This window comes from Oryctolagus cuniculus, chromosome X (assembly GCF_964237555.1).
Source record: "Oryctolagus cuniculus chromosome X, mOryCun1.1, whole genome shotgun sequence".
NCBI classification, from domain to species: Eukaryota; Metazoa; Chordata; class Mammalia; order Lagomorpha; family Leporidae; genus Oryctolagus; species Oryctolagus cuniculus.
This window is the reverse complement of record NC_091453.1, coordinates 29,869,453-29,941,541: the sequence shown is the minus strand read 5'-3', so window position 1 is coordinate 29,941,541 and position 72,089 is coordinate 29,869,453. Positions and strand designations below refer to the sequence as shown.

The 72,089-nt window shown below is 43.5% G+C and overlaps 1 long non-coding RNA gene across 1 annotated transcript; it reads left to right on the top strand.

Annotated features, from left to right (window-relative positions):
• Positions 1-17,683: 17,683 nt before the first annotated feature.
• On the top strand, positions 17,684-41,438 carry LOC127484789 (uncharacterized). The gene is made up of 3 exons (XR_007911992.2): positions 17,684-17,812; positions 39,648-39,789; positions 41,149-41,438. It is a non-coding gene; the product is annotated as an uncharacterized lncRNA (long non-coding RNA).
• Positions 41,439-72,089: the final 30,651 nt, after the last annotated feature.

Here is a 72,089-nt window from a genome sequence, read left to right as displayed (position 1 = left end):
TTCCACCGCTTTCTCAAGCACACTAGCCCAGCTGCTGGGTTTTGATATGGCTGAATATTCTCTAGTGAGAAGTAGCTTTTGGTAGATGGTAGATGTTTATCTCTGTCTTTAATTTTTCCTGGTGGCACGAGGCTTTTTATTCTCCCCTCTTTCTCCTCCTCCTCCTCCTCTTCTTCCTCCTTTTCCTCCTCCTTTTTCTTCTTTATCCAAATCCTATTCTCTTTCCTTTCATAAGCAAGCAAGCATGAGACATAGACAGCCTCATTTATTTTAACTATAAAGGAAGAGCCCTGGGAAGTTAATCAGACTGCCAGGAATGTGGAATTTGCTGATGAATGGACATTTGGCTGAGCATAGTAAATTCTCAGCTAATTGAAAGCAGATAACAAGAGTAATGCATCTACCTTGAAAAACATCACACTCCTAATAAATAATTGGAAATGGCAATTTTTTGACATATGAACTGAGGGGGAAAAGTCTTAAATAAATTCTGGACTAATTCCTGTCACATATATTATACTGTATTTAGCAGTTGTGCTATATGAGAAGATTAAAAGCTATAAATCTCTTCACAATACCATCTACAGCAGTGTTTTAAATCCAAAATAAATAGGAATAGGGTTCTTAGAATGCTTCACTGAATATTGACTTCCATGGTTTTAATGTTGTGTGGGGGGGGTAGTGGTGGTGGGTGGGTGTTATTTCCCTTTCTCCACCTGAGCTGAAAATCAAAAGAAATAGATATTTGAAGTAATCCCATGGATTATCCTGGTTACCTGACTGCTGTCACAAAGTGCATCTTCTAGGAAGTTCTTTCTAGCCCCAGTGTGATGTATGCATCAAAAAAGCATGTGTGTCACCTGGAAGCTTAGAAATGCAGCATTTTAGGTTTCACCTCGGACCTAACAAGTATTTGCATTTTAATAGGATCCCCAAGGGATTCATGTGTACATTAGTCTTGAAGAAGTGTTGCTCTAGTGTTCAATCCAGAACAAGTCTAGGTAACTTGAGTGACTGCAAGCCCAACCGTATTCATCCAGAGTTGATTTCATTCCAGGCCATGGGAGAAGTCTAATGCTCAGGCTACCTACTCCGAAAGACCTTTGGTCTCCTCCGGCCTCATATTAGGTGCTGGCCTCTACCTCCTGCCCAGACTCTGCCTTGACACTCAGTTCCAGAAACCAAGTATCTGTCTTGCCCCTTCACTCCTACTCCCCATTTCAGTTTCTCTCTGGGTCCCCAAAGAATTGGACAGGGAATTCCTAGCCAGTCATCTCCCCACCCCCTTAGCCTTTTGGGAGCTGCAGCCTTGCTTGAAGCTATCTCAAGTCTGTGCAACTACGGATCCTTGCCAGCCACCAGTTTCCCTGGACAGTATCTGCCTGCTTGCCTGGTGAGGCCTGATGGCTGCAGTGGTGGGAAGCCTACAAGCAGGCTACCGGAGGAGGGTGCTGATGATCTCTACGGGTTTCTTCCTGCTCTGGACTCTTCTTGGATTTCTGGATGATGTAGATGTATTAAGATAATTGAAGTCAGTCACTTTTTTTAAAAAAAATTATTTCTTTTATTTGAAAGGCAGAGAGAGAGAGAGAGAGAGAGAGAGAGAGAGAGAGACTCCCAACCTGACTGAATCTTCTTGGTTCACTCCCCCAAATACCTGAAATAGTTAAAGGGCTGGGACCAAAACCAAGATTGCAGTTCAGGGGCTGGCTTTGTGGAACAATGGGTTAAGCTACCGCCTATGATGTCAGCATCCCACCTGAGCACCAGTTCAAGTCCTGGCTGCTCCACTTCCACCACTTCCAATCCAGCTCCCTGCTGATGTGCTGTGAAAGCAACAGAAGATGGTCCAAGTGCTTGGTCCTCTGCTACCCATGAGGGAGACTGGATGGAATTCCTAGCTCCTGGCTTCTGGTTTCAGCCTGACCCAACCCCAGTTGTTGTGGCCATTTGGGGAGTGAACTAGTCTCAGTCTCTCTCTCTCTCTCTCTCTCTCTCTCTCTCTGTAACTTTGCCTTTCAAAAAAGAAAAACCACAGTCCAGGTCTCCCACATGGGTAGTAAGGACCCAACCACTGGAACATCATCACTGCCTTCTAAGGTCTACATTAGCAGGAAGTTGGAGTTAAGAGACAGAGATGGGTGTCCAACCCAGGTACCCCATGTGGGATGTGAGCATCTTAACCAGTGTCAGTCACTTTTAAGAAAGGTGCTTTAGCCATCATTTCTTGAATAGCTACAGTGTGTTTGGATCCTCCACTAGAACTTTACTTATATTATCTCATTCATTCCCCACAATGAGATATGTGTTATTGAAATTGTAATTGAGATATATATTGTCCAGCAAAATGCACAGATCTTAAGTGTAGAGTTAGATGAATTTTCATGCAAGTATACACTTGTGTAACCCACACTGCAGTCAAGACACAGGTCATTTTCACCACCACAGAGAGTTCCCTGGTCCCCCTTTCACTCAATCCTCCCACTTTAGTAGCTACCACTCTTCTGACTTCTGTCCTGGTGGATTGTTTTTGGCTGTTCTAGAAGTACAAATAGATGCAGTCAAATGATATGATACTCTTTTGCATCTGGCTTCTTTCAATCAATCGGCATGTGGTCTGTGAGGGGCATCTGTGTTATTGTATGTATCCATAGTTCCTAGTGAGACACATTTATTAAAGATTTATCTATGTATTTGAAAGGTAGAGTTACCACAGGAGAGGGAGGGGGAGCGGGGAGCAGGGAGCGGGGAGAGGGGAGAGGGGAGAGGGGAGAGAGAGATCTTCCATTCACTGGTTCACTCCCCAAATGACTGCAATGGTTGGGGCTGGGCCAGGTCAAAGTCAAGAACCTGGAATTCTATTCAGGTCTCCCACGTGGGTGCAGGGGCCGAAGAACTTGGGCCTCTTCTGTTGCTTTCCCAGGCATATCAGCAGGAAGCTGTATTGAAAGTGGAGCAGCCAGGAGTGGAAACTAGTGCTGACGTAGGATGCTGGCGCAGGCGGCAACTTAACCCTCTCTGCTACAACGCCAGCCCATGTTAGCAAGATATCCTAATCTTTGTGTTACCTGAGAGGGAATGGAGGACTGGAGAGATTGGAGAGACCAGCTGACTTGCCCTGGTCATGTGAAAAGGGCTGCACCTGGTGTTAGAATCCAGATTAAACTCTCCTTCAGGTTGCTCACACCAAGTATGTTCGATTGTCATTTTCTGAATGATCTCACTGTGTTGTGTCTGCATTTGGAGATTCTCTTTCCTTCTCAATGCTGCCTGCCCTGCCCCAGCTTGGGGTAAGGAGTATCTGTTTTTATCTGGATGGGTTTGTGGCGTCCAAAGTTAAATGGGACCCCCTCAGGTGCTGGGCCTCCTTGGGTGGAAGTGTTCTCATGTGGCAACCGCCTGAGTACGGTCTAGGACAGGGTAAAGGTGGAGCTCCCCTTCTTGGGTTCCCTCAGAAGTGGAAATATTCCCCCTTCAGGTGAGATGAGGGAGGGTGATGATTAGCTTTAGATGTCAATGTGACTGGGTATCACAGGTGCTCAAATGATTGGTTACACACCATTTCTGTGAGCATGTTTCGACATGCAATTAGCATGTGAATTGATAGACTGGGTGAAACAGACTGCCCTCTCCATTGTGTGTGGACATCTGCTGATCTGTTGAGCACCTGAATAGAACAAACTGGTGAAGCAGGAAAGAATTGGCTCTATCTGCCCGATTGCTTGAGCTAGGCCCTGATCCTCCTCTTTCCCCCAGGCTGTCACTTATACAGTCAGCACACCTGGTTCTCGGGCCTTGGACTCAGACTGGAATCTACATCACCAGCTTTCTTGGTCTCCAATTTATACACAGCAGATCATGGAACTTCTCAGCCTCCATAATTACATGAGCCAACTCATTATAATGAATCTCTCTCTCTCTCTCTCTCTCTCTCTCTCTCTCTCTTCTGTTTTCCTGGAGAACCATGACCATATGTCCCCAGGGAACACATGAATGTCCTATTATTTTTGCCCCAACCATTTCACCAATATTTCCTGAGAAAAGAGGGCCTTTATTTGCCAGAAAAGAACCAAAATTCCCACAGTGTGTCCCTTACAGAATTCGCAGAATGATCTAATGGGAAAAGAATTTGTAAACTGTAAAGTGCTCTATAAAATTAAGCTGTTGTTGCAGTTCCTCACTCTTGGGTTCTGGGTTACTTCAAAGTGAAACTTCAGCCAAAAGGATAAATTTCCAATCCTGCATCTGGAAAGAACAATTTGACTACAATGCTGGTGCTGTGTGATTTTTTTTTCTTTTTTTACTCTTGAGGCTTCCTTTCATGAATATAAACGCATTTTATTTTATTACTTTTAACTCCTACAAGACTTTTTCTGCAAGATATCCTAGCCAATCAGTTTGTTTCAGTTTTCCTTTGAACATTTAAATTGAAGAAAATAGACATATAGAACAATTAAAATAATTATTAAAGAATTACTTGTACAAAACAGTTCTTTCTCATATCATTCCAGGGAGAGAAAAGAATAAGAAAAATGTGGAATTTGGGTTGAGTAGTAGAAAATTTTTCCTGACAGAGTTAATTATTTCATTAGAATGGATTAATATTAGGAGCATGCTTGGTAATTTTTAAAAATTCACAATAGCTGATCATCTCCAATAAGATTCAACCTATAATTAGAAACCATTATTATATTCTTCCTACTTTTCTTTTTGCCAATTGTAAAATTCCTAGTTTGTTTCATTTCATAGCTATTTATAGTTACATTGTTCAGTCATCCCTGTGAGTTTTTTTGCAGCCTTTCTGAATTTTGAACTGGTATAATTCAGAAGGGAATACTCCATAGTGAAAGAATTCTTTTAGATGCCATGTGCATTATTCTTGCTTATATGGTTTCACTTGGACCTTGATTAAATGACACAATTATTTAGCTAACATGTTTAGAAGTTAAGTCTGCAGGTGTTTTGGTCATATAAGGGCACGGCTGTCTTGAGTTTTATTGTTTGGAATTTATTTTGTTGTACTGAATCCGAGCAATTATCGTGGCTAATCTCCTTCCCCTAGGTTTCTGTTTCCTCGGTTTTATTAGAGGATTTTGATAGCATAGTTCCAAGCTTCCAAGGTAGCTTCTTCCCTGACTTTCTCAATACCCAGAATGCCATTGTGTGTAAACATGTCAAGCAGACTTAGTGTTCCGTCCCCCAGATCACTGATGGGAAAGACCAAAATCATGAATTCAAAACTGATCTGCAAGGACATCATTCAAATATGAGGCTCATACTAAACCTTGCCAGTGTTGGTAGAGTATAGCTCTTTAGGGCATTGGTTGAGGTTTGGGAAGCTGGAGCTGGGTGATGAATAATTTAGACAAAAATGCTCTATAAATGGCATGCCCTTGTGCTGTTTCCAAAATGTCAAGAGCAGAATAATGTCACTTGGAAGACCCTTGGGCAAGTCACTCAGCTTCTTTGAGGCCTCAGTTTTCTCATCAATAAAATGGAGATAATAATGGCAACTTTACACAGTTGTCAGGATTAGTGGAGCTTGCCAAGTACTTGGCATGTCTGAAGAGACCACTATTCGGTGGCCGCTACATTTGGAATGAATCTCTGGATATGAGTTTTAAGCTTGTGCCCTTCCCAAAAATTGTGTGGTTTGGAGCACATGGATTTTTCCAGTGTACTAATGAATGTGTTCTTCCAAACAAAATTAAAGGCTCTTTAAAGTCAAGAGGATTACTCACACATTGTCGATACAATGATTTAAGTGAGTTAAGATGGGCGATTCCATTAATTCCTTACAAAGCTATGAAGGTTGTTTTTCTGTATCCAATTTCTTCTTAGAACTTAACAGTTTGTCTTGCTCCAATTTTATTTCCATATTTTCAATAAAACAGAAATGACATGTATAGTTCTGTAATTTCTGGGGCCATCTCCTTTCAGTTTGTGTTAAGTAATACTTACATAAGCACTTTTATTTATTGTTCCCACACACAGCTTTTTCACTTCAGACCTCCTTCCAAGTGGTGGACCAGTCACTTTCCTATATTTCCTGGAGTGAGGCAACAGATCCGCACCATTTCCAGACCAAGCTACAATGAGCTTGCCTACAATACCACAACATGTTTCTGTGATCCTCTCCATTTCAGGCACGGCCTATCCTTGCTTCCAGTTCAGGGATCACTCATTCATGAGTAGGTTAATCTACTTTATGTCATTAATAAAGATGTCAAATAAGGACTTAACTGACAGTAAAACCCCCACTCCCCACAGGTGGTTCTGGTAGGAAGCCCTGGAATGAGAAAAAGGCCACTGTGTGTCATCATGAAAAACTTTTGGTGAATTGCAGAAATGATGGGCCCAGTGAATATGGAGCACATCACATGTTTAGTCTTTAATGATCAACTTACAACAAAGCCTAAGGGAATGTTTATATGCAGCAGGCTCAATTTGGCTTGGATTTGGACTTGGGGATTGTTCCAATGGATTCAAGCAAACTGAAAAGCCATGAAAAAAGGAATGGGAAAGTGGAAAGTATTCTGCTTAACCTCACCCGTTTGGGGCTTTCCAATTTGTGAAAGAGACATCCGATAGAGCCCCTGGCAGCGGCGGGGCATGGGGTGGGATGGGAGGGAACATCTTTAGATGAGCCCTTACTTGCCACTTTTGTTAATCCTAGAATATCAGTTTGCAACAGGAAACTAATGGATCTAAGCATTGAGCATCGATGACTGGCAGCACGACAAAAGGCAACCAGATATCATAAACTTCCAGATGGAAGACCACACCTTCATTTATGAAGGCATCCTTCCAAAAAGATCAAACCCAAATCTGATCAAACGTCTAGATTCTGTTACCAACGCACAGGAAATAATAAGACAAAGAACATGTCAAACAACACCATAGAGGTGCACTTAATAAAATTCGGATTGTACGGAATAAACGGGACAAACAATCCTGAATCTTCACAAATTGAAAGCAAAACAAAAGATATAGATGAGGCACCTATAAAACTAGAGATATTTAAGAGGCTAATTATTGAATCACAATAAATTGACTTCATCTCAATACTAACTCAAACAAATGAATGGTTAGAAAACGATCCATGAGATAAATGCAAATTTGAAAAAAATGGAAATTTGAGTTGTAACTGGTTATTTGATGATCATAAGGAATTATGAAATTGTTATGGTATGATAAGAATCATATCTTGTGTTTATGCTCTTGTAAAGAAGCCTTCTCGCTTGGAGATGCCTACTGAAATATTTACAGGTAAGACAATCTGATGTAGGTGATTTACTGCAAAATAATATGGGAGAGGGAGAAGTGAGTAAGAGTAGAGATGAATGATGAAAGATGACAGGTAATTGCGTTTTTTATAGAGCTGAAATTCATTTTTATTTATTTTAAAAGTGGGGTGGGGGCCAGGCTGAAAACAGGAGCCAGGAACTGCATCTGGGTCTCCCACGTGGGTAGTAGGGACAGGAGTACTTCAGACATCACCTGCTGCCTCCTAGGCTGCACATTAGCAGGAAATAGGAGTTGAGAGCAGAGCTAGGACTGGAACTCCCAGCACTTTGATATGGATTTGCAGGTGTACAAAGTGGTGTATTCAGCACTGCACCAAATGCCTGCACCGGTAACAGTTAAAGGGAGGTAACAGGGGCTCGCTGTACTATTTCTTTACTTTTGTATCTATTTAAAAATTTCCATAATACAAAATGTAAGCACTGTGAGAACCTAAATCTCAAGAGAGAAAGCAAGATCGAGAAACAGACACCATTAAGGATAAAGTGTAAGTACTGCGACAGGCACTGTATCTAAATTATGCTCTCTATTCTATATATGCCTAGACAAAGAGGTGGATTCACTTGCTATAAGAAGAGTTTCAACAAGTCTTGAGAGATCTTGCTCAAGTTCTGAAATTCATAATTGGCAGAATTTGGTTCAGAATCCAAGTCTGCCTTGAGATTTGTACTTTGAACCCCACACTACACATCTACTGTGTCCAAATATTGGAGAGACAGAGATGAAAAACAACAACAACAACAACAAAAAGCCCTGTTATTTATTACTTGGTGTCTTTCTGCCAGGCATTTTCCACACATATTATCTCCTTTTAATCCTAATGTTAAACTTGGAGGTAAGTGTTAGTATCCTTAGTGTACAGATGGTGAAACTAAGGATGAGAAAAAGGAAACACTTGCCTGGCGTTGCATAGCCGGCAAGTAAAGCATCAGGGATATTCGCCTAGTTCAGTTCAATGTCAAAACATTCAGGACGGTGGAAAGACAAATATACACAAACAGCAAATAATGATTAGTGTGCCAATATCATAATTGGCATTTGTGTGGTTGTACTGTCTTTAAACTGTAAGAGAGGCTTATATCTAAGGATCTTCAAGCCTTTTGTTAAATTTTACTTATTTGGGGGCTGGCGCTGTGGTGCAGCAGGTTAAAGCCCTGGGCTGAAGTGCCAGCATCCCATATAGGTGCCGGTTCAAGTCCCAGATGCTCCTCTTCCAATCCAGCTCTCTGTTATGGCCTGGGAAAGCAGTGGAAGATAGCCCAAGTCCTTAGGCCCCTGTACCTGCATGGGAGACCCGGAGGAAGCTCCTGGCTCCTGGCTTCAGATTGGCACAGCTCTGGCCGTTGCAGCCTTCTGGGGAGTGAGCCAGCAGATGGAAGACCTCTCTCTCTGTCTCTACCTCTCTGTGTAACTCTGTCTTTCAAATAAATAAAATAAATCTTTAATTTTTTTTTTACTTATTTGAAAGGCAGAGTGACAATGAGAGGGAGGGAAAGACAGACCAGAAGAGAAAAGGGTGGAAGGGGGGTGGAATCTTCCATCCATTGGTTCACTGCCCAAGTGCCCATAATAGCCAGAGTTGGGCCAGGCTGAAACCAGGAGCTGGGAACTCCATCTGGGTCTCCCTATGGGTGGCAGGACCTCAAGCACTTGGGCCATCGCCTGCTATTTTCCCAAGTTTATTTGCAGAGAGCTGGATTAGAAGTGGAGCAGCAGAGACTTGAACTGGTGCTCCAATATGCAATGCTAGGATTGGAGGAAATGGTTGAATCCACTGTGTCACAATGCTGGCCCCTCCAACCCAAATGCTTTTGGTGTTTCACACCACATCCCTTGTGGAAGTTTCTTTCTTTTTTTTTTTTTTTAAGATGTTTATTTATTTACTTGAGAGGTAGAGTTACAGAGAGAAGGAGAGAGAGGTCTTCCATCTGTTGGTTCACTCCCCAGAAGGCTGCAATGGCCAGAGCTGCGCCAATCTGAAGCCAGAAGTCAGGAGCTTCTTCTGGGTCTCCCATGGGGTACAGGGGCCCAAGCACTTGGGCCATCTTCCACTGCTTTCCCAGGCCATAGCAGAGAGCTAGATCGGAAGTGGAGCAGCCAGGATTTGAACTGGCGCCCATATGGGATGCCAGCACCGCAGGCGGAGGCTGAGCCCACTATGCCACAGCACCAGTCCCTCTTGTGGCAGTTTCTGTAACAGTGTGTACTGGGGTTTAGGCAACTAAACATGGTATAATAGGGTGTGGGTGACTAGGGGTACAATAAACCTTCCTAATTACAGACTTCAGGGGCAGTGGGCCTCATTCTGGTTAATGAAACACTAGGTTCTCCTAATACAATGCTTTCCCTCTTTCAGGTGCTAACCAAATACTGTTTTGCAGTGCTCACCCATGTAGAACGTGCTATTATACTTCACCTATGTTAAGATCAAGCCATCCATTCTGCTTCAGCATGTTTCTTAAGAAACTGCACTGACAGCTGAGATTCATTAAAAAAAAAAAAAAACATTCTATTATTGGACTCACGATCAATTTTGGTGTTTGGCTGTTTACTCCTAAGCCCCACCCCTAATTCCCAATGTGTTATTACGCATGTTCTCCCCAACACAGCCTCCCCTTTGAAACCCTTAAAAACCCTGAATCCAGCCGGCGCCGCGGCTCACTAGGCTAATCCTCCGCCTAGCGGCGCCAGCACACCGGGTTCTAGTCCGGGTTGGGGCACCGGATTCTGTCCCGGTTGCCCCTCTTCCAGGCCAGCTCTCTGCTGTGGCCAGGGAGTGCAGTGGAGGATGGCCCAGGTGCTTGGGCCCTGCACCCCATGGGAGACCAGGAGAAGCACCTGGCTCCTGGCTCCTGCCATCGGATCAGCACGGTGCGCCAGCCGCAACGCGCCGGCCGCAGCGGCCATTGGAGGGTGAACCAATGGCAAAAGGAAGACCTTTCTCTCTGTCTCTTTCTCTCACTGTCCACTCTGCCTGTCAAAAAAAAAAAAAAAAAAAAAAAAAACCCTGAACCCTCTTTGCGCAGGAGGATGGTAGCTCTTTAGATGTTTGTCTGCTACCTCCTCATTCTACCGATAGAATCAACTGTCCTTTTTCCTTAAACCTTGTCTTCAGTATTCGGATTCGGCCCTGTTGACAGGGACTGGACTGTCGGTAACATTTCCACATACATTGACAGTCTCTCTCCAACTCTTCAGCCAATTCTGTCTGCTTTTGGGAACTTGTCCCACACAGGGCAGGCTGGAGTGGAGATAACACTCCCGGGGGCAATCTTCCACCAGTGGGGAGTGGGAGTCAACAGATAAATGCTCCTGCTGCCCATCTTTTGAGAAAATAACCCAGGGGTCCAACTGGTGGTTCTTCAGAGGGTCCCTAGAGGCACTTCACCTCAGTTGCTCACAGAGGTAACATAGTCAACAGCATATTGGCTCTTCCTTCTTCCCTGCCTCCTGCCTCCTGTTCCTTCACTGTTGCACCTAGCTTCACCTGCCAGATTAAATCCCTGCACCCAGGTTTTTGCCTCAGCTCTGTTCTGGTAGAATTTGAACCTCTCTCGATAAAAAAAGAAATCCTGATATGTTTATTTATAAATTATAATATTTGTAAATCATATTTATGATTACTTCATTATATATACTATAAAATATACATTACAAAATTCTGAAAGGGTGAAATGGACATGAAATAAACAATAATTGTTTTTAAATTTCTATGTTCCATTGTTTTGCTTTAGTGTATGTAATGGTGTTGTATGATCCTACTTAATAATTACAAAACTTATAAAGGTAACTTTATCAAGGATACTTATTCTAAGTGTTTTACTGATAGGCCACACATTAAAAAGTTGAGAATTTACTTCCTTAGAACATCATGGCTATATTGCTCTTAAAAAACAGACTTGATCTTTTAGAGTAGTTTTAGGTTTACAGCAAAAACTCTGTGGGAAGTACAGAGAGTTCCCACATTGCCACCTGCTCCCACACACAGATAGCCTCCCCATTATCGATATCCTGCATAAAAGTGTTAATTTCTTAATAATCAATGAACCCACATTGCCACACCTTTATCATCTAAAGTCCATACTTCACATTGGGGTTCCCTTTTGATGCTGTACATTCTATGGATTTTTTTTTTCACAAAAGATTTATTTGTTTATTTGGAAGACAGAGTTAGAGAGAGAGAGCTCTTCCATCCACTGTTTCACTACCCAAATGACCACAATGGCTAGGGCTGGGCCAGGAACCAGGAGCCTGGAACTCCACCCTGGTCTCCCACATGGGTACAGGGGCCCAGGTACTCAGGCCACCTTCCACTGTGTTCCTGAGTGCATTAACAGGGAGCTGATCAGAAACGGAGCAGCTGGGTTTCAAATCAGTGCTGGCATTTCTGGTATTGGATTAACCTGCTGTGCCACATCACTTGTCCCCATTCTGAGGACCTTGACAAATGTATAGCGACCTATAGTCACAGTTACTGTATCCTACAGAGTAGATTCATAGCTCTGAAAAATCGTCTGTGTTCCAGCCATTTATGCCTCTTTTCATCCTAACCCCTGGCAACCACAGGTCATTTTACTGGCTCTATAGTTCTGCCTTTTCCAAAAAGTCATATAGTTGAAATCATACAGCATATAGCCAATCAGGTTGGCTTTTTTTCACTCAATAATATACACTTAAGGGCTTTTCATTTTTTTTATGGCTTCATTGCTCTTTTCTTTTTAGTGCTAGCTAATATTCCATTGTCTGGATGTACCACAACTGATTATCCATTCACCTACTAAAGGACATCTTGGTTGCTTCCAAGTTTTGACAATGATGAGTAAAGCTGCTATAAACATCTGTCTGCAAGTTTTGGTGTGGACCCAAGTTTCCAATTCATTTGTATAAGCCACCGGATTATGTGATAAGAGTCTCTTCAGTTTTATAAGAAAGTGCCAGACTATCTTCCAAAGCAGCTGTACCATCTTACATTCCCACCAGCAATGAATAAGTTCCTATTGCTCCATAGCTTCTCCAGCATTTGGTGTTGTGGTCAGTATTTTGTATTTTATATTTGCCATTCTTATAGGTAGACTATGGTATCTCATTACTGTCGCTCCCCGTCTTCGTGGAGGAACGACACAGGACCCTGCGCTGTTCTTTCGTCTGCTCGGCCCTCCCCGGGTTTGCTGCTGGTTCTTCCCGGGTTGGCTGCCATCCCTTCCACCTCCGTGGAAGGGCGGTTCCCCCTGCCACATTCCCCACTTCCGCGGGGGAGCGGCACACCGCCGGACTGCTCTCTCGGGGGCTGCACAGGTGTTCCCCTTAGATGTTCCTGGTGCATGTTGTCTCTCTCCTCCTTTATAGTCCTCTTCCACCAATCCCAACTCTGCTACCCACACGCCGAGTACGCTGCTCTCCTCCAATCAGGAGTAGGTCCTACAGTTTATTGGTTGAACTGGAGGCAGCTGTGTAGAAGCTGCTTCTCCCTTCTCAGCGCCATATTGTGGGAGAGCAGATGCATAGAATAAGTCTTAATTCCAGTAACTTAGTCTAGTCCGAGTTGCTCCCCACACATTACTGTTTCAACTTGCACTTCCCTAATGATGTATGATGTTGCCCATCCTTCGTGATGCTCATTTGCTGTCTGTATGTCTTCTTTGGTGAGATGTCTTTGTCTCCTTTCTAATCAGGTGGTTCATTTTCTTGTTGTTGAGTTCTAAGAGTTCTGTGCATGTTTTAGATGACAGTCTTTATCAAATATGTCATTTGAAAATGTTTCCCAATCTGTGGTTTGTCTTCTCATTTCCTTGACAAATGTCTTTTGCAAGCAGTTTTTAATTTTAATGAAAACTAAAATTATAAATTATTTCTTCATGGGCCATGCTTTTGGTGTAGTATATAAAAAGTTATCACTGAGGGGGTGGTGCTGCGGCGCAGTGGGTTAAAGCCCCAGCCTGCAGCACCACCATCCCACATGGGCACCAGTTCTAGTCCAGGCTGCTCCACTTCTGATCCAGCTCTCTGCTATGGCCTGGGAAAGCAGTAGAAGATGATGGCCCAAGTCCTTGGGCCCCTGCACCCACATGGAAGACCTGGAAGAAGCTCCTGGCTCCTGGCTTCAGATCAGCTCAACTCTGGCCATTGTGGTCATCTTGGGAGTGAATCAGCAGATGGAAGACCTCTCTCTCTGGTTCTGTCTTTGTAACTCCGTCTTTCAAATAAATGAAATAAATCTTTAAAAAAAAAAAGTTATCACTGAATTCAAGGTCTTTTAGCTCTTCTCCTATTTTAACTTCTGGGAGATTAATAATTTTACATTTAGATATATGACCCATTTTGAGTTAGTTTTTGTGAAAGGTATAAGGTCTGTGTCTACATTTTTTTTTTCTGGTGGATGACCAGTTATTACAGCATTGTTTACCAAGAAGACTATCTTTTTTCCATTGTATTGCTTTTATTCCTTTGTCCAAGACATAATGATTATATTTGGGTGGATATGTCTTCTGGGCTACTTCATTCCATTGATCCATTTAGCTATTCTTTCACCAATACTACACTGTCTTGATTACTATAGCTTTACACCACATCTTACAGTCTGGTGGTATCAGTCCCCCAGTGTTGTTCTTTTTTGTATTGTGTTGGCTATTCTGAGTCTTTTGCTTCTCCAAATAAACTTGAGGATCATTTTGACAATTGATATAATTGAATCTTCCTATCCATGAACATGGAATCTCCATTTAGTTAACTCTTCTTTGATTTCTTTTATCAGAGTTTTACAGTTTTCCTCACATAGATCTTGAACATATTTTGTTAGATTGTATCCAAGAATTTCACTTCTTGAAATGCTAATATAAATGATCTTGTACCTTTAATTTTAATTTCTTTTTGTTAGCAAAATATATTTTATATATTGACCTTTTATTCTGAAACCTTGCTACAGTAACTTCTTGGTTCCAGAAGGTTTTTGCCAATTCTTTTGAATTTCCTACATAGACAGACATGGCATCTGTGAACAAAGACAGTTTTATTTCTTCCTTCCAAGTCTGTATATCTTTTACTTCCTTTTTTTTGGCTTGTGCATTAGTTACAACTTCCAGTAATGTGTTAAAAAACAGTAATGGAGGGGACATTCTTGACTTATTCCTGATTTTAGTGACAAAGTTTCCACTTTCTCACTGTTAAGAAAATGTAATGTCTTAGTTGTTGGCTCTTTGTAGATCCTTCTGATGAAGTGGGGGAAGTTGTCCTCTATTCTTAGTTTGCTGAGACTTTTAAAATCATGAATGGATGTTGGATTTTTTTCAGATACTTTTTCATGATACTTGACATAATCATGTGGTTTTTCTTCCTTAGCTTGCTGATATGATGAATTATATTAATTGATTTTTTGAATGTTGCAAGCCTGGAATAAATCCCATTTGCTAAAAATAATTTTTCATTATTGACTAAAGGAACAAAATATCTTTTTAATCTTACTTTTTTATGTTTTAAATGAGAGAAATAAGATGGAATGTACTTTGTATTTTTGACAAATCACAGTTTAGCACTTTGTAAAATTGTATTTTGAAAGTCTGGTTCCAGTTCCAGCTTATTTTGATAAAACTTGGCTTGAGATGTCTGGCAAAGACACTGATAAAAATGTATGGACTCAAAAAGGAAGAAGAAGGTTATTGTCTGCACTGAGTAATCATAATAATATTTTTTTAAAAGCCACATATTAGTTGTATCAGGACTCTCCAGAAAGACAGAAGCAATAAGAGATATATCTCCTATTGTCTCTAAATAACAAGCTAGCTAAATAAATAAATTATGAAGGCCAAAAATTTACATGGTCTGCTGTCTGCAAGCTGGGGACCCAGGACTGTTGGTGGTATAATTCCTGTCCAAGTCTAAAGACCCAAGAACCAGAGGAGCTGATGGTCTAAGTCCCAGTCCAAGAGCAGGGGAAGAAGGTTAATGTCCCAGCTCAACCAGGCAATCAGAAAGGGGCCAAATTCTCCTTTCATTTTTTTGTTCTGTTTAGGCTCTCAACAGATTAGATGATGAGCACCCACATAGAGGAAGGCAATCTATGGGGTCCACTAATTCAAATGCTAATGTGAGGGGTCAGACAGGTTAATTGGCAGTTAGGTTGGTTATGTTGCAAAATGAGGAAACCAGAGTCCCTCTATAAGAGGGTGCAAAATGCTTTGCTTCCCCCAGAAGCTATCTTTAGCCAAATCAAAGTCCTGAATCCCACTTCCTTTAGCAAGACAAAAGTGCCTATCTCACTCTTCCTAGTTTCTAGTTTTATCGAGAGAATAGAAAGGTTACCTATCCCACCCTTCCAATGGCTCTTTGATTTTGATCATGAGCAAGCTAAACAGGGCAAACAAGATTACAAATCAGGTTTCCTAACTGATTGTTAGCTGATTGTCAGTTTTCTCCCAAAATTGTGCTTAAAAACTCCAGCACCAACAGCCTCTCAGGGCTGCCTCCTTTGGAGCTCCCCTCCAGGCCACTGCGGAAAAGAGGTTTCTGACATAAATAAATCTTGCTTTTCTCTCTGCCTTGTCTGCATGAAAATGCTTCTTTCGGGCCAGTGCCTTGGCGCAGTGGTTTAATCCTCCGCCTGTGGTGCCGGTTCTAGTCCCGGCTGCTCCTCCTCCGATCCAGCTCTCTGCTGTGGCCTGGGAAAGCAGTAGAAGATGGCCCAAGTGCTTGGGCCCCTGCACCTGTGTGGGAGACTCAAAGGAAGCTCCTGGCTACTGGCTTTGGATCAGCCCAGCTCTGGCTATTGTGACCATTTGGGGAGTGAACCAGCAGATGGAAGATCTTTCTCTGTCTCTCCCTCTCACTGTCTGTAACTCTACCTCTCAAATAAATAAATAAAATCTTAAAAAAAAATGAAAATGCTTCTTTCATGTGAGACAAAGAACCGAGGTAATCTGCCAATGTTTCACCCATAACACTAAAGTCATTCAGAAATAACCTCACATTCAGAAATAATTGTAATTCAGGCACCTTGTAGCCTAGTCAAGCTGAATACAATTCACCATCACATCAATTATACAAATATTTTGGGGAATAGGCTTTTAGGGTGGCAGTTAAGATCAGTGCCCCACATCAGGGTGCCTGGGTTTGATTCCTGGCTCCTGCTCCCCACTCCAGGTTCCTGCTAATGCAGACCCTGGGAGGTGGTAATGATGGTTCAAGCAATTGAGTCCCTGACACTCACATGGTAAACCTAGATTGTGTTCCTGGCTCCCAGCCCTAGACCATCCCTAGCCCAGTCCCAGCTGCTGTGAGCATTTGGGTAACAAACTAGCAAATAGTTCTCTCTTTCTCTCCCTCCCTCTTCCTTCCCTCATATAAATAAAGGATTTTAGTTTTAAAATGCAAAGATTTTTGTTGAAATCTGGCTAGTAGATTTCTGTCTTTTAATTTATCATTTGAAAGGCAGAGTGACAGAGACAGAGAGCTTTTATTTGCTGGTTCACTTCCTAAATTCCAGTAATGGCCCCATGCTAGGACTGCAACTAGCAGCCAGTAATCCAATTCAGCTGTGTGGCAGGGCCCCAACGACTTGAACTATCATCTGCTGCCTCCTAGGGTATGCATTGGCAGAAAGCTGGAATCAAGAGTGGAGCCGGCACTTGAAAACCCAGGCACTCCAACATGGGATACAGGGGTGCCAACCACTAGGCCAAACGCCCGTCCCAAATTTCTTTTAATACCAGGCTATTCTAGTAAAATAAGTAGAAGATGCAACATTTTGAAAATATCTTCATTTGGAGGATACTTGAACAGGATTGAAAATTTCATGTCTATGGTTTTTTATGTGTATAGATATGAAAGTTTTTATAATTGTCACCTATACACATCCTTTTTTTAACTAAAAATAACACAAGGAAGGAAATTTGCAAACATCTTTGTTCTCTGTATAAAATGTTTCTTTCAGAAACTAGTTACTTTCTCACTTGTTTAAAAAAATGACCTTCAACCTCAAAGGTAGAGATTATGTGCTTTTACAACAAGTTTCTACTAAATAACAATGGATTGAAATAGAACAATCCTCAGAACTGATTGGAGACATCACTATATAAACCCGCAAACTGTGTCCACTCACCTGTTGTGCAGAAAGCCAATCACAGACCCTGGTTTGGTGGAAGAAAGGAGGTGGTGATTGCAAACTACAGAGCCAGCAGCTCCCTCTTTATTCCCAGGCTCCTCAAGGTGATACTGGATTCATCAAGAAGATAGAATTAGGCTCATGGACTGGAGGCCACACCCCCCTGCCCCAAGCGTGATCTCACCTGTATCCACTCACCTGTCAATCAGACTACATAACCAGTAACCACGCCCCTTTTGGAAGTGGATAAGAGGCTAGAGTGCGCTGGGCCTGCCCCTGCTTTCCTGGGCACCTCTTGCACTGGGCCGTTTCCCAGCTTCTCGTGCCTGCTCTCCTGCACCTCTGCCAGCTACCGCACTCCCGCCCATGCGCACTCTCGCTTGCAGTCTCTGGGCTTCTCCCTGGAAAAGGCAGGTATGGAACTTCCCGTTTGCCCTTCCTGGGCCCGTCTCCCTTAATAAAGTCCTCACGTTCCTGTCTATTTCTCACACTTTCCAAACAAATCCTGAACCTTACCATGTTGCATGTCTTGTTTGAGCCAGTGCTTAGAATTCTTATCTAAGTAAACAGCAAGAACTCGAAATATTAAATTTTGGTTTATGTTCCCCAATACAAAAGAATTAAGGATTAAGGTTCTTAAGGATCTAAGTTGGAGTTGAGAGACGTGTATTCAGTTCATGTCCAAGTTCCTGGTTAGTCTGCAGTGCCTGCGGCCTTCCTTGGTTGATCCTCAATTCCGTGCTTTTTTTTGACAGGCAGAGTGGACAGTGAGAGAGAAACAGAGAGAAAGGGCTTCCTTTGCCGTTGGTTCATCCTCCAATGGCCACCGCGGCAGGCGCACTGCGGCCGGCGCACCGCGCTGATCCGATGGCAGGAGCCAGGTGCTTCTCCTGGTCTCCCATGGGGTGCAGGACCCAAGCACTTGGGCCATCCTCCACTGCACTCCCTGGCCACAGCAGAGAGCTGGCCTGGAAGAGGGGCAACCGGGACAGAATCCGGCGCCCCGACTGGGACTAGAACCCGGTGTGCCGGCGCCGCAAGGTGGAGGATTAGCCTAGTGAGCCGTGGTGCTGGCCATCTGTGCTCTTTATGATGGAAAAGTAAGCTTCAGTTCGTCTGGGTGCTACATACAGGTGGTGGTAGCTGCACCACTCCCTCAATTCAGTGAGTTAATTTTAATAACAGGTTGATGTGCAACAATTAAAACAGGGCAAAGACAAGCTTGGGAAGGAAGACTGGAAGGCTGGGACCTGGACTATCCAGCATCTGCAGTCAAGGGGCTGCATAGAGGCTTGGTTTCAGATCACTTGTCATGCCAGGAAAAGTCAGCAGATTTGGAATTCTTATTTAACGTAAAAAAAAGATTAAGTTCCATTACTTTAAAAGTGCTTTCCCACAAGATCTCAGTATGGTACAAGCAATTTTCATGATTATTGCCCATCCCATCAAGAAGGTTAAAGACTCTGCTTTTTAAAATAATATAATCAGGGCCAGCGCTGTGGTATAGCGAGTGAAGCCACGACTTGCAGTGCTGGCAATCCCATGTGGGTGCCAGCTCAAGTCCCAGCTACTCCACTTCTGATCCAGCTCCCTACTCATGCACCTGGGAAAGCAGCAGAGAATGGCCTGAGTTCTTGGGCCCTTGCTGCCCACATGGAAGACCCAGAAGAGGCTCCTGGCTTCAGATCAGCCCACTTCTAGCCATTGTGGCCATTTAGGGAGTGAGCCAGCTGATGGAAGATCTCTCTACAAATAAATAAAATAACTCTTTTAAAAAATAAAATAATCTAGAGGTCGGCATTTGGCACAGTGGTTAAGATGCAGTGTCTAAGGCCCACATGCCGTATCAGCATGTCTGGGGTTGAGTCAAGCTCAGCTTCTGATCCTAGCGTCCTGCTTCCTGCTGGTGTGCATGCTGGGAGTCAGTGGTGATGGCTCCAGTAACTGGATTCCTGCCAGCCATGTGGAAGACCTGGAGTGAGTGCCCAGCTCCCAGGTTTATCCCCAGTCCAGCCTCAGACATGATGGGCATTTGGGGAATGAAAAATGGCTGAAGCTGGGCTAGGATGAAGCCAGGAACCAAGAACCTCCTCCGGGTCTCCCATGTGGGTGCAGGGGCCCAAGCACTTGGGCCGTCTTCTACTGCTTTCCCAGGCCACAGCAGGGAACTGGATCGGAAGTAGAGCACCAGGGACTCGAACTTGAGTACACATGGGATGCTGGCACTACAGGTGGCTGCTTTACGCACTACATCACAGTTCTAGCCTGTGAGACCCTGTATGTTGTTAACCAGTCACTCTCAGAGTAACCTTTCCCCATCCCCTGAAAACCACCAATCTTATTCTTGTCCCCATTGTATCTTTTTTAAAAGATTTTTATTTATTTACTTATTTATTGAAAGGTAGAATTACAGAGAGAGGGAGAGACAGAGAGAAAGGTCTCCCATCCGCTGGTTCACTCCCCAAGTGGTCACAATAGCCAGAGCTGCACTGATCCGAAGCCAGGAGCCAAGAGTTTCTTCCGGGTCTCCCATGCAGGTATAGGTGCCCAAGCACTTGGGCCATCTTCTGCTGTCGCAGGCCATAACAGAGAGCTGGATTGGAAGAGGAACAGCCAGGACTAGAACCGGTGCCCATATGGGATGCCGACACCGAAGGTGGAAACTCCACCCACTAATCCACAGCCCCCCATTATATCTTGAAGCACCCTCTTTTCTCTCAGAATACAGTGCCCACTGTGAGTCACTAGTGACTTCTGGAAGTATGTCAATTTGACCAGCACAGTGAATATCATCAAAGCCTATTTAATTTCTTACTTTTTAAAAATTAGAAATAACATAGCAGTGATAATCATTTCTTTCTGAAGTCTGCAACCATTTGTCAGAGATGAAAGTTCCTAGCATGCTATAGATGTTACAGTACCATAATTAGGCCCACATTTCTCAACACTAACCTCAATAGAGAAACAAGAGTTGATGCAGGGAGACAGTAGTAGGAGTGACCACCTGGAGCAAGGGGGACTCCATGGCCCAAATATGCCCTTTCCCCATTTATAAGCTAGCAGGACGGATTTTAAAAGAGAAAGGGTTAAGGGGCAGTGCTGTGGCGTGGTAGGTAAAGCAGCCACCTGCAGTGCCAGCATCCCATATGGATGCCGGTTCAAGTCCCAGCTGCTCCACTTCTGATCCAGCTCTCTGCTATGGCCTGGGAAAGCAGTAGAAGATGGCCCAAGTCCTTGGGGCCCTGCACCCACATGGGGGCCCTGGAAGAAGCTCCTGGCTTCGGATCGGCCCAGTTCCTGCCATTGAGGCCAATTTGGGAGTAAACAAGTGAGTAGAAGACCCCCGCCCCCCAGCTCTGCCTTTCAGATAAATAAAAGTCAAGCCCCTGAGGCAGTTTCAGGGAGCACACCGTTATCTTAGGCCCTCAGGGATTAACAAATCACAACTGCAAGGTAGAATAGTTTTATATACAGAAATGAGTAAATCATAGCTTAAAGACAATTGCAGGAGCACACAACCATCTTTTCAAGTATGTGATTAGGCCTCTATGGCAGGTGGGGAACTGAATTGGTTTTTAAGTTAGTACTTGTTTGCTTAGACCCAGCTGGCACTTTGCTAACATGCAGGAGGGAGTCTGTAGCAGTCCCTTGCATTGGCTCCTTAATGGCAGTGGGAGGGGGTCTGTAACACAGTGAGTATATTCTTTTTGTTTCAGGAATGAAAATCAGTCCACCACTCTTAGATCCTTCTGATGGTCACCATCAAGCTCTCGAGGTATCCGCTACAAAGGATGCAGTGTTAGGCTGAGGGTAGCTCTGAGTAGGAGCAGGGCCTGGGGTTGGGAAGGTAGTGCTTGGTCAGAATATGCACAGAAGCTGCATCTATGATGGCACTTCAGAAGGCTTATGGAAAATGGAATAAAAATGTTTATTTTGGAGCCAATTTTTAAAAATCCATGCATATGGGGAGCTTCAGAAAGCTCACGAAAAATGTGTATTAGGAAAAAACTATGCTTGGGTTTCAGAATTGTTTCACATTCAAAAACACTTATCTTTTAAATCTATTTTCCATAGACTTTCTGAAGTCACCACAAACATTGGTGACACAGGTTTGAATCTGAGAATTCGTGTTGAATAGCATACATCTGTCACTTCTACAGTAGACAGGAAGAAGAAAGCTCTAGACTGGTTTCCACCAAGTATCCTCCTCTCCTATACCACCAGGCAGTCAGAGACCTCACTTGTAGTCCTATCAACAAGAGATTTGTTTTTTCCTGGAGGATTTACACCTCCCTGTGGCTTGGAGAAGGTTCTTGCATGGGCAATTCTGGAATAATCTAGAACCCAACACTTTCAGACTGTCCCTGAGCTGTCGTAACTGAAAGCCCACTGAGGGCATGCTTGGGTTTTGACCATTGTTTTCCCCCATGCCTTGTATAGTTCTTGGCATAGAGATTGTATATAAATATTGAATGAATGAATAAAGAAAACAATGAGCAGCAAAAATGTGTTGACAAATGCAACCATCCAAAATCATTGCCACGCCCCTGGGACGCTGTTCGTCACCAATAATCCTCTTGCAGCAGGAACAGAGGATGCTGTGGTCCAGGGCTGGGCGACACCGCGGTCACGCGAGCACAGGAATTGGGACCCAGCATCTTCAGAGCAAGCAGCAGAGCAGTGCCGGGCTCAGTGGAGTCTCAGTTCAAAATCTCTGCCTCTTCCACATCCTGACAATCCTGGCTGATTTATTCCCCTTTGCTTTTATGATGTGAGGCTTCTCACATTGCTAATACATTACTCATGTTAGCTATATGGACAGCAGGGTCAAACAAGCGACCTATTGGCGCTCAGAAGTGACTGATGGTCACATAGACCTGGCTTCACTCAGAGGGGTCATCTTGCTGTCTTGAGTAAATTTATAACTTTGAAAATTCTAATTTCTACCTTACTACCCACCCCGCCCAACTACCACCTCCCCTGTCCCCACCCTGGGGGCTGGGTAAATTGTGTTGCCTACTAATTGTGCACGCTGCTCGTACAGCTCAGTAATGAGTCAGAGGGATTTGGCTGTGTCTGCTCCTTCAGCTTACCCCTCTCATAAACATTCAGTGTGACAAACTTTTTCTTTGGCTTGGGGTCATAAAAAGGAAAAAAAAAACCTCATTTTTTTCCAACTTAAGGCTTCATTGAAATATTTTCCACCATCCTCAGCAAGACATAATACTTCGTGTCATGAATAAGTTAATGAGAAAAATACGGATGCCCTCAGTCTCTCGGGGACCTGCAAGGCCTTTTGCCCCCCCTGAGGACAAGTCACTGTCTAAGTCTTTTGAGCTCTCTGAGAAGCTTCTGGTTTGGGTCTGATCCCAAGGTGCTGAGGATTAGCTCTCTCGTCCGCAATCCGCTGTTGCATTTACCTTGAACTTGGACACTCCTCCCCAACCATCCTAAGAACCATCTGAGGAGCTGTCAAGTGGGTGAATGGCTCACAGCAAGCTTTGCCAAGTGCCCACTACCAATTACTTCAATGTGGTCCTTTTCATTTTTTTTTTCATCTCTGGGTCAAAAATGTGCTTTTCCTAATGAAGAGCATCCAGACCCTTAGCTAGGCATTTAGCTGGTTCTCCACCATCTGGCCACAACCTGCCTTGGCAACCTTATTTTCCACAACCCTTTTCTAGCTCTAAGCAAACATTTCTACTGCTGTTGCCTGAATTCTCTTCCTCACTACAGTGTTCTAAACCCCTTCCCTTATGGTGAGGTGGTGGGGACACCAGACTAATAGCTTAGTACTTTTCCCCACTGATCTTCTTTAAACATTTACTCAATGTTAGTTGATGTATGTGATGGATGCCAAGTTAGTTTTTTTTTTTTTTTCAATTAATAACAATAATATAAACTACTCACTTTTTTAAAAATTTATTTGAAAGTCAGAGTTACACAGAGAGGAGAGGCAGAGACAGAGACAGAGATCTTCCATCCGATGGCTCACTCCCTAACTGGCCACAATGGCCTGAGCTGCGCCAATCTGAAACCAGGAGCCAGGAGCTGCTTCTGGGTCTCCCACATGGTGCAGGGGCCCAAGGACTTGGGTCATCCTCCACTGTTTTCCCAGGCCATAGCAGAGAGCTGGATTGGAGGAGGAGGAGCAGCTGGGACTAGAACCAGTGACCATATGGGATGCCAGCACTTCAGGCCAGGGCGTTAACCCACTGCGCCACAGCGCTGGTCCTAACCATTTACTTTCTAATTCCGTTCCAAGGACTGAACAAAATCAATGTTCCAAAGAAAGGCAACAAAACTACTGTGTTAAAGTAGTTTCTCTTCTTTAAGATTTATCTATTTGAAAGTATTACAGAGAAGGAGACAGAGAGAGAGCTTTCCTGTCTGCTGGTTCACTCTCCAGATGAGCACAACAGCCAGGGCTGGGCCACATCAAAGCCAGGAGCCAGGAACTGCTGCAGGTCTCCCACATGGGTGACAAGGGCCCAAGCACTTGGACCATCCTCTTCTGCCTTACCCAGGCCATTAGCAGGGAGCTGGATTGGAAGTGGAGCAGCCAGGACTCAAACCAGCACCCACATGGGATGTCAGCATCACAAGCAGAGGCTTTACTTGCTACACCAGCCCAGTTTGTTTTTAATATTACATAGATATATAAATTTCAATATAAATATTAAAATAATAATTGTATTTATTTTACTTAATATAAATATTATATATAATTTTTATTATTAGAGAATGAGCTCCTATCTGCTGGTTCACTCCCCAAATGCCCAGAATGGCAAGGGTCAGGTGAGGCCAGAGCCAGGAGCTGGGAGTTCAATCCAAGTCTCCCACTTTGGGGCACAGGAACCCAACTACTTGAGCCATCATTGACTTTCAGGGTCTGCATCAGCAAGAAGCTGGCGTCAGGAGCCAGAGTCCAGAATCAAACTCAAGCATTCCAGTACGCAACAAAGGCATTTTAACTCTTGCCCTAACCACTAGGCCAAACAGTCACCTCTGGTTTTCTTTTATAATTTCTCAAGTCATATAACTTCTTGGGAAGCATATCATGAAGCTTTAAATAGAGCTTATTGCAGCTATCACTCTGTCCTGGTAGACAATCCCGGTCAAATATTATTTTGGTTTGGAAGTTCAATTGATCATAACTAGTCTTACATGAATAGTAAGGCTTACAGTGTTGTACTTCTATGTTTGTGTCATCAGACATTTAATGGAAATAAACCAGCAGCACACACATAACTAGCCCTCTATCCCTAGATTCCACCAACCATAGAGTCAAAATATCCAGAAAAAAAAGTTATGCTGCTGCTAGCCTGTACTATGTAGTTAGGCCTACAATGATGGTGTCTGTACTGAACATGTACAGACTGTTTTTCTGTGTCATTATTATTTAAATCATACAGTATAATAACTATATAGCAATTATACTGCATTAGGTATTATAAGTAGTCTTGAGGAAATTTAAAGTATACAGGAGGATGTGTGTAGGTTCTATGCAAAATGCCATTTTCTATAAAGAACGTGAGCATCCCCAGATATGGGTGTCCATGGGAGAGTCCTTGAACCAGTCCCCCATGGATACTAAGGGACGATTGTGTGCATATGTGTGTATAAATTTTATATATATATATATCTGATATCATGCCTACTATGATATAAATATAAGGTCACTTCAAAAAATTCATGTAAAATGGAATTAAAAGATTTTTTGATGTAAATTTTTGAAATCCATAAACTTTTTGAAGACCTTTTGTATACACTAGGAGTCTGTCTGCTTAGGTGGGGGCAGAATCAATTTACATTTCATCAATTTGTAAGAATGTGTGCGGGCAAAACTGAGTTAAGGGGCAACATGTTTGTCATTCACTCCTGGGGACCCCCCACCATGGGTCCTTGGTCAGTGAGAATCCTTTGTGAGACTTTGGCGTGGCTGGATGCTTATTATCCCAGATCTGCATACTCCTTAACACTCTCACCTTTATTAACTCCCTCACTTTTACATTGCTACTCTGTTCCACAACTGGAACTTTGCTACCATAAGTGGGGACCACAGATTAATGGCAATAGTTTCATCTAGAAGCTTATTAGATATGTAGACTCTTGAGCCCCATCTCAGAACTCCTAAATCAGAGACTATTTGAAAATACATTAAAGTTTAAAAAGCTCTGGAGTAGAACACACTATATAGTCCGAGTGTTCTTTTTGGTTGATTCCCATATTCGACTTGTAGATTCCCGAGAGCAGTCACCGTAGTTTTTAATCCTTTTGTCTCTCCTGTGGTACTTAACTGGGCACAAAAAGGCCCTTAGGGCACTTTTGTTGCAAAATTAGTCTACTTTTTAGTTGAATTTGGTCCTGGAATAAAAGAAAAGAGGAAATGTTTCTTTCATAGCTCTCACTGTGGCTCAACCTTTACAAGTTCAAATTTGACTTTTTTTTTTTTCCAGGAAGTAAAAGAGCTATTTTTCCTTCAAGGCCTATGATTTCTATAATTCTGTAATTGAGCTCCAAAGACTGTTTTTAATTTGACCTCAAGTGCAATTCATGAAGACAACTTTGACAATACCAGTTCCCCTTTGGGCAAAAATACTCCCATTGGAAATCCAAAAAGTATCCTATTGAGTAAAATACTTCTTAATTTACTGTAAAAAGTGTATTTAGAAAAGCAAATAATCTATGACAGAACAGAGAACTGTCCACTATTATGAAATCCAGTGAAGAAGAAAGGTAAGCTGAGCCCTTCAAATGTTTTTTTTTTTTTAATAATAAATCCAACAGCTCTCAATTTCTTTGGATCTGTTTGTAGCGTGTATCAAACATGATTAGGCAAGGAGCCTCAACTACTACCTACCTTCAGATATCTAGGCTTTTAGGACAAGACTTCAGTTCTAGTTACATGAAGGCCTCATGGCTTCCTGGGATTCTGGGATTAAGGATCAAAACAAAGAGGAAATAAAGCTACATAAATCCCTCTTTGGGGTATATGTGGGGAGGCAGGAGTAATTAGGAGCTCAATCTGGTGTGGGATGGAGCTGACAGGTGTGTGACTTTCAAAAAGTTGCTGATCATCACAGACATGAAATGCTCTCTGGATCTGCCTCCAAGAGCTTGCTTCAAGCATCTTGATGGATGAAAATTTGATAGTGGAGAAAAAAGGATGACTTCTGAAGACTTAAAAAAAAAAAGAGGTGTAGTTATGCCACCACATTGGCTGAAAGCTATCATTATTTGAAAGGAAAATACTTCCCTTCTTTGGGAGTAAAACAAAACAGACTTGCCCCTCAGAGTGGATGGGAAGGTGAGCTTTGGAGTAAGGACAGGGGCAGTCAATGAGGAGGTCTATGAGCTAATTATGGGAGGGTATGCTGCCTGGGCCAGGGGTCCCTGATGATACTTAGTGGGCTTATCATGAACTTTCAAGGCCTCAGTCACCCCAAATTCAGACTTCCCAGAAACTGATGAGGAATGATGATCTGAGAGTAATGAACATACATTCATTCATGAGAACATTCATTCATTCATGGGAACAAACATTCATTCATGAGATACCCACTGTGTGCCAGACATTGTGTTAGGTGCTAGGGATTAGAAAAGAAATAAGACTCCATCTTTGCCTTTGAAAAACACCCAGTTCAAAGTGGAGCCCAGAAAAATGACATCCAGAAATTAGTGTGACAGGTGCTAGAGGCATATCGAAGGGACTAAGGCACTCTAAGAGATTTAGTATCTTCGGGTATCATCATGGAATGCTTTCTGGTTGTCAGTCCTTGCTCTTCACTCCTTTCCTATAGCTACACCTTTTGCTCTATGACATTGATGTTTCTCCCACAGAGCATAATTTCCACTACTTTGACTCTCAACTTGATCACATGAGATATTTTAACAATGGGATGTCAACACACAGAACTCTAGTAGGGTCTTGAAATGTGACTGCCTGGTTGAACTTGTACTCTTGTACATCAGACAAGACCATGACAAGAATGTGCCTCAACTAGCCATTGGTCCTAGGAAGAAGATGAGACACATTTGAAGCTATCTTGGACCAGTTAGATATTTTAAAAAGATTTATTTGAAAGGCAGAGTTAGAAGTCTTCCATCCACTGGTTCACTCCCACACAGGTGCAGGGGCCCAAGGACTAGGACCACCTTCTACTGCTTTCCCAGGCCATAGCAGAGAGCAGGATGGGAAGTAGACCAGCTGGGACTCGAACCAATGCCCTCCATCTAATATTTTTGAGAGACAGTTGACTTCTGGCTACTGAAACCATGGAAAGCAACACTGTGGCTAGAGACCTCTGTACATGCATGAACTAATATCATTGTCACTGGTAACCATAGACTGTTGCTATGTGCATTTGTGCTCTCACTTTGCCAGCTAGGGAGCCTCAATCATCTTACTGATCCCATCAGATGGTAATTGAGACCCTAATGTTTGGTGACCCTGCCTCCAGCAGAGGGAAGAGCACCGATCAGACAGACAGGGGCTCTGCTCTCACGGAGCAGTCTAGAGCAGTTTCGGCCAGCCCCCTTCCCTAAGCCTGACACCCATCTTTCTGGCTTGTCCATGTCTGCTCAGATATCATCACCACCCGTGCCTTGAGGACTCACCATCTTCCTGCTGCCCAGTTGGACACACCTACAGTTGCTACACCCTTTTAGACTTAGAGATTTGCTTTGATGTACCCTCAGGAGAGAGGCACCTTTGTTCACCCCAGAGGGTTTTGTCCACAGTTCCCATTTTAGCCCTTCTTGGCTTGCTCTTTCCTTATGACCAGGAGTTTCTGACATGCCCTGGGTTTGGGCCCTCTGTGGAGATGGTAGAAGCCTAGATCACTTTGAAAGCAGTATTGCTGGGTGGGCCATTCGGGATCACTTAGCACCTATGTGGGAAGAGATGTTTTCCCTTCATTGGGCCAACCCACACCCTAGCCACCAAGCCCACAGCAAAGGAAGCCAGTAGCCTCCACCACAATGCCATTTGGAGCACAAGACGTGGGGACATGGACGGTATTCTCAGAGGACTTGTCATTTATGTGATGTGCACTCTAGACCAAATTCCCTTCATGCAACTGGACTGCGAGGCATTTCTAATGGTGTCCCCTTTGAAAAGTGGCAGCCTGCCTCTGGTTCACAAGACTTTCCAGATTATTTACATGAGCGTGGGTTTTCTCAGAGTTCCTCCAAGGCAGGGCTCCTGGTCACATTAACAGAAAAATGTGGCCTGCACCACAGACTGCTGAATCTAGTTGTTTTCATGAAGAATAATTTAATATTAAAAGAAGCAGTCATTAAAGAGCAACTCTTCCTCCTGCTTTTTACCCCTTCCTTCCTGACCCATTCTCGCTGCAAGAGGCAAGCCGTGAATCCTGCGATTGTGAGACTGAAGGGCCAACTCCATGGCCAGCACAGTGAAGCCAGGCAGCAGAGAAGAAAGTACACTACGGCTCCCTGGGTCATCGTACCTCATAAATCACATGGACTTTTCCCATGGTCAAGTAGTCGTGCCATGCTCTGGTTTCCAGTTAGATTTACGAGTGTGTTCTCCACATGAGATGCTGACCACAATGGACTAATTGGCACAGAACATAAAGAGACACAGAGCACTTAGGAACCAAAATATCAGGATTCTGTTGACCCCCGTCAGACTGTCTTCCCTGGCAAGTTATTTGGATTCCCATTTGGGGACAGCACAGGTCACTAATAGCTTTGCAGTGTCTTGATGAAATCAAAGGAGGGAGAGGGCAACCCAATTTGTTGGAGCCATCTTCCATCTTTCTTGGAAAAGGATTTTGGCTGCCTCAGTAACACTTGCCCTGGCCTTCATTGAATGGCCTGGGCCAAAAAGAACAGAGGGGGTGAGACGAGAAAATAAGAAAAGGGTGAGGCATGGCCTTTAAACATGAGCTGAGAACCACTGCTGTGGAGACCCTGTAGGCTAGGCCATGTCTTCCCCACCTCCAGGAGAGTCCCATTTTTGCTTTTTGCAAGTGCTGTAGGGAGCACCGAGGACAGCACCCCAGCTCTTCTGCCAGGCCAAATCAGTCCTAATCCTCATCCTATTAGAGTTCCAGGGAGTTTGTGAAGCCCAAGAATGCAGGGGGAGAGTAGAAAAGTACAGGCATATAAAGCAAGTCACATGAATTTTTTGCATTGCTGGTATACATTATAAGGGCCTTCAAGTAATTCATAGAAAATGCATATTATGAAGAAATTATTCATAGATTTCAAAATTCTTTTGTACCAAATAAACATTTTTATTCCATTTTCCATGAACATTTTGAAGCACCCTCATAAAAATTATGTATATACCATGCTGTAGTCTATTTTTTCAAAGATTTATTGATTTATTTGAATGACATACAGAGAGAGAGATCTGATCTCCTATCTATTGATTCACTCCCCAGATGGCTGCAATGTCCAGGGCTGAATCAGGTTGAAGCCAAGAGCCTGCACTCCATCCTGGTCTCCACTGCTTTCCCAGGTGCATTAGCAGGGAGCTGGATTGGAAGCAGAGAAGCTGGGCCTTGAACCAACACTCTAATGTGGGATACAGGTGACATAGGTGGTGTCTTAACCCAATGCAGTGCACCAGAATTATGTCTAAAAATGCAACCTATATACCTTAGTTAAATATTTAATTGAGGTGGGTGTTTGCAGTAAAGTCAGAAATTAGGATACCTATGTCCTGTATCAACCACTCTGCTCCTGATTTCAACTTTCTAATGCAGACCCTGGGAGGCAGCTATGATGGCTCAAGTGGTTGGATTCCTGTCTCCTGTGTGGGAAACTTGGGTTGAGATCCTGGTTCCTGGCTTCAGCATGGCCCAACCCAAGATGCTGTAGACATTTGGTGAATGAACCAGCAAATGACAGCTTTCTCTGTATCTTTCTCTCACTCTCACAGTTTGTCTCTGTTTCTCAAATAAATTAAGTAAATATTTTTAAATAAAAAAACACTTTATTCCTTTTTTTTTTTTTTTTGACAGGCAGAGTGGACAGTGAGAGAGAGACAGAGAGAAAGGTCTTCCTTTTGCCGTTGGTTCACCCTCCAATGGCCGCCACGGCTGGTGCGCTGCGGCCGGCGCTGATCCGAAGGCAGGAGCCAGGTTCTCCTGGTCTCCCATGGGGTGCAGGGCCCAAGCACTTGAGCCATCCTCCACTGCCTTCCCGGGCTACAGCAGAGAGCTGGCCTGGAAGAGGGGCAACCGGGAAAGAATCCGGTGCCCCGACCGGGACTAGAACCCGGTGTGCCGGCGCCGCAAGGTGGAGGATTAGCCTATTGAGCCACGGTGCCGGCCAAAACCACTTTATTTCTAAACAACAACAACAACAAAAAAACCCACAATCACTAGAACTGTCAGAAATGGTGCCAATGGACTTGATGTTTCCCAAGGTTGCCCCAAATTTCAATTTTTAAAAACCACTGTGTCCATGAGTACAACAAGGTGAGGTGTGCCTGTAATTAGAACAGCTGCTTTTCTCTTGGAGTTTCATGAGCATACATCCAATGCAATCACACAAAATTTGGGACCTTTAAAACAAGAAGCAAAAGGAGGCTTAGACACATTGAGAGACATAGGAGCATTTACCCAGACTTTTATAGCCCTCTATGTCTCATCCTGGATGAGTAGGTTTCACTGAGCAACTTTTGCTTTGATATTTTGGCTTTGATAAAAAATAAAAAATAGAATGCCTGGTTTACCCCCCACTGGAAAGCAATTAATAATGCATCGTAGAATTATGACAAACTCTGGACTTGTGACAAGGCTGCCATCATTCCTATGGCTGTACATTCTGCAGAAGGCTTTTGTAGAGTGAGGCATTCTCATTTAACCAATTTATTGCTCCAAATTTACTACATTTTGGTCAGTCACGTAACTGCCCATGCAACATTTGCACAGGGCGTGAGAGCTGAAGCCCTGCTGATGATGTGATTTGCAATCCGTGATAGAATGTGACCTTAAAATATAAAGACGAGTCAGGGTGTTTTTAAAGCCTGGACAAAGCATGCAGTTCTTCCCTCCTTTCTCTCCCTACCTCCTGACCACAGCACTTTATTAACTTAAAATGAGGTTAAAATAAGCCTCAGACAGCCTTGAAGTAGATTAAAACCACACAAGGCCTGTAACTTAGAGGGATGTGCCTGGGGGGAAGGGACAGTACCACCAACCTGGCCTTGGAGATGAGTCATGAGGAGATGGTACAATTCCCTATGTCTCCAGATATTTTTAGCCCCAGCTGATAGAGCCACCTCCTTCTGCTCCCCTCTCATGCTCCCTGACTCACTCCAGCGTGAGGGCCCACAGGCTGTTGTCCTCAACGCTGTGTCCGGGCTTCTGTCAAGATCAGAGAAAGTTTCCTTAACATCTCTTTCAAAATAAGATGTTCTGCTAGTGGACTCTATCTTTCAAGAGTGATTTATGCACCAGGAACAGACTCGTGTGGCCCCAGTGCCTTTATAGAGATTAATCACTTGACACACACTCTTGCTGTTTGCATGTGTAGGGAATATACAACAGGAACAATCTGGAAGAGCCCAACTGTTTTCCTCCATTTCTGATTTCTGCACGGCCACTCGAACGACAAGATCTATCTGGATTGTAACTTTTACGGAGCCCACATGACCCCAACTGGGTTGAACATTTTCCAGAGACATACAATAGAAAGAACGATATGTTCACCGAGAAGATTAACAGCTCTGTTTATGCAGTGTTTCTGTGAGAAGGGAGCATGTTTGCTCCGCTGCATCACTGTAAATTACCGTCACGTCACAGAAAATAAGCAAATGTTCATGGAGTTGGGCACAGACTTTTTTCCTTGTTGTTACATAATCTAGAAAATGCAGAACACTGCAATACAGGGATGCTGTAGACAGTGTAGACAAGTGAAAGGAATTTGACAGAATCCTTTAGGGGCTTGTGTATACCCCCCTCAAACAACAGGATGAAGAGTTGTATTTTTTTTTCCATTAGAACCAGGGTCTGTGCTCATTGGCCCCCGGAGATGTTTGGCTGCCTGGCTGATCCATATCTCCAATGTTTACTTCTTCTAAACTGGAATGCTTCTATAAGCCAAGATGCGCCCACAACTTTTCATTGGTGGGTGGGATTCTCGGAACCCTCACACATGCATTTTAACTGAGAAAGGAGGATTTAAGGAACATCCTTTTGCCGAACTAAAATTGGCTTGCTTTCGGACTTGTTTATAAGAGCCTCCAGAAAGTCACTTCTCTCTCACTCCTACCACTAGAAAAGAACCTCCCTGAAGCTTTTTTCCATCATGCAAGGTCAGACTATCCTGTCCTTGGTAAGGGAAGTCCAGGGTCAAATGCTGCTAGTTCTCAACAGCTGGATCTGGCTACCCTGTCAGTCCCTCAAAGGGCAGTTTCTGGAACCCAGGGCCCTCTCTGAATTAGCTGTGCTCCCTAGGTCAAGTGCAGGTTGTGGATTTAGGCAGGGGGCTACACAGACTCTTGATTTTCCCTCTTGGCTCAGCCACCACATCCTGGCTCTGCCAGGGCAAGTCATTCAAATGTTCTGCTCCCCTGGCCCTCCATGATCATAAAATGATAACCATCATAGGGATGAGTACATAGGCAGATAAGTCTTTCTTGATCCTAACATGAAGCCAACCATCGTGAGTACAAAGCCATATAAAGTCACCGAGACTTTTTTTTTTAAGATTTATTTTATTTATTTGAAACACAGAGTTACAGAGAGAGGTAGAGACAGAGAGAGAGGTCTTCCATCCACTGGTTCACTCCCCAGATGGCCACAACGGCCAGAGCTGTGCTGGTCTGAAGCCAGGAGCCAGGAGCTTCTTCTGGGTCTCCCACATGGATTCAGGGGCCCAAGAATTTAGGCCATCTTCCACTGCTTTCCCAGGCCACAGCAGAGATCTGGATCAGAAGAGGAGCAGCCAGGACTAGAACCGGCACCCATATGGGATGCTGGCATTTCAGGCCAGGGCTTTAACCCACTGCACCACAGCGCCGGCCCCTCTACACCATTCTTGCAACTTCATCATTTTCCCATTTCAAGAAACAAGACTGTCACTGAGGTTACCTAGAATAGTCTTTTCTGCCAGAGTAGCCTGCTTTGGATGGAGGACATTTGGGCAGGAGAAGGCTACTGCAATAGCCAACGTGGTCAGTCCTATCTTCATGAGTGAGAACTCCCAAAAGGTGCCAAAAGGAGGCGCAGGTCTAAATGGAAAGTGGTATTGTTCAGCCGCAATGGAAACAGTATGGAGGCTCCGCAAAAAGTTCAAAATAGAATTACCTAAGAGCCAGCAACTCTACTTCCAGATATATAACCAAAAGAACTGAGTGCAGAGTCCCATAGGCATGTTTGCAGCATTATTCATAATGGCCAAGATGCAACCCAAGTGTCCATCAGTGGATGATTGGGTAAACAAAATTTGATATACACATGCAATGGAATATCATTCTGCCTTAAAGTGGAAGGCGATTCTGACAGTGTACAACGTGGTTGAACCTTGAGGACATCATGCTTAGTGTATTGTTACCACACACAAAAGGATAGACACTGCATGATTGTGCCTGAATGAGATATCTAGAGTAGTCACACTTGTAGGGACAAAAAATAGAGCAGTGATTGTCAGGAGCTGGCAGAGGAGGAGATGAGGAGCTGTTGTTGAATGGATACAGAGCTTTGGTTTTGCAAGATGAAAAGCGTCCTGGAGACTGGCTGCACAACAGTATGAATGTACTTCATTTCATTGAACAGTGTACTTACAATGGTTCAGATGGCACGTTTTATCTTGTGTGGATTTCACCACAATGAAATAGTTTTTAAATTTTAAAAATGGAAAAAAATTATAAAATAGGGATGAGTGTTTGGCCTAGCAATTACAACACAGGGTGGGATGCATGCATCCCTTTTGGAGTGCTTAGTCCTAGCTCCACTCTTGATTTCAGCTTTCTGCTAATGCAAACCCTGGGATGCAGTAGGTGATAGTTCCAGGCTACCCACCTGGGAGACTTGGATTGAGTTTCCAGCTCCTGGCTTTGGTCCCTCCTGGCTTCTGGTCACTTGGGAAAGGAACTAGCAGGTGGGAGTTCTCTGTATCTTTCTACCTCTCAAATAAATAAATAAAAATGATAAATAAAAATAAGCAGAAAGTATTGGTATACTGGGGGAGCTTTCTTTGGGAGTTCTCCAGACCATGGAGTGCCATAAGCATGCGTTCAGGACAGCCTAAGCCATTGTGCTTTCTCTGGGGTCAGAGCAACATGCTAACCATTAAAGGCAGCTCTTACTGACATCAGGGGACCACAGAAGGTGTTTTTAGAGAGACAACCAATCCAACTTCATCTCTGAAATCCCTGAACATTCTTCAGTGCCATTGCACATGACAGCCCAGAACTATCTTCTTCTGGTGGAGAGGAGACTTAGGCAAGTCCTCCCTCCAAGGACTAAAGGTTCAGCAGCGGGCTCTGCTCACTTGCTTGCCAACTGCATGATGATTTCAGGCCCTGCTGGAAGCATCCACAGTGACAGAAGGGCAGTTTTTTTTTTTTCACAAATTTGTGAAGAGAAAGCACCCCAACAGATGGCTCCCAGGTTGATTGCTAGAGTGAGCTCCTGATTTTCCTTTTGAGAGGCTGAGATGAAAGTTGCCTTATTATGGAATTCTTGGAAACTCCTGGAACATAGCAGAAAATAATATTTTATCACTTTCTTTTCTGGATCATTTCCCTTGTTCCCCCACAATGAGAATCAACTATGGGGTTGGTTGGACGGTCCTCAGCGTCTCTCCCACAAAATTACAAAAAGAAATTCTGTTAACTTCTAACTAAAAGGAAAATTGAAACAGAAGATACCCAAATAAGCTGAACTCTTTAAGGCCCTCTGGGAGACAGGGGTGAAGCTGGGCAATTCTAATTTCTTCCATTACCACCATTCTGGACCCTGGAGGTAGATGACTCTGTAATGGTATGACCCACACATCACACTAAACCTTTCCCATGGTTCCTCTAAACAGTCAAGACAGACCAGAGCTTTTGGAAAAACTTTATACAGTTCTAAGGAAAAACAAAGAGATACAAACACAGATAGTGGTACAAGGTTTACAAAACAGGCTTTTGAACCCAGTTTGAATAGAGTGTTTTCAAGGCTTTTAGGGCCATCTTCTACTTCATGTGCTGTGTTGAGATTTGCTCAAATTGTCAAGCTCTCACCTGACTTTTTCATTTCCTTTCTTCATGAAGCTTGCCTTAGAGGGCTTTGGCTAACCTGTAAGACATCTCCATGTGAACTTGACAAAAGTGCCCTCTCTGGGAAGATGCAGGGTCTTGTCTTAGGAAGCAGAAGACATCCTAGATTTCAGTTTCTACTTAATCCCCACCCCCACCCACCCTGGCAGGCACTACTGTACACAAAGCAACCTGCCCAACTATATTTTAGTGGCCCTGCCCATCACTCAAGGAGTTTCAAGCTAAATTGAGATTTGTATATTCAGGAACACACACACACACACACACTGAGTTTCTTCTACCTGTCTAGGACCTTAGCTTTCAGGTCTGACTTCTGGTCTAAAGAAATGCCTCTCCAAATAACTGCCATGGAGAATGACGTCCCAGGATTTCATGCCTTATAAAGCCTTTCTTGGAATGGCATTTGGCCTAGCAATAAAGACACTGGTTAAGATGCCCACATCCTTTATTGGCACAGAGTAACCTTGGTTTGAGTTCTGGTTCCTGATCCTATCTTCCTGCTAATGCAGACCCTGGGATACAGTAGGTGATGGCTCAAGAGGTTGCATCCCTACAACCCATGTGGGAGACCTCAACTGAGTTCTTGGCTCCCAGTTTTAGTCTGGCCATTGTGTGCATTTAGGGAGTGAACCAGCAGATGGAAGCTCTCTGCTTCCTTCTCTCTGCCTTTCTGCCTCTCAAATAATAAGGAGGAAGGAAGGAAGGAAGGAAGGAAGGAAGGAAGGAAGGAAGGAAGGAAGGAAGGGAAGGGAAGGGAAGGGAAGGGAGGGAAGGGAGGGAAGGAAGGGAAGGAAGGGAAGGAAGGGAAGGAAAGGAGGAGGGAGGGAGGGAGGGAGGAAGGAAGGAAGGAAGAGAGGGAGACAGGGATGGAGGGAGGGAAGGAGGAAGGGAGGGAGGGAGGGAAGGAGGGAAGGAGGGAGGGAAAGACTTTTCTTGCCAACCTACCAGGATTTCTTAATGTGCTTTATTGACTATATCATTTTACAATCACAATATATTTGGAGTCAAAAGAAGGTGAATCTGCACTAAGAGGAGTTTTTTTTGTTTGTTTTTGGTTTTTTTTTTTTTTTAAGTTTAAAGGCCACTGGATAAGAAATAGTTGAACTCAGCTGGGACTTCTAAAGGGCAGGTCCCCTTCCAAGGACCTGGCTCTTCAACTAAACAGCATCACGGTGAGCCTACATGCAGTCCTCATGTTGATTGTCATCCAATTCTACAAAGCCCAGAAATATGTTATTCTTGAGCAAAGCAGATAAGCTCTGTGTCTAGGATCAACATGCTGATTTTCAGCAAAACACACATCCTGCTGGGTTCTGCTGTACATAGTCTGCACACAACTTCAAGTAGGCTACATTATGTAAGCAAAGGGTGGTTTCCTTGCACAACAACACGTGCCCCTTGAAGGGGCTGGGCTTTAAGTGTGTATTTATTTATGTGTATGTGGTGTTGGGGTTAATCTCTCCTTGCCCAAGCTCCCCTACAGCTAAAAAGAGCATTGAGGGACAAAATTTAACTACTTGATCAACAACACGGATGATGAGTTCTAAACTTGCAAACGGGCTGGGCTGGAAAATATTCTCAATATGATCGGGTTACTCGGGTTTCCAGGCTAGTCTGCATCTCCCATGCCAAAAATGACATCCATAATATACATTTTAGTTGGAATTATGTTGGAATGTTTTTAGCGGAAACTTTTAGTGGGGATATTATTAGCAGAAATCACATACCTTTAGTTGGAAACAAAGCTTTTGCAAAGTGAGTTGCTAAGGAAAACAATTTTAAATACATGCTTTGTTTTTAATGATGCTGAATGCTAGGGTTTGGGGTAAAAACATGCTTAGAAACATTTGAAAAGGTCAAGGGTGATTAAGGGGTCTTCCAGGCTTATTTAAAGGGGCCTAGAGGTTAATTATAATGATTTTCTGTTTCACTTTATTTCCCTTTCTGTCTCCTCTGGTGAAGACATGATTGGTGTGAAGGCAGTATTTGAGGCTCACAAATGAGAGAGAGAAAAAAGCAGGAGCGGAGTGGGTGAATGGACAGAGATTGTGTGGAGTACCAGAAGGAGGCACAACAAAGAGGAACAAAGAGGCTGAGCAGGATGGCCCCATGTGGAATTAACTGAAATATACATAATCTCAAAGGCAAGAAAGGAGGTGGGGGGGCCTGGGTTGTGGCAAAGCAGATAAAGCCACTGCCTGTGACTCTAGCATCCCGTATGGGTGTTGGTTCAAGCCCTGGCTGCTCCACTTCCGATCCAGCTCCCTGCAAATGCACTAGGGAACGCAGCAGAAAGATGTCCCAAGTGCTTGGGCCGCTGCACCCACGTTGGGAGACCTGGAAGAAGCTCCTGGCTCCTGGCTTTGGATCGGCGCAGCTCTGGCCATTGCAACCATCTGGGGAGTGAACCAGTGGATGGAAGCTCGCTCGCGCTCTCTCTCTCTCTCTCTCTCTAACTCTGTCTTTAAAATAAATAAAATCTTTTTAAAAATGTATTTATTTAGCTAAGAGGCAGAGAGAGAGAGAGAGAGCGAGTGAGCTCCCATCTGCTGATTCACTCCCGAAATGCCTGCAACAGGTAATACTGGTCTGTGGGCAGGTGCCAGAGCTGGAAACTGGCAATTCAATCCAGCACTCCACATGGGCCACAAGAACCCACTTAATTGAGCCATCACCACTGGATTCCAGGGCCTGCCTGAGCAGGAAGCTGAAGTCAGGAGCCAGAGCCAGGTATTGAACCCAGGTACTCGTATGTGGGATATGGGCATCTTAACCAGAGTCTCCAAAACTAGTCCCAACACGCACTCCAGCTTATCTCTGAACTTCAGTTTTCCACCGCCTTTTTGAAGTGTCCTCTTATGGTCTTCCTGGAAATGCTAGATAGCTAATAAATGATTTGCAATTAAAGTGATAAAATGAATGGGTACGTTTCAAACAGCCACAGTGTCTGGGGGATGATATTTAAGGCGCAGCCTTCACTGTTTCTCTCCTTTCTGCCTTGCTTCAACCAATATGTAAGCATTTACTGACCCTTATTGTGCTAAACAACAGGGATATAATGGTGATGGAGATCTGGCCCCGCCCTCCAGGACAAAGCAATAGGCAGATTCTTCGAATGTTTCTTTTAGGCAGGAACCCCAGAGTTATAGGAAGGAAATCTCCCCTGGCTTTGGGGTTAGGGACTGACCTGATGGATGAGTGGGGCTTAGCATCATGAAGATGAATGGGGCAAGTGTATGAGCTAGAGGAGCCGGTGTGCACAAAGCCCTAGAGGACCCATGTGTTCTTTCGCTTTGGAAACAGAAGCCAGTCAGTTTCCTAACTCTCAGTAGCACGCCCCATTCAAGTGGAGCCCTTGGGGCTGGAGGAGGGAACCGTCACGCTCAATGGCGCGCTGGAGTCGTCTTGATGCTCAATGAGGTCAGCTTAGGAGCTTGAAACAGACTAAGGAGGGAGCATTTCTACCACGGAAATTGGCAGCTGCAACCCGTCAGGGTTTTTGCATTTCCTGGAAAGCTGGTTGCTTAACATTTACCAACACACTGCTGGCCCCTGGTTCCAGAGACTCTCCTAACGCACGCACTCGTCTTGTGATGTGGCTTTAATTCTGCTTCTCACCTGGAGCTGAACACACTGTGCCTGCCTGGTCGTCTACATCCCCCACTAGCAGCTGCTCCTGAGCAGGAAGTAGGCTGGAGATGGGAGATGAGCAAGGGACTGCCGCTGCCATTGTTTCCTCGCCCTAGTCTCCTTTGACTGCGAATCTTACCACGTTCACACGTGCTAGCATCCTGTGAGTTTTCCCACTTTTGCAGCTTTTAAAGTCAAACATATGTTGAAAAATCCACCGACTGTTTTCCTCAGGCATTACTGCTCATTAACATGCACCTAGCCTCCCATAGCTCCATTTTCACACCTGAAATTTGATTTACATGAATAAATCTTTGCATATTCCTACTTAAAGCCGTCCGGAAGAAACCAATATTTCTCTTTCCAAAGCGGATTCCTGCTACACAGCAACCTGCTTGAAATCGCATCAGAGATGAACACCACATTCAACATCCGCCTTGCCACAATGACCCAGTTTCCATGGCAGAGGTGATGGGCTATGAGCTTATAAGAAATAAGGCCTGGACCAGGGGTAAGCTGGCTTTAGCATGTGGCACTTTGTCATTTTCAATCATTGGCCTCCCTTTCCCCCCTCCTTTCTCCTTATTGATCTGGCACAGATTTATACACCCAGTGCACACTGGGCAATTTCCCTGGTGCCCCGTGAACGCTATCTCCCTTTGTCACTGGAGGGGAAGAAGGGAAGGCAGCAAAGAGAAATGAAGTCCTATCCTCATGGTGAATGGGGCAGATTTGGACAGGACTGGCTCCATCTGCGTGGTAGAGGAGAAAATTCTTCACAGCTCACAGCATGCTGGGAGTTTATTTGTTTTTGACATTCACTGCAAATTAGTATCTTCAAATTTTGTCCATATGTTTTTACAGCAAGAATAATTCTTGGTCTAGAATTCATGCAGAATTCATACCAAATGTTTTGGAAATTGCATGAATATCTAAACCTTTTTTTTCCTATATATTTAGATGCGGATGCCTTAATGCACAAGCACTAAAACCACTTCTCAGAATGAATTGAAATGAAGCAAAGCTGTGCCCTTCTAAGATCCTATCAAGGAAATAAAAGATGCAACAGAGAAAAGTGTTGGATTACTCAACTAATCTGATGGGACAAGACTCCCTCCCCTGAATCGGCTGTTTTTATTCCTAATTAAATTTTTTGTCTGTGGTCAACAAGCCAATATTAAAACTAATACAGATTCGGTGTCTATATCAGTACATAAAATAGTAGGATTTCTTTTGAAAGAGGAAATGTTTTAAAGTCTATATAAATCAACTTTCTAAAAATGCTAATTACTTGACTCTCCCCATCATTCCCCACACTTTGTTTCCCCATATTTCCAATTTCAAAGTCAATGCAAAGTCGAAAAAGCATGCACTTGGGCTGAAACCCCAGCCTTGCTGCTTTCTGATCATGTGACAGCGTTTCACTGAGTCCCTCTAAGGCCTTAGTTTCCCTATTTGTAGAATTTGGAATAATAGTATCTATCACTTAGTATTGTTGCAAGAATTCAGAAAGATAATGTATGTACAGTATCTGCTCTGAGCAATAAAGATTTGAAGTTTTGTTGCCTATGTTTAGGTAAGAAGTTCTAATTCATAATATAGAAATATTTTTAAAAATCACAATTCAAGGGGCCAGTGTTGTAGCACATAGCATTAAGTTGTCACTTGTAATGCCAGTATCCCGTATTGGAGGTCTGGTTCAAGTTCCTTCTGCTCCACTTCTGATCCAGCTCCCTAAGGCCTGGAAAAGCAGCAGAAATGGCCCAAATGATTGAGCCCCTGCTATCCACATGGGAGACCTAGATGGATTCCTGTCTCTGTCACTCTGCCTTTCAAATAAGTAAATAAATCTTTAACAATATATTTTCAGGGGCCAGCGCTGTGGCGCAGTAGGTTAATGCCCTGGGCTGAAGCACCAGCATCCCATATGGGCGCCGGTTTGAGACCAGCTGCTCCACTTCTGATCCCGCTCTCTGCTGTGGCCTGGGAAAGCAGTAGAAGATGGCCCAAGTCCCTGGGCCCCTGTGCCCACGTGGGAGACCCCGAAGAAGCTCCTGGCTCCTGGCTTTGGATTGGCACAGCTCCAGCCATTGTGGCCATCTGGGAAGTGAACCAGCAGATGGGAGACCTCTCTCTCTGCCTCTCCTCTCTCTATGTAACTCTGACTTTCAAATAAATAAATAAATCTTAAAAAATATATATTTTTAAATAAATCACTTTATAGAAGGGGTTGTGGGATGACAGAGGTAGTGGAAGTGCAGTCCTCATACCAGATATTCAAGTCCATGTTTTTTTGCTATAAAGCACACAAGGAGAGTGAGGCCATGATTCTAGAAGCATGTTTTTGGAGACCTTTCTATTCAAATAAGTATTCTGTGTTTTTCTAGCAGCTTCTCCCTTCCTTTTTTTACTCTTTCTTAATTCCTTCTCTCCCCTCCCCTCCCCTCCCCTCCATTTCCTTCCCTTCCCTTTCCTTCTTCCTTCCTTCCACTCTTCCTACCTTGAGAGTGAGAAATATATCAGAAGTATTACTCTGAGTAATCCCAATTTTAACCATTTCAAATTGTCTATCCTGTGATTCCATGTATTAAACATGAAAGTCATAGCAAAAAACAACCTCCAGAAATTGAACTTCCCTTTCTCCCATTGACCACCCATGGCTAGACATGACTCTATCTTTGATCACAACTGAGTTTTATCATTTCTACTTTCCATTCTAGATTGGCTTGTGGCTTGCAGAAGATATTGTAGGTGATTCACACTATGTATTTGTAGAATCTTGTTTTATGTATAGACATTTTTACATAAAATCATGAACATTTCCATAGCTGGAAACATGGCCAGTATAAAGCAGTTCTCCAAAATCCACCCCGAAGCTCTCAAGAATTCAGTCCCAGCACATCTTTCTCAAAATCAAATCTAAAGTGACTTAAGAGCCAGATGGGCAGGGGGCCCAGCATGTTCTATTCATGTCAATTGTCCCCCACACCCCATCAGTTGCTCACAGTCTGCCCTCTTGGACACCTGAAGGCTATTAATTGGCTGCCATCCCTCCTAACAAACCCGGCAGGCTCTGGCCCTCCCGTCTGCCTTCTGTGGCCCCCCAGCCAGATGGGATCAGACATCCACCCAAACAGAAATGCAAACACCACTCTGCTTCCCGTCCTGGAAGTTTCATCTCAGGGACAGAGGCATGTCCTTTTAATCCCTAAAAGTGCAAATAAGTAGTTATTTTGCCCCTTCTAATTTATGACGCTCCTTTGTTTCGGACTAGAATGATGCCAACTCAGCAAGGGAGCTCTTTGCTTTATGTAGGAAAGAGAATTTTATTAATAGTCATGCATGTCTCTAATGAGTAAAAATATTAAATTATTTTTTAAAAAGTGCAATTTGTTTGTTACATAACATCTTTATCAGTCAGGGTCCTTCAGGAAACAAAGAGTATACTCAAAGGGTGACTGAAGAAAAAACACCCATTATAGAGTTGTGCATGGTGGGGCCAGCGCTGTGGCGCAGCTGGTTAAAGCCCTGGCCTGCAGTGCCGTCATCCCATATGGGCGCTGATTCTAGTCCCAGCTGCTCCACTTCTGATCCAGCTCTCTGCTATGGCCTGGGAAAGCAGTGGAAGATGGCACAAGTCTTTGGGCCCCTGCACCCGTGTAGGAGACCCGAAAGAAGCTCCTGGCTCCTGGCTTCGGATCAGCGCAGCTTCCGCCATTGCAGCCATCTGGGGAGTGAACCAGTGGATGGAAGACCTCTCTCTCTGTCTGTAACTCTTTCAAATAAATCTTAAAAAAAAAAAAAAAAAAGAATTGTGCATGGGGCTAAGGGAACCTGCAAAGTTGCTAATGCACCTCAGGGAATAACAAAAGTAGGGCACCATTACCAGACAAGGTTTAAAGGGCAGGAGAGGGGCGCTGTTGCCAGAACCCAGAGAGCTACAGCTGTGGGAGAGGGGCTACGTGTTGGAAAAGGAAACGGTGGCTTGCAAGGGGCTAGGGTGGGGATGGCATACATTTCCAGACTTCTGTCCTGCAAACCCTTAATTTCCTTCAGTGCCTGACACTGGCCCAACCCAAGCAACAGCCAGAGATCCGGTAAGTTCAGGCAATGCATTGCTGTAGAGGTCAGCCCCAGGGCACAAGGAAGGAAAGAGAAAGGGGGAACATGAGTGCAGAAGAGCAAACTGAGACAGCAGCCAGAGCATCTTTTAACATAACTGAAAATACAAAACTGATGAAAAGATTGACCGAGGAGGATTAAGGAAAATAAAGGATGGGTCTGGTCAGTAGAAAAGGTAAGGAATGAAGGGAAGAATTGAAGGACAAGGAATTCTGTCTAAGTCTTGGCTGCTTTCCAGAGTGGAATCCAAGACATTACAGGGAACTTTTCATTATACCTCTGTAAGAAAAGACCCTCCCCCAAATGACCCCCACCTTCCAAGCCACACTTCAAAACACCGAGGTCAATTACTGGCTGAGACCGCATGCTTGGACGGTCAGGCCTTCGGGCCTCGTGCAAGCAGGCAATCAACCCTCAGATAGACCTGCTTCGCTGCTGAAGAAGGGAAGGAAGAGGATGTCAGTTATTTTTGGCTACATAATAAGTCACTCCAAAACCTGGTATAAAACAACTATTTTATTATTTTTCATGTTTCTTTGGGTTGATGGAAGTTGGGATAGGGCTGCCTTATGTACCCTGTCATATAGTCCCATGTCATGGGGCTGTCTTATGTACCATGTAGTCATGCCCATGACTGTGTTCACTTGGAAATTTGGTTGGGCTAGGAACATCCAAGCTGGCCTCTCAGCCTCCAGGGTTTCTTCTAGAGCCAACATAAGCTTCCTTACTGAGTGGCAATGGGTTACCAAAGAATGTTCTAAGAAGACATATCCTAGTGTGCCTGCATTTAGCAAGTCTTTGCTTGTATTTTGCTTGCTAATGTTCCATTGTCCAAAGCAGGTCACATGGCACGTGGGAGAGGCCTACATGAGGTCATAAATACCAGAAGATAGTACAACTCATTAAGCACAGAGGTCTAACATGGGGAGCAAGTGCACAGTGACTCCTGTTGTTGCTTTAACAATTGACACTCTTATTTATGACATCAGCTCTTGACATGTGCTGCCAAGGTTATGGAAACCTTTCTGTGTCTGTGTGGGTGCAAATAGTTGAAATCTGTACCTAGTGTGGAGTTGGTCTTCTGTATCTAGTCAATTAAAAATGAATCTTAAAGGAAAATGGAATGGGAGAGGGAGTGGGAGGTGGGATGGGAGTGCAGATGGGAGGGCGGGAATGGGGGGAAGAAACACTATATCCCTAAAAGCTGTGCATATGAAAATTTGTATTCATTAAATAAAAAACTTCAAAAAATACAAGATATAGTCCCTTAGGAACTACCAATGTGACAGTCTACCACTAACAAGTGAGAGGACATCAGTAAAGTGGAACAGTACACAAAAGAATCTAGAAATCAAAATTTGCTGAGGGTCCTGTTACTTTAGTTTTACGAAGACCTGTACATGTTGGGTTCAGATAACTTGCTGTGAGCATGAGCAGTGCTGCTACCATGCTGGATGAGGGCTTCTGTTTTTGTTGTCAACTTGTGTTTTTATTTCATTATTTGAAATGAAGGGAGGGGAATGAGAAAGATCTCCCATCCTTTGCATTATTCCCCAAATGCCTACAATAGCCATGTCTGAGCCAGACCGAAGTCAGGAGCTAGAAACTCAACCTGGGCCTCCCACATGGGTAGCAGAGACCCAACTACTTGAGTCCTCACCAGCTGCCTCCCAGGTGCTCATTAGCAGGAAGCTGGAGTCAGAAGCAGAGTCCAAACACTCTGATATGTGTTGGCAGCATCCCAAGCAGAGGCCAAATGCCTGTGCCTATGAGGGTTTCTTTAACATGGAGTAATAATGTAATTCTGTATCCAGGAGGGTCACTAAGAGAGGTATTAGGGTAGCAGGCTGGCTGTTTAGGTTTGAGAAAAGGGCATAAGTATGGAGAGGACTGGCCAGATGGAACAGGAGGATGGAGCTCCAGGTCATTTGCACAGACTAAGATGTTAGCACAGAGCTCATGGCCAGATGTTCATCTTGGACCCAGGAAAATGGAGCTCAATGGATCAGGATTACCTAAGTTTGACAAAATCAGAGACATTGATCTACCAAGCAGAAAACATTCTGTTCACAGATAGTTTGTAATCCTAAAGCTTATGAGTGGGAGGATCTCCAGAAAATGACTCCCTTGCTTTGTGATGTAATGTTACTCCTCCCAACCAGATTGAGCTTAGTGGCTGTGGGTTATTCCCAGATTTCTCTGAGCTCTGAAGGGACCCCGGTGTGTAGCTGTGGCACACCTTAGATGAACACATGTAAGTCCATACTGCTGTGACAACATAGGCTATTTGTGAGGGAGGTGTGCTCTGGTGCCCACCTGGGGGACTTTGGGTTTCCCCAGTGTCCACTTCAGCCTCAACATGTCCTAACAAGACCTATACTTTCTATTTGCCCTGGAACATCATATGCAGAGGGAAAAGTATAAACACATAAGCCATGGTGATGAAGGATGCAGACTGAGAATATGCAGATGAATTCCAGACTTCAAGCTTCCAAATGAAGATTAGATCAAAGAAACCCTTTTCGGGCACTGCTTTCTAGGCCAATTTATGAGTCATGTAAAGAAACTGGTCTTTTTAGTTCATGTCTACTAAAACTGAGACTAAGAACAGCATTACCAGCCTTGATCACCAAACTCACATAACTGATTGACTTTTTAAAAAAGATTTATTTGAAAATCAGAGGTACAGAGAGAAGGAGAGGGAGAGGCAGAGAGAGAGAGAGAGAGAGAGAAAGAGAGAGAGAGAGATCTCCCATCCACTGGTTCACCACCCAAATGGCCTCAATGGCTAGGGATTGGCCATGCCAAAGCCAGGAGCCAGAAGTAAGGCGCTTCATCCAGGTCTCCATCTGGGTGGCAGGGACCCAAACACGTGGCCCATCTTCCACTGGTTTTCCCAAGGCACTAGCAAGGAGGTGGATTGGAAGAGGAGCAACCAAGACTCAAACTGGCACCCATGTGGGATGCTGGCATCACAGTTGGCAGCTTTACCCACTATGCCACAATGGCAGCCCCTCTGATTGACTCTTTTTTTATAGAAAACTTTTATTTAATAAATATAAATTTCCAAAGTACAACTTTTGGATTATAGCGGTTCTTCCCCCCATAACCACCCTCCTACCTGCAAACCATCCCGTCTCCAACTCCCTCTTCCATCCCATTCTTCATTAAGATTCATTTTTAGTTACCTTTAACTGATTGACTCTTAACTTGTCTCATTATTCAAGTCTACCTGCAAAGAAAAGGAGATGGCCATGCCTTTGGGCTGAGGTGAAGTTAGGAGAGTACAGAGAATGTGCCAAAGGCACTAAAAGTTACTATGAAAAAGAATTTTAGAAATTGGTTGGAAAAATATTTTTGAGTGTTTATGTTTCAATTTCTAGTATGTTTATCTAATTTTCTTTTTAACCTCAAGCTATATTTTATTGAATAGCTAAAAGATCTGTGTCAATCAGCCTCTAAAATGCCCCCACAATTGTCTCTGCCTCTTAGTAACCACATCCTTTGATTAGGGTGGATTTAGCAACTTTCTTTTAATAAATAGAAGATAGCAAGGATGATGGGACATCACTTCTCAGAATAGGTTACAAAAAGGCTGACTTCCATTTTGCTTGTGATCTTTTACACATTCTCTCAGAGTCTTTACTCTTGGGGAAGCAAGCTTCCATGTTGTAAGCTGCCTTCTGGAGATGCCCACTGGACAAGGAACTGCGAGAGGCATTCAGCTAACAGCCAGTGATTACTGGTGACCCTCAAACCCAAAACTTCAGAGGCCCTGAATGTTAACAATCGTGTGAGTGAGCTTGGAAGCTGACTTTCTCTAATCTGGCTGTTTTGGAAAATCTTGACATATGAAAACTAGCAGCTAAAGATGGGAGATACTGTGAGACTGAAAAAAAGGGAAAAATCCAGTATTACATAGAGTGTAATTGACTAGGGGCAACTTGTAGACAGAAGTGTGGTCTCAGGGCTGGCATGGTGGCACAGTGGGTTAAGTCTCCACCTGCAACACTGGCATCCCATATGAATGCCAGTTCAAATCCTGGCTTTTCCACTTCCAATCCAGCTCCGTGTTAATGCACCTGGAAATACAGAGGAAGATAGCCCAAGTATTTGGACCCCTGTACCCACGTGGGAGACCCAGGCCAAGTTCTAGGCTCCTAACTTCAGCCTGGCCCAGCTCTGGCTGTTGTGGCCATTTGGAGAAGTGAACCAGCAAATGGAGTCTCTCTCTCTCCCTGTCTCTTTGCCTCTCCCTCCCTCTCTGTAACTCTGCCTTTCAAATAAATAAGTTAACCTTGAAAAAAAAAACCCACAGAATTGTGGTCTCAGGTGGCCACAAAACATGTGGATTTCTGTGCTCCCAGTCAGTAATAAGGGGTTTATATGTTAAGCTAGACAAAGGTGCTTTGCAAATAACCTAAGTATACCAGGATTTTCTCAAGATATATTAACATTTGACACATTAGAAATGGGACATTGCAGGGTCCACTTGACATCAAGTCTATTTGGTTATCTTAATGACTTTGTTTATTACATAAGGTGGTAGTCAAGACCAAAATGGCTGTGGTTCATGGCAAGCTGAATTTCTACACATTCCTTCACATGAAACCACAGCCTTGACCAACACCTTGATTGCTGCTTTGTTAGACACTTGAGTCAGAGAATCCAATTAAACTGTGCCCAGAGTTCTGACCCACAGAAAGTGGGAGATAATAAATGTTGTTTGAAGCCACCAAGTTTTGAGATAATTTGTTAGTAGTAGATAATTAATACAAGATGGCTAGGATGGTATAATCAAAAAAAGAAACATTTTTTCCTACTGCCTGTGATGAACATTTATTACCATATACCCATATAAAATTTAAAATATGATTTTATTAAAGATTTTTAAATGTGAATCTATAAGTCAAAGAGGCTGATCAATCAGCATGAATAATTCCTCCACAATGTCCAACTGTTATTATGAGAGAATGTTAGCATTCATATTTGAGTCAAAAACTGACTTTGATTATTTATTTCTCTCTTTTTAAAACTTTGCTTTTATTTATATGAGAGGCAGAAACAGGAGAAGGTGGGGGAGAGAAAAAGAGAGAGAGAGAAAGAGAGAGAGACCAACACAGAGTGTTTCTACCTGTCGGTTCACCCCCTAAATACCCATAATGGCTAAAGCTTGGTTGCGGTCAGATCCAGGAATCAGGAGCTCAATCCAGGTCTCTTATGTGAGTGATAGGACCCCAGTTACTTCATCTATTACTGCTGCCTCCCAGGGTCTGCATTAGCAGGAAGTTGGAATCAGAAGCTGGAGCCAAGTATTGAACCAAAGCACTCCAATATGAAATGAATGCATCTTAACCACTGGGCCAAATGCCCCCCCCCCCATTTATTTTGTAAATATTATATATATATATATAAAATCTTCATTTTCTCTTGAAAGGTAACGCTATTTTCACCACCTTCATCTTATAACACCTTAAAAAAAACCTGTTTTAATCAATAGAACATACTGGAATGGCTTCCAGAGAGGATATTGATTAAAGCAATCTCATAAACAGAAACACCTCTCTACAAGTCCTTTTTCATGCTTGAGTTCGTTTTATATCCTTTGGAGACAGTGTTATTTCCAGGAGTAGCTCTAAACCTGTATCACTATTGGGAGACAACCAGGTTGGCCTGTGGCCAGGAGCTTGTTTGTAGGCACTTCCCCCATCCCCCATCCCCCATCCCCCATCCCTTACCCTCACCCCCTCCCCCATCCCTACCCCACCCCTCTGGCCAGCAAATTTATCCAACTGAAGCTGTCTGGTCTAACAGTGAGGCAGCTGGATGAAGTCACAGCTGCAATTTAGCCTGGAAACAGCCCATGCTGGTTTCTCACAGGTTTGGTGAATGACAGTCCAAGGAAGGGAGGTTTTGCCATCTGAAGGAGGGTGAATTTCATGGGTTGAAGCTTGGGAGAAAGATACATATTGAGCTTCTTCTCCCACTCCCTTTCTTTCACCAGTGGTTCATTATTAAACTGAGTTGTTAATGACAGAGTGATTTCCCTGCAGATCTTAGAGTTTGCCAAAACACCCAATCTATAAATGCAAACCAAGTGAGTTTACATTATGGGTATATGTGCTGGCAGATCACATGTAAAAAAATAAAAATGATGGACATGAGACTCCCCTGTATAATCCACAGCTAGAGTACAGCTCATGCCAACATTTCCATTACAATCCATAATTCTGGGGGTCCAAATGAGAACAAGGAAGGGAATATCCCACAGGGGTCTGGCCATCTCGGAGAAGGGATAGCTTGGTAATTTTCCTGACTCAAACTTGGATGCTCATCTTCACGCTAGTAAGAATGAAGATCGGATTTCCAGAAGATTCAGTAGATTTTGAGTGAGCGATGAAATTCCTGATTTCTGTTGATCTAAGTCTGGTGATTTGCATTTCTGGCAGTCAATAGCCTTGCCAAGCCTTCTGGGCCTGCCACTGTGGGAAACTTCCAGTTATCTATTGAATCTCTTGTATGAGAACTTTTGAGAGGAACTCCGAGATCTATTTTACTGGGGAACTTAAAGACTATTGTGAAATCATTCGAGGCTGTATCAGGGTAATAAAATCTCTCTGGGACCAAGAGACGGCTCTCTGCTGTCCTGTTTGTGGCTGCGGATGGGCCCTCAATAAGCCCCACCCAATTCAGACCTCTGATGCCAACTCAGCTTTGTTGTGGGGTGGCTGGCCAGTGTGACTCCTCTCAGGCAGCCAGGCGCCCCTTCTCAAAGAGTTGGGATTCTGCTTGGATAGTAAAGTTCACCGATGATGTGTGACTTTTCTGACATACCTGAGGGCATGCCAATCACAGTGGAAGGGTTTAAATATCATAGGCGTTGCCCAATGGCCAGTGGGAAGGTAGCTTGGGTTTATGTTCCTAATTATTTAAAAAAAAAAAACTTTTTTTTGCCTTTTTATTAAAGAGGTAGACAGAGAGCTGCTACCTGCTGATTCACTCCCCAAATGCCCACATCAGCCAAGGCTGGGCCAGGCCAAAGAAAAGGAGCCTAGAATTCAGTCTGTGTCTCCCACCTGGGTGGCAGGGACCCAAGTAATTCAGTCATCACATCACCTGCTGCCTCTCAGGGTTCATATTAGCACAGAGCCGGAGGTGAGAGGGGAGCTAGGACTTCACACAAGCACTTCAATATGGGATTTGGGCACCCAATTGGCATCTTAACTGCTAGGCCGAATGCTCATCCCTATGTTCCTAATTCTTAATTCCCTTCTTATAATGATATTATACATCCACAGCCTTTACCATGTGACTTGGCAATGTCTCTGAAGAGAGTAAACAGATTTTAGTCTCCGGTCTCATTGACTTTGATCTTAGCCATGTGACTTGCTTCAGCCAAGGGAACGTAGATAGGAGTGAAAGGGTGCCAGTTTCTCACTGAGGTCTTAGAAACTATTATGTGCACTCACTCCTTTATGTGTATTTCTTTTTTTTTAATTTATTTTTTATTTTTGACAGGCAGAGTGGACAGTGAGAGAGAGACAGAGAGAAAGGTCTTCCTTTTGCCGTTGGTTCACCCTCCAATGGCCACCGCGGCTGGCGCGTTGCGACCGGCGCATCGCGCTGATCCGAAGCCAGGAGCCGAGTGCTTCTCCTGGTCTTCCATGTGGGTGCAGGGCCCAAGGACTTGGGCCATCCTCCACTGCACTCCCGGGCCACAGCAGAGAGCTGGCCTGGAAGAGGGACAACCGGGACAGAATCCGGCGCCCCAACCGGGACTAGAACCCGGTGTGCCGGCGCCACAAGGTGGAGGATTAGCCTAGTGAGCCGCGGTGCCGGCCTTTATGTGTATTTCTGCCATCAGCCATGAGAGGAACAAGCCTGGTAACTGCTGATCGCAGAATGAAGAGCCAAGTGGAACAAGCCTGAACCCAGTTTGAAGTTTGGTGCTAAGGTCAGCTGAGCCCAATTGAGCTCTAGCTAATTCTCAGATCCCTGAGCTAGAGATAAATGACAATTGGTATAAGCCACTGAGTTTTGGACTTTTCTATTATAGAGAATCCTAATATTCCTGGGAGCCTCCAACTTCCCACATTCAAATAAAATGTCCTATAAAGAACATGAGTTATTATTCCACTCTATCCCTTCATAATGGCACGAAAGTTCTGGCAGTGAGTGCAAGAGTTAGGTGGCAGAGTCAGGGCCTAACCCCAGGCCTCTAGATTCCCATGTCATGATGAAATAAAATCTTGATTTTTACTTAGAAAGCATTTCCCAGTAAAGCAATCATGTTCCATTTCTGTACAAACACTGGACATACAATGTAGTAAAACTTAACCTAGATGACCTATGGACAGATCAAGCAAAGAGGCACCATAATGTCTGAGGACTAGTATCAGAAATTCTGTCACTAGCCTAGACTAAAGGGAGAGGGAGACAGAGAAAGAGAGACAGAGTGAAATAAACAGAATGACTGCGAATGTGTGCTCCCATTCCCTGGTTCACTCTCTAAATGCTTGCATAGTCCAGGGCCAAAGCTGGAGGCCAAGAATGCTATCCAGGTCTCCCATGCTGGGGGCAGGGACCCATTTACTTGATCCATCACCACTGCCTCCCAGGGTCTGCATTAGTAGGAAGCTGGATTCCAGAACCAGACCCAGGAACTGAACTCAAATATTCAGACATGGGATTTGGGTGTCTTAACTCCTAGGCTAAAATGTCTGTTCCCTTTATTTACACACACACATACACATACACAAACATAAGACAGGTGTATAGTTCCTAAATTCCAATGGTGAATGGCTGAGACAGGAATAAAACCATTCTATCAGAGATTGAATGTTGATCTGGCTCTATCCCACTGTCACCACATAAATAGCTCAGTTACAATAATTAACTGTTCGCTCTTCATTTCTGTTTCGATGTAGACTTCAATAATAAGTGCTAAAGACTACTATCTCAGCAATTCCCTAAAGATCTAGAGGAGGCAGAGTTCTATGAAATAAGTATGTTTCTACCTAGAGGTGACAGGTTGACCTAGGTGGTCTTTTGCAATTCTTTATTGCAAAGTCATTAAGAAAACAACTGATAATGTTAGCAAACTTGAGAATTTCTTCTCATGCATAAATATATGGGCAAAATTCCTAAGAGTGTTTAAATACTATCGCCTTATCATAAACCTATCATCCTATAACTTTTCATAACCTGACTTTCTCCTATAGAGTTTAAAAGATCTGGATAAAATCATTCTAAAGGATATGCACTTCTTAATTATTAAGTTGGCTTAAGTTAACCTTCAGAAGGTGCTCAGAGAGGGGCCTTACAAGCTCAGGTCATAGTTTCCTGGAAGGGGTGTGAGGTGGGAAACTGCAGTTCCTTTTTCTTGGCTCCATGTCCCATAGATTCTCTTCACCTGCCCATGGAGCAGTTGATAAGGACAATATGATGGAGGTCAATTATAAAATTATGAAAATTTTATAAATGATAAAAATTTAACTATCTCTCCCTGCTGCTCCCTACTAGCACCCCCTAACCTAGAACTCAGCCCCAAAACTTCACATTGATCTTGGGAGTGATTAACCCCCCAACCCACCCCACTACCACCATCACCACTTTCTCCTGTATGCACTACTTTCTAGATGTTCTTTCAGAGGCCCTGAAAAATTCAATCTATTCTATGGGTGTTTCATTCAGGGTTACCTATGGTTTGGATATAGTTTAAGTGTGTTCCTCCTCTCTCTCTCCCTAAGTTTCATGTGTTGGAGGCTTGGAGGTGGCAGTATTGGGAAATAATGGGGCCTTTAAGAGGCAGAGTCTAGTCAATCATTGGGGGCATTCTTGAAACAGACAGACCAGGATGCGATGCATGTTAGAGATGTAGTCTTTTCTACCTCAGAAATAGACGATCCACGTGAGTTAACTAAGCCAAGAAAAGGCATTGCAAGCAGTGGATATTGATGAACATGATGCACCTGGATACAAAGTGGCGGTGAGAAAATGTGTGTGTGTGTGTGTGTGTGCGCGCGTGCGTGTCTTGTCTGCATTGTCTAAAGACTAGGAACTAATAGAATGTCCTGAGAGCCATCTCTTTCCCATTATTCTTCAGTGTTTCCTTACAGTTCTTTCAAATAGGCAATTGTAGTCCCACACCCCTCATGCAAAAGGAAACTGAGTATAACAGGAATGATGAAGGGCATCTTTGTTGTTGCTGTTTTAAAGGTTTCAGATGGCTATACTCTTTCCTTAATGCAAGCCAAGGGAACATTTCTGAACACTCATTCCAACCACAGTCCTAAGTCTGATTTTCCTTAGAATCCAATTTTTAAAAGAGCATATAAAATATTACTCAGAGAATACCACCAAGGTGGCTGATTGACAGACCTGCAGCTTCTCGTGTCCTTTCGTGACTCATAAGTAGGCCCTGAAGCAAGTAGGAATCTAGGTGGTTTTCATTTGAAAAGCAAATGCAACTGATAATGCTATTATATAGTTTGAAAGCTGGAAATGGATGACTAAGGTAGATATATATTGCTTTGATAGATAAGAGATTCTAAATCAAAGTTAACACTTAAAGAGAAATTGTTGCCATTTATATATGATGCTGATGAATTCTGGGTTTTTCTTTAATCTGAATTAGTCTGAGGGTTGGAAATTTGGGGATATAAAATAAACAATCCAGGGCAGTGTAACTAGACCCATGTGTAGAGTCTTTTATTACACATGAGAATTTTTTCTATGGTTTTTTTTTTTTTTTTTTGACAGGCAGAGTGGACAGTGAGAGAGAGAGACAGAGAGAAAGGTCTTCCTTTACAGTTGGTTCACCCTCCAATGGCCGCCGCAGCCGCCGCGCACCATGCCGATCCGAAGCCAGGAGCCAGGTGCTTCTCCTGGTCTCCCATGGGGTGCAGGGCCCAAGCACCTGGGCCATCCTCCACTGCACTCCCTGGCCACAGCAGAGAGCTGGCCTGGAAGAGGGGCAACCGGGACAGAATCCGGCGCCCTGACCAGGACTAGAACCCAGTGTGCAGGTGCCTCAGGCGGAGGATTAGCCTAGTGAGCCGTGGCGTCAGCCTTCTATGTGTTTTTAAAATATACTTATTTATTTTACCTTATTTGAAAAACAGAGAGACAGAGACAAAGAGAAATCTTTCATCTGCTGTTTCTCTCCCCCACATGCCTGCAACAGCCAGGGCTGGGCCAGGCCGAGGCCAGAGCTCCATGCTGACCTCTCACATGCGTGGCAAGCACCCAACCTCCTGAGCCATCACTTGCAATGTCCCAAGTTGTACATCAGAGGAAGCTGGAATAGGGAGTGGAGTCGACACTCAAAAATCCAGACACTTCAATATGGGGATGCAGGACTCCCAAGCAGTGTCTTAACGACTCTACCAAACACCCACCTCAGTCGTTTCATGATCAGTTTCCCCTGATAGCTGAACCCTCCAGATCACAAAGCAACTTCACTGGTCATGGGGGAGGAGAAGTACTCAGTATCCCAGAGAATTCTTACACAGGGAACTCAGAGAAAGACAAAACGGCGGGCCTGGACTTGTGTATTATTTGTAATGTTTGTATCACGTTGTGAATGACTGTTTCTAGATGGCAACCTTCTTGCTGGAATCTCACATGAGGCAAAGAGGACCATAGAGCTCTCTGTGGCCTCTTTGATAAGGACAAATTGTATTCATGGTGTCTCCACCCTCATTACCTTAGCACCTCCCAGAGGCTCCTCCTTCCAATACCGTCGCAGTAGGAGTTAGGGCTTCAACTTAGAAATCTGAGGGGGACACAAACACTCACATAATAGCAGATGGGAAATGAGAGGAAAGAAATGCAAACTGAATTACTCTGCTTAACAACACCTTGTTTATTACAAAAATATTTTTTCCCCTAGAAATTTGATGGCTTTGACTGATTGTGCTTTCTGACATTATTGAGACAGAGCTTCTAAAGTTAAGACAACAAATGAGTGCCTTTGGTGATCCAGAACTGGCATGGGGACAAGATTAGAGGTAGGTATGCATTTGTAAACATATAATCAGATAGGAAGCAGATAACATGTTTCCTTCATTCCGAGGCACACATTCCTAGGAGGAATTAGGGCACCACATCCCATGTGTACCTCAGAGAAATGGCTGTGATCATTAAGAGCAAGCCTGGCAGAAACACACTGGGTGAGGACTCAGCGCCCAGCAAAAGCTAGAGACCGCCATCGCTCCATTCCGTGCCCTGGTTGGTTCTTTGGCCCTATCTAGCCTCTGATGATTCTAGAAAAATAAGTCTTCAATAATTATTTCACAGAATTTGGCAAAGCAGCCATAAGGTTGGTTGGGAAGGCGAGAAGATGAAGTACATTTGTACTCAAAATCATGTCACGATAATACTCGGTTTATAGACCACTTCAGTGTTCCCATTTCTACCTTATTTTTCTGAAATGAATATTTTGCCCAGCAATCTCAGAGTTGGACCGTGTGGGTCTCCTTGAGGTATTTCTCTCACAGACTTGAAGCTCTTGACAGAAAGTGCTTTTTTGAAAACTTGGTTCTGGGAGGTGTTCTGGGAGGTACTCAAGAAATGCGCTTCAGGTACTATTCGGAGGAAGTTTCTGGAAAGTGTCGTGGGCTACAGCACTTGCCCTCAGACTTCCACATTTTACAGCTCTGCGTTATTCAGAAAAGAAGAGGAAGCTTGAGCTGCAGGTATGGAAAGGTGGCCTCCCTCCCAGCAGCCCCCTGCCACATCTCCTGAAGCCGGAACATGGGCTGTACAAGCAGCCTCCACCCACTCGTTCATTTGGAAAGTTTGGAATTCTTTATAAGTAAGTAATGTGCTTTTCTTGGATGAGGAATCAACTAATTGCTTGTTTTCCTTGGTGCTTTGTGAATCTGACTAATGTTGACTCAGGTAGAATATTATACAATTATTTATGCTGTGGGTGATAATTACTTGCAAATACATTTATAGTTAGAGTGAAGCTTCAACAAGTTTGCACAATTCAATTACCCAGCCCCAAGTAATGATTTCTCCCCTCCTTTAAAAAAAAAAAACTCTTATTAATTGTTCTTCATTTACTGTTAATGAAGCAGGTTTTCTGAGTCCTACCTCCACAGCTCATTACACAGATCATCAGTGCAGAAAACAAAGCTAATTTATATTTCTTTCTGAAATATAAGCCTGTGATGATTTGAATCTCTTCTTTGCAAAAATGTGTGTGTAGAATATATCGACTAGCACTAGGTTTTGTAGTGAAGTAATTAAGGATAATAGTCATTATCTCACCAAGCTCAATGGCCACTGCTACTTGCCTTAGATATTTTCAGAGAACTTTTAAAATCTGGTAATTCTTTTTTATTTATTTATTTATTTTATTTTATTTTCATCTCGTTGAAAGGCAGAGTGACACATACCAAAGAGAGAGAGAGAGAGAGAGAGAGAGAGAGAGAATCTTCTGCCCACTGGTTCACTCTCCAAATTGCAGCATCAGCACATCAGCCAGGGCTGGGCCATGCTGAAGACAGAAGCCTATAATTCCATCCCAGTCTCCCACGTATGTAGCAGGGGCTGATGCAACTGAGCCATCACCCGCTGCCGCCTAGGGTGTGCACTAGTAGGAAGCTAGATCTGAGTGGAGCAGCCAGAACTGGAACCAGTACTCTGATATGGGATGGGATACAGGCATCCTATACAGTGGCTTAACCACTGTACCACAATGCCTGCTCTCTGGTAATTCTTAAAACAAAACAAACACTAAAATTCTAGGAGGAGAAAGCTGTTTACAATTGGTGACTGAATTTATTAGCAATTTCTTGTCCATATAACCTGGCTACTAATGATCATACTGCAAACTATTTTGAGAAGATAGAGATTTTAAATGTATCTTTTAAAATGTGAGTAGTAAATAATCGACTTTTCTTTGTATAATAGCAAATTATACTTCCACAGTTTATTTTATTTTTATTTATTTATTTTTAAAGATTTACTTTATTCATTTGAAAGACAGAGTTACAGAGAGAGGTAGAGACAGAGAGAGAGGTCTTCCATCTGCTAGTTCACTCCCCAGATGGCCACAACAGCCGGAGCTGCGCCGATCCAAAGCCAGGAGCCAGGAGCTTCCTCTGGGTCTCCCATGCAGGTGCAGGGTCCAAGGACTTGGGCCATCTTCTACTGCTTTCCCAGGCCATAGCAAAGAGCTGGATCGGAAGAGGGGCAGCCAGGACTAGAACCGGCGGCCATCGGGATGCTGGTGCTGCAGGCCAGGGCTTTAACCCACTGCGCCACAGCACCGGCCCCCCTCCCTTCCCCAGTTTAAAACTGAACTTTAGCACGTGTCACAATTTCCACAGGAAAGTACTTCTCTGGTAAAATAACTGAGAACACACAATTTTCGTATGGCACTAGCCATCAGTATTGATTTCCATTAAACTTTTTTTTTTCTCTTAACAGAGAACTTGAAATAGTATTTCCTTAGGAATGTGTGTGAACAATGATACCAGTGGTATTTTTAAGTTTTATGAAATCTAAACTCACATGCATTAGACAGAAACTTTAAGGAATTTAAAGTTAATGTTGCACTAGATTCCCTTAGTGTAAAACAAAAAGAAAAATATCACTGGAATTTCAAAATACAGTGTGGGGGCTGGCATTGTGGTGCGGCAGCTATGATACTGGCATCCCATATGGGCGCCGGTTCGAGTCCCGGCTGCTCTACTTCTGATTCTGCTCCCTGCTACTGCACCTGGAATAGCAGTAGAAGATGGCCTTAGTCCTTGGGCCCCAGCACCCTCGGGGGGACCCAGAAGAAGCTCCTGGCTCCTGGCTTGGTTCAACCCCAGCCATTGTGGCCATTTGGGGACCAAACCAGTGGATGGAAGATTTCTCTCTCTCTCTCTCTCTCTCTCTCTCTCTTTCTCTCATCTCTGTCACTCTGCCTTAAAAAAAAAATAGATCTTTTAAAAAAGGAGAAAAGAAAGGAAATGTTATCCAAAAGTATGGCATCTTGCTGTGCTGTCTGTTTTGCACTAAAGAAGAAACAAGGCCTCCACTGCCTCCTCCCCATCTCTTGTCCCCTTTCTCTTTGGCAGTGCCGGAAGGGGATTTCTCTGTGGTTCCCTTGTCCACCTAAAGGCTAGGTCCTCCAGAGGATTAACTGGCAAGAAAGAAGACTAGAGCTGACAGCACACCCAGAGCCCAGGAGAACGTTGACCCTGCTTTTCAGGCCCATTCATCTCCACTAAAAATCTCAACTCTCCCTCCAAACTGCCTACCCCTCCCCCATCTCCCTCTCCCTTATGCAGAGGCATATAAGCTTCTAAATCTCATTGAATTATGGGATATTCACTTTCCTGTGAGGCCCCCAAGCATGTAATAAACACGCATGCCTTTTCCCCTGTGAACCTACTGTCTATTTATCAAACTTCCAGAAGGTTCAAGGGAAGTTCCCTTTGCCCCTACAGGACAATGTCCCCTCCATTTGAAACTAAGTGTGCTTTTGCAACTATTCAGCCAATACAGTATCACAGAAGTAAACGCTACGAAGCTTCTGAGGCCTGGTCACAGAAGACCATTCAGCTTCCACTTTGCTCACCACAGCACTAACGCCTGGTGTCCTGGGTCTCCCCAGAAGCAGTAGGGACACCGAGACCCAAAAGTCCTCAGGTTTTTAGGAAGCTGCACCTCCTCCACCTTCTCCTCCTCCTCAAACCACTAATTCACTTGTTCCCAAATAGAGAATTCTCTTTAGAATCTACAGCACATTTCAGAGATGGCAATTTAATGCAAACAATTATCAAAATAGCTTTAGTGCAACAAATAGTCACTACTCAGCTGAGATGAGCTCATTTCTGAAATATTTTTTTATCTCCTCCCTCCCCACAGGCAGCCCTGTTTCTCTGCACAGACAACAATAGGTTGTTGTTGAAGTGAATTAAACTTAGGTGTAACTGGTATATCTGTAGAATTCCATGGCTCCTTAACCATAAAACACAAGAATCTGATGATGAAAATAAGATTTGAGTTTTTGCAACTTAGCTTACCTGAGAAGGAAAGGCAACGTATATGGTGGATGATGGTAGGGAGAACGGGAGAAAAAGTGTTTAGAATATCAAAATAGATTCCCAATTTGGGGGCTAAAAAAGTTTAATACAAATCAGGCCTTTTCCTGCTAAACTTTGTTTGCACTGGGGAAAGTGCAACTTCCTGTTTTGAAGAAAAAGTTGTAGTAGGTTCATAAGGTCTCCTGGGGACTCACTCATCTCTTACCAACGTAACATTCGAACCATTTTAAATGTAAATTAGGGGAAATATGGATTGGGTTTCATTTGCAACACAACGTAAATAAGAGAATGGAAAAAAATAGATTTGGAAATTATTGCAACCAGTTGAGAGCTCCAGACCCTGGTCAATTTCCATATCCTGTCACAGCAGGAGGTCTGCCAGGCCCAGCAGCTGAAGCTTCATTCCTGGGTCAGGACAATGGGCATCAGTTTGGCCTCCCAGCATCACTATAAACAAATACTCAGTTACGGCTCATGTCCCTTAATCCAGACCCTGTGAAATAGTGAAAGAATTGAAGAACAGAATACTCACAAAGACAGACAATTCTCTTTCTTCTGGGTGTAATTAAGAATTCTCACACATCTAGCAAACAACTATTTTCTTGTGCAGTGTTCTCACACTAGAGCTCTCATTAGAACTCCCAAAGGGCTTGTTAAACCACAGTCTCACTGCCCCACCGCCAGCATCCAATTCCGTAAGCTTTAGGTGAGGCCTGAAAATTAGCATTTCTAACAAATTCCTGGGTGACTCCGATGCTGGTTTGGGGGCCTTCTTTGATGGGTAGAAAAGCTTACAGACTTTATACTCATGTCTTCACCGACCGATTGAACAAACAGAGCGCGTAGCTACTCTCAACCCACATAATGTGTTGGATACAATTGGTTTACAACAAATGTGCCAAGGTTCCTTAAGACAATTTTTGCTTATGCAAGATGAAAATGCTTTCACTCATTCTGGCTTACATTATAGTCGTTTCCTTAGACTTTCAGAGAAAGTGCAGAGGTAAATCTCGGCTTGACCTAGATTAAATCATCATGAATGAATGGACTCCCAGTCAATCAGGCCTTACTGTCTGTATTCAGTGCAGCAGTTTTGTATGTTTGAATTTAATTATCTGGTGTGGGAGTGCAGTGCTAGTGCTGACTTCTACCAGTTTTTTCACCAATTCTTATTTATACTTAGATGTTCTGTATTATTCAGGAGATAAGCTTCGAGCTCCTTTAACAAAAGTATACTTGCGTGAACACAGAGAGATCACACCAATTCTCACTAAATATTGACTGCACAGGAGAACATGAAACTGTAAGCATGAAAATATTCCTAACTTATTCTCCTCTCCCTGCCTGGTATAGAGACCTTCTCAGATTTTTACAACTCTGATCAATTTGATACTGTGGAAGGGAGATCTCATTTCCCTCTCTACACTGTTTTAGATCTAACTCTTGCATATGTGCTCAATCTGTAAACACAAGCCTGCCGGACAATTGGCTGCTACTCTTCTCATGTAAAAAAAAAAAAAAAACCATATTTAATAGTGATGCGTTGGGAGAGTTTCAGCAATTGGATCTCATGGGAAATGGAAAATGTGACAAGGCAGCAAGAAGTAGTAAAAGGAGCATGGGCTATAGAATAAAAAAGCTTAGGTTTCATCTCTACCTCTGTAACCTTCTTTACTGGCTTTCTCTGACTGTTCACTCTATCATCTTTAACAGTAGAAATAAGACGAATAGCCGTCATAAGGGGTTCTTGTGCTGTTTGGAAAAAACATTTAAGCAAAAACTACAGCAAAGTATGAAAATGCCATTACAGGTTGTTATTTGTAGAATCAAGTTCTACTACAAGTGTTGGACCTTGTCAATGAAGATGATGCTTCAATTTTTTAAAAATTTTAATTATTCATTTATTTTTGTTTTATTTGAAAAGGAGGTGGGGAGGGAGAGAGAGAGAGGGAGAGGGAAGGGGGGGGGGATTTTTTCCCCCATCTGCTGGTTCACTCTCCAAATGCCCACAGCAGCTAGAGTTGGGCCAGGCTGAAGCCTGAAGCCAGGAGCTCAATACAGGTCTCCCACATGGGCAGCAGGAACCCAAGTACTTGAGCCATCACCTCTGCCTCTCATGATCTGCAATAGCATGAAGCCAGAGTCAGGAGAAGAGCCAGGACTCTAACTGGGATATGAAATATGGGATGCAGGTGTTCCAAGCTGCTTCTCAACTGCTGTGTGAAATGCCTGTCCCTGTTTTTTTGTCTCTTTTTTTTTTTTGTAGCAAAGAACGATTTATTTATTTTTTGATATAATATTTTTTTAAGATTTATTTATTTTTTATTTGAAAGTCAGAGTTACAGAGAGGCAGAGGTAAAGAGAGAGAGAGAGAAAATCTTCCATCCTCTGGTTGACTCCCCCGATGGCCACAACAGCCGGAGCTGCACCAATCTGAAGCCAGAAACTAGGAGCCTCTTCTGGGTCTCCCACATGGGTGCAGGGGCCCAAGCACTTGGGCCATCTTCTACTGCTTTCCCAGGCCACAGCAGAGAGCCAGATTGGAAGTGGAGCAACCGGGACACAAACTGGTGCCCATATGGGATGCTGGGCTTTACCCACTATGCCACAGCGCCAGCCCCAATATAGTATCTTATTAATATATATTATAGTCAAAGGCTTAGTGGCTCCACTAAATAAAGAGTTCAACAAATAAAAAATAAAAAGACCAAGCTGCAGCAGGAACTAGCCCTATTTTTGATTGATGCTTTAAGTCCTTTCTTATCTATCTGCTGTATTCGAAGAGATCTCTTATAGTTCTGTTTTCAATCACTGATATTTGACCATGAAACAAAGTACACTTCGTGTGGCCCACACCCAGAAAGAAATCCTTCACTGTAACCTTACTAGTACCATGCTTTATGGCACACATCATCCGAGTTTGATTCAAAGGAACCTCAGAAAAGATGGCAAGTTACATCTCTTGGCACAATTTGCCCTAAAAGGAAAACAGATGTTATCTATTGCCTGTGACCTCCATAGTATGCGTTGGTCTGCTCAGGCTGCCATAACAAAGCACCACAGACAAGATGCCTTAGTCTGCTTATAATATCATAACAAAATATAGTAGTCCTGGTGGCTTAAATTGCAGAAATTCATTTTCTGACAACTCTGGAGGCTGGAACTCCAAGATCCAAGTATCAACGGGGGGCGGGGAGGGGTGCTGTAGCATAGCGGGTAAAGCTGCTGTCTGCAGTGCTGGCATCCCATATGGGCGCTGGTTTGAGACCTGGTTGCTCCGCTTCCAATCCAGCTCTCTGCTATGGCCTGGGAAAGCAGTAGAAGATGGCACAAGTCCTTGGGTCCCTGCATCCACATGGGAGACCCAGAAGAAGCTCCTGGCTCCTGGCTTCAGATCTGCGCAGCTCTGGAGTTGCAGCCAATTGGGGAGTGAACCAGAGAGAGGAAGACCTCTCTCTCTCTCTCTGTCTCTCCTTCTCTCTCTGTGTAACTCTGACTTTCAAATAAATAAATAAATAAATCTTTAAAAAAATATATCAACAGGGTTGGTTTTTTTTAAGGCCTCTCTCTCTGGCTTGAAGATAACTGCCTTCTCCCCATGTCCTCACGTGGTTATCCCTCTGTATATGTCTGTGTCCAGATCTCCTTGTCCTATGAGGACACCAATCATATTGGATTAGGATACACATTAATGATCTTATTTAACTTAATCACCTCTTTAAAAACCTATCTCCAATTATACTCATATTTTGAGGTTAGAACTTCATATAAATTTTAGGGGGACATGATTCAGCCCATAACACTCTACATAAGCCCATTATTTCTTGTTTATCTTAATGGGTTGGAGATCATAATATTCTTATGTTAATCCTTTTTACATTTAAGGTAGTGTCTTATATGTGTTCTAGAAGTGCTTCTGACCACCAGAGGGCTCCTATATTTGTACAATGAACCATTATTAGAATGACATATTCAAAATTAAACATAAAATTGATTATGAAAGTTAATACTTGATATCTATGCATCTTCAGTGGGTCAATTCATAAGCATCTCTTAATTAATTTGATGATGATGATGGCTACATTTTATTGAGTAGCAACCATGAGCCATCGCTCTATCAGGTACTTTATATATGTGATGCAACTTAATAGTTGCAACTCCCTTGTTACATTCAGTGCTATGGTTTCAATGTTATAAAAGAAGCATCTAAGGCTTAGAGAGGTTAAATAACAACATACAGCTAGCAAGAGGCCAAGAGTAAATGGGTATAGTTGCATCTTATAGCCCTTGGAAGACTGTTCCTAATTACCTTTGAGAAGTTTGTGAACCTCCTGAAATACTATGCAAAGTACACAAGTAAACATGCAAGTACAGAGACAAAAGATCCAAATTTGTTGTGTTATTAAGAAGCCCAGCTCTGCTCTATAGCCTTTGAAATGTTGACTACATGGCAGAGTCAAGGCAGCTCTAATCTAAACTCATTTTTTTTGTTTTCATTGCTTGACTCATTGCTCTCACCGCCCCTCTTCTAAAAATTTCTCTAATGGGTATGTGATTTTTATTACCCCTTTAGTTTTAGAAGTTGTTTTGTCCCAAATATACCTGGATGAGTTTTCCTTTCTTATTAGCCAGAACTCTTGGTTGTAAGTGACATGCATGTAAGTGACTTGCATGAGTTTAATTCCCAGGAAGGTCAGGGGTGGAGCTGACCCCAAGACATCTAGAACCAGAGATTTCAACTCCAGCAGGACCATGGATCATCCTCTTTCTGTGGGTTGACTCCATTATCTTCTACTGAAGATAGGCTTTTTCCATCTGGTGGTAGCCTGATCATAGATGTTTTAGGCTACTGTTCTTGCAGTCTTGGTTCCAGAGAAGGAAAGTGAGTTCTTCCTTCTCAGCTCTATTTAGAAAAATACCAGCCAACAACTGATTAGCCTGGCTAGAAGCATGCACCCATCCCTTGAGTCATCATTGTGTCCAGGGAAAAGTGGCACTATAGATATCCAGGCCTCAAGTGCATACCCTTGTCTCTGACCAGGTAGATGGGATGTCATGACAAAAAGTACCCCCTCCCCTAGTCACATGGACACAATCAAGAAGGAGCAGCTCCCCAAGGAAGAATCATGAGATTATCAGGAAAAAATGAAGGGATGATGGGCCCAGAAACACGTCAAAGATCCACCAGGGCAATGCCTTTCACTGCGATAGGCAATGCTTTTTCCTTTCTGCCTCAAAAAAGAGAACACAGCAAAGCTGGGTAGCCTGCAAGAACCTGGACCTGGAATTAAGTTCCAAGTTCACCCTGGCTCCTAAAGTCTCAGAAATGTTGATTGTCATGTCCAGCAAATCTGTCATTATGAATTTTAGTATTTTTATGTATTAGTACTCAAACATTCAATTGTTAACTACAGGTGCTTCCCAACTTATGATTGTGTTACATCCTGACAAACTCATCACAAGTTGACACTATTGAAAGTAGAAATGCATGAAATCCCCCTAACTGAAGATACATCTCAGCTCAGCAGTATAGCACACTGTAGAATGGCAGTGGTTGCCTCTCATGACCATGGGGCTGTGCTAACTGATGCTGTACAGCATTGCCAGATAGGATCTGACAACACAGCACTAGCTGAGGAGAGATCCAAATTCAACCTTAGAAAGGATGGTTTCTATTGAATGTGCAATGCTTTTGCTTCATGGTAAAGTAAAAAAAAAAATCTTAAATCAAACCATTGTAAATTGAAGACTATCTGTATATTGAACATTTTTGTTCTCTGACATCTATAAAAAATACCAACACTCATTATTCATTGACACAAGTGACAGGTACGGTTGGACTTATTTTGTTGGTGGACATATTCTGTGGTCCCTGAATGTTGAAGTGTTATACTTGTCCCTTGATCTCAATCTCTCCAATTAAAAGTGGTTGTGGGGACTTTGCAATGAGAACCTGGACATCACCAGTCTTTGGGAGGAGGAAAGGCCCCAAAGTGGGAAGCTCTGCCTACTTCTGTTTTCCAGATCTAGAGTTCTCTCTATGTGTGCCTTCTCCCCTTTCCATATCCAGTAGATAATTTCACATCTAGCATTTCTTCTAGGAAGGCTTCCTGGCTCCTCTGGGACTGTGTTAGGTCCTCTCCACTGTATTTCTGGGAGTAACAGTATGGAAAAGAGGATTGGAGAGGAGCTAGTAGATCTTTCTGTTTCAGCTTTGACTTTTGCCTTCTGCTTTGCCATATGCCTTTGTCTAAGTCAATCTTCACTTCGATGTCTATAAACACAAAATTAGGCAACTAATAAGCCAACTTCTGTCTTAACTTTTACTGTAAGTACACGTGAGAGAATATTTGTGATTGTATAGAATGCTGGGCTATGTGCATAAGGGGCTCAGCAAATGCTATCAGGAAATACATGCACTGGTAGAATAATATAGAAGAGTAACTACTCATTGCAAACTTATGATATATCAGCATTATACTAAACACTTTGTTTTGCATGATCTCAGTTGAGTCTTACAGTGACCCTAAATGATATACACTATTATTTCCATTTCACAGGCGAGGTAACTGCATGAGCAACATCACTCTGCTAGTAAGTTACACTGCCAGGATCTGAACGAAGATCTCATTGATTCCAAAGCCTGAGCACACAAGAAACTGTTAAAACGTCTAAATAAATTCATGAACAGTACAACCTTCTTATAAAGCTTTTCACTATCCTATGTATTTAGTTTTTCTTGGGATCTATTTGATGGGGCCTTCTCTGTCTTTTGTGATATTTGGAAGATTTTTCCCACTATGACCCAGAAAGCCAGTTATGTGAGCCTTTTCCTTTCTCTCAGTAACATTAAAACCAGAGTCTACTGCAGTATTCCATCTTTTCTGCTGGGAGCCTCCCAAACACATTCTTGGATGTGTGAGGAAAATAATTAAGTCCAGACAAACTACAAACTAGCTTGGTTTTAAAAAATTTTCAGGACATTAGCTTGGATTAGGGGTTAGACACGTAGCCATGGTATGCCCTATTCAACATGATGGATGCTTTTCCATTGGAAATAAGTGAGAACACCAGGTCCTGTTGGGCTCCCCCTACCCCATCTCACCTGGCCTACACTCCACTTTTCAGGGCTGAGAGTTAGGACTTCCCTTGTCCCAAGGTTCTGAGCTGGTGGTCACCCAGGCTTCTCTGCTCCATCCTTAGATCTCCCAGGGAAAAGCATCAGAAATACTTCACCTTTTTATCTCTTTTTCAAGCTCTTGCTGCTACCTTTCCAATGGTGGCTTTTATCAGTTATAGAACCAAGTGAACAATGGAGGTAATGAGATTTCCATGGCAGCTATGTATCTCATTCACAAGAGGATCTTTCTAAGTTGAAAGGCTTGTATAATTCTCCCCATCCCATTTTCATAGTTTTTAAGTTTTGGCTTCTAAGGACTTCAGACAAAACACACAGGCAGGGTGGCATATCATACAGCAAAATGAGCCATGGGTCATGTATGCCAGAAGTCTGAGAGGAAAAAAAAAAAATCAAACGAAAACAAGTGTGTTGGGCCAAATAATAAGAAATAAACAGAAATGAAGTCAAGTCACAAACCAAGCCAGAAAAGAAACAGAAACCCCATAAGAAAATACACTTAAGGAAATCAACAAAATGCGTAGCCAAAGGAACATCAGGAAGGTTGTTCCCAGAAGGCCAGCTCTCCTGGGCAGTCACTCCTGCTGCAGGCAGCCAGATTCGGGGCCTTGGGCCTGGAGCAGAATACTCGGGCCCAGAGCTGACCTTCGGCAGCTTTTAGCGAGCAGAAGAGAAGGGATTCTTTCCTCAAAGCCCAGCCCTTCTTGGAGACAGCTTAGTCCTACGGGTCCGGAGTACAGGCCTGGGGAAATAATAAGGGTATGAACTGGAGCAACATGGAGCCTCCTCGCTTTGCAGAGAAGCCAAGTTGCTGAAGAGATAAAAACAAAGACCATGAACTTGGTAGTGAAACACAGCTGATACTGAGTCCTACCTCCTCACTTATTCTGTGAGCAGGGGTGATTCCTTTCCCTTCTCTGTATCTTGATTTTCTCATCTGTGAAAGGGACAATGATCATAGCACCTACCCAACAAGGTCACAGTGGAAATACATGAGATCATGTATGTCAAGAGCTGAACATGGCATCCGTTGTGACGTTAGTGATCTGTGGGGTGGGGGGAAGGGGATGAGGAATTAACCAGGTTACAGTAGAAGTTCTATACAGCAATGAGGGAATAGTGGCTTGCCCAGGAATGTCTGCCCTTGTCGACATTTGAGTCCCTTCTAAGTCTCCCTGAGGTGTAATTCCTCTGGGACCTTCCCAAGAACTGATTTGTCATTCCCAGGTGCCCTCAGAATTATCTGGAACCAACTCCTCCACACAAAGAAGAGTGTGGTGTGGGTTTCTCTATGACGGGACCCCACAATTTGGGCATGTCTGGAATTCCCTGGGTATCAGGAATTGCATCTGGGAACGGGCCACCTAGTATGGCTGGCTGCAAAACAGGCACAGAGCGTGGAAAACAGCCGCCCTCCTGTGGGTGTTTCCTGAGCTTATCTGAACCTTCACAGCCTCTAATGGCTGAATCATCACGCAACACAAGGATATAGGAAAAATAAAGATAAGGTAAAGAAAACAAATATTCACTCTGCCTCGATCTCCACCAGTTCCCAAAGGACCTATTTCAATAGCCATCTGTCTCAATTGTCTAGTAACACAGGGGGATACGTTCCCTCAAACTGGGTGACTCCACCATTGGTGGAATATCAGAGGCTTTTTCCATTACATTTCCCTTCCCTTCCTTTTATGGGAATATGAGTGCTAACATAGCCAGGTTTAGTCTACTCCTTGTCAAGTAGAAATACTCGTATTACAACAGTGTCGGGGCTCAGAAAGTGATACCCCAAGGTGTGGCACGTTGACATGTGGAGCTGAAGAAACCACTTCAGAATTCAGGTCTCTCTGACGGGCCCTAGTTTCTCCCCCAAACACAGGGAAGGGCTCTCTCTCTCTCTCAAGTCCCTATCTGACTGAGAAAACTTCTTCTGAAAGCAATGTGATTGTCTTAAATCCCCGCCCTAGAAATCTCATCAAACAACCAGGAAAGATTAACCCCCAGAGAAGAGAGCAGATGAAAAGTCCTCACCACACCCAGACAGACTTTTCATTTATTCTTCTCAGAACAGCTCTGAGAGATTACTGGGGAGACTTTATCTGCATAATAAGACACCCTTTGTTCACAGTGAAGTTCCACCCCTCAACTTCCTGTAACTTCTCACTACCCTACCCACCCCCCACTACCCCATTTTCCTCTTTCCTAAGAAGAGGGTATTTGAGCTACAACTATCCGGCCCTTTCTCTGAGCATTTGTATTTTGTGTGGCTCCCATGCTCATGTGCTTGTTAATGAATTTGTTGCACATTTCTCTTATTCACCTGTCTTCATGTGGGGCAAGAAAGCGATTGCCTCTTTGTCCATGCCTTCAGCAAGGTGAATGGACAGTGTGAAATTCAGTTTTCAAAGCTCTACGTTGCAGGGCCGGCACTGTGGCATAGCGAGTAAAGCTGCCTGCAGTGCCGGCATCCCATATGGGTGCAGGTTTGAGTCCTGGCTGCTCCACTTCCGGTCCAGCTCTCTGCTATGGCCTGGGAATGCAGCAGAAAATGGCCCAAGTCCTCGGGCCCCTGCACCCATGTGGGAGACCCAGAAGAAGCTCCTGGCTCCTGGTTTCACATACGCCCAGCTCCAGCCATTGTGGCCACTTGGGGAGTTGAACCAGCTTCTCTCTCTGCCTCTGCCTCTCTGTAAGTCTGCCTTTCAAATGAATAATTAAGTCTTTAAAAAATACTCTACATTGCAGATCCACTTTCTTGTCCTGGAGCTTCTTGAATGTTGCAAATGATTTTATATGGCACACAATTTGGGTTGTGTGTACATTCAGCTTTCAGCTATACCATTTTCTTAGCAACCCTACATTGTAAAATTTTTAGGCAAGTAAATTTTTTTCCTTGACAATCCTATACCTTCTTTTTAGGTGTTCTCTATTCCTTGCCCAATGCTTTCCTCCTCTTCAGGGCCTCCCCAGAGGACCCCCCCTCCCACATACACACTTACTCTCTTCTCAGCTAGCCTTTCTGTCCCCAACTTCTCTCTACACTCAACAAAAATATATAGGACCTGGGTCCTTCAATGCCAGGATATCATTTGTTTGACAAGGAGACAACTAATGAACTACTCTGAATCCATGAATTCCTGCAAGTGTGTTAAGGCCCATAATGGATTCACATATAATCCCTCTTGGGAAATGGATTTCCATTTTAATAGTAGCCTTTCTGAGGTCTTAATGTCTTACGTTAACCCAAAGGAGGGGACAGATATTTCTACATCCGTTTGTCGTCCTGGCTACTGCCTTCATGATGCTGACTGCAACTATCAAACATCTTAATGTGTCTTGAAAAAACATCTGCTAAATCCTTGGATTGGGATCACGCTCTTGGACGGCATCAAAAGTAGCCTGGCTATGCTACAGAAAATACTCCAGAAGCTCTTGTCTTTCCAGGCTTGAACTCTTTTATTTATACTGTCAGATACTCATGGGGTTGCTGCTATGAGGGTGGCCTTGAGGATATTAACAGAATCACCATTAGAATTGAGAAATTCAGCCCTGCCTCTGTCATCAACTAGCTTTGTGGTCCTGGGAGAGAGAGCTTCCTAATCTCTCCAGGCCTCAGTTTCTTCCTTTTATAATTAGGAGCATTGGACTAAATTCTTTCTGACATCCTTACAGGCTGAAATTTTTCAAAAAAATTTTTTTGACAAGCAGAGTGGACAGTGAGAGAGAGAGAGAGAGAGACAGAGAGAAAGGTCTTCCTTTTGCCGTTGGTTCACCCTCCAATGGCCGCCGCAGCCGGTGCATCGCACTGATCCGAAGCCAGGAGCCAGGTACTTCTCCTGGTCTCCCATGGGGTGCAGGGCCCAAGCACCTGGGCCATCCTCCACTGCACTCCTGGGCCATAGCAGAGAGCTGGCCTGGAAGAGGGGCAACCGGGACAGAATCTGGCGCCCCGACCAGGACTAGAACTTGGTGTGCTGGTGCCGCAAGGCAGAGGATTAGCCTATTGAGCCACGGCGCCCGCCAAATTTTTCAATTTTAGATGCCATTGATGAAGCCTGCGAGGGTGTTTGACTGTCTAAGTGTTGAACACTGGAGTATCCTCAGTGGGGTTACGTTAGGGCATTGTGGCAATATCTCACTGGGGACTGGTGTTTTTTGTCTGTAGAATGCTATCTTGCCACAGAGGGTTCTTTTGCATTGCTCCAAGTGCTGAGTTACTAAGCCATAAACAGTGTCTTAATAGTTTTATCTTTCTAAGAACAATTGGATGGATGGTCAATATTTCTTCTGCACATCTTCAGGGTACTTATTTTAGCTTCATTTGATTGCAGTCCATAGTTCGGGGTTAGAGTACTTCTCTCAATGCTTGTTTTAGTCAGTACTTTCTCTGTCCTATTCAGAAGACTGCATTGTTGAAGAGCTGTGTAGGATACCCTTATACTTTTTCAAACTTGGTACTTCCACTTTACTTCTCTTACCCTGCAAACTCCCAAGAGAGTCTCCTGAAAATTCCAAACATCATGTTACCTCCTAATCTGGATCAGTGGTGATTGAAAATAATTTTCTTATCTAACAGTCCTGTTTCTGGGTATATATCCAAAAGAATTGCAAACAAGGCCTCAAAGAGATTTTTGCACATTCATGTTCACAGCTCCAGTGTTCACAATAGCCGAGGGGCAGAAGTAAACCGAGTATCCATCAACAGATGAATGAAGAGAAAATGCTGTCTATTCATAAAAGAGAATATTATTTGATTTTAAAAACAAAGACAATTCACACATAACAGCATGGATGAACCTTGAGAACATTACACTAAGTGAAATAAAGCAGTGGCAAAAAGACAAGTACCTACGATTCCACTTACACAGCGTATCTCAGGACGGAAACTCATAGAAACAGCAAGTGGAATGGTGATTGGCAGAGCCTGAGGGAGGGGAACATGGAATTGTTTAACAGATGAAGAGCTTCTTTCATAAGATGAAAAAGTTTCTGGAGATGGATTGCACAACAATGGAAATATACTCAAAGCTATTGAACTGTGTATTTAAAAAAAATGGTTAGGATGATAAATGTTATGTTATGGGGTGTTTTTTTTTTAGCACAATTAAAAATAAAATAAAAATTTTAACAAAGAATTGTTTTCTGTCACTGCTTTAATAAGTTCAATGATTCTACCACCAGAGCTCATTAATTTGTTGTTTAGGCAAATTTCTAGGAGTTGTGCCCGGTTACCTTGTTCTCTGTGTAACATGTTTATAGTAAGACTCGTGGGTAATAGATCCTGAATGTCAAGTTGTGCTCCTAAGTTTGGTGTGAAGTGTCAGCTACACAAATCTTGTACTTTCTCCTTCTTACGTCAAAAGATTGCAATTTGGGGTATAAGTCATATCCAAAGAATGCTAGGTATTATTCTCTTGCAACTTTAGGCATCATCTGAAGAGCTAAGCAAGTAGTATTTTGATTGGAAACAAGGACAGTCACCCCAAAAGCTCCCCGAAGACT